Consider the following 72089-nt stretch of genomic DNA (forward strand, 5'->3'; position numbering starts at 1 on the left):
CAAGAGGGACAGATAGTGGGTATGGGTAAGGATAGGGAGGGTAAGGATGTGAAGGATAAAGGTATTGTGGGAGGTATGAAGTTTGTGGGTAGTATGAGGCCTGTGGTTGTGTATGATATGTGGGGTAAGGATGTGTTTGCTGTGGTGTAGGATAGGTGAGGACGTGTAATTGTTCAGGTGCAGGTGTGTCGGTTGGCGGTGATGTTATTGTCATTCCTTCCAGAGCTTGTATACTGACAGCCATTTATTTTTCGCTCTGGGTCTCCCTCTTTTTTGAGATGTTTTTGTCATGTTCTATGGCAGACTCTATGAGGTTATCTATTGTAAGTCCCCGCCAGCCAGGCTGTGAGGTCTGAACCCGAGTTTTTAAATTCTCTTTTAACCCATCCATTAATATCGTGACTATCATTCCCCTGTGGTGAATGCTATCTTTAATCTCTTCTATCCCAGTGTACTGGGTGATAGCCTGCAGAGCCCGGTCTCAATATTCTTCTGCAGTTTCACTCTCTTTTTGTTTGATTGTGAAGACTTTGTTCCAGTTAACTACTACTGGAAAATATACACCCAATTGAGTCACAATGCGGGAAATGTTACCTTGGTTTACTTGGTCTGTTAAGGGAACGTCGCCATCCAATACACAATCCGTGATAAATTTTGTCACGTCGGTATTGCGTGGTAGACAGGACCTTACCACTACACGCCAATCTTTATTAGTGGGCTCATGAGAACTACCCAAATTTCTCAAAAATCTTTGAGATTTGGCTAATTCCTTTTTTGGATCAGGGAAATCATTTATGATGGAATTTAGTTCTGCCCTTGTCCATGGACAATGCATTACTACTTCCCTAGTGGGCACTACACCGTTTGCATCCGCATTTCCATTCGGAACAGTTATTGTCCGAATGGGATGCAGACCGGCAGTGTTGCTACCTCTGACCTGGTTACCTGGCTGGGGGTTTAATCTGCTGCTGCTACGTATGGTATTAACAACTCCCTCAATGGGTGCAGAGTGTATTAACACTTCCCTTGCTGTTACCGATGGAGATGGCGGCACCACCCGTGATTGTGGTGATGCAGCATCTATCATTTGCACAGCATGGGAAATGGCAGACATTACAATAGGCTCATCTTCTACATCATAAACATTTTCTTTATGGTTACTTAAGAGGGGGTACAAATTACTTGTTACATTTTTATTGGTATTTTTGGTAACTGTACTTGCACCTCCATCCACATAAGGTGGGGGAGGTGAGCGTGAACTGCTGGCAATACTCTCCACGATGCTACTTTGCCGCACGTGCGCGCCAATTTGCGGCTCGCCCGTATTGCAACTCAGCGTCGTGGATGTATTTTCTGGCAATGCGTTCCCATCGCTAGTTTGCGTCGTTTGCACATTTTTAAGCCAAGCATCCCCTTCATGCTGCCATAGTTTTAAACATTCAAAATACTTAATCTTTTTCTCTTGGGATCGCACCATACTGGTGTGATCCTGGACATTATCTAACACATTTTTGTCAAAACTACCAATTCTGGGAAACGGTCTAACACTCTTTCTCGTCATATTAAACCATATATCACAATACCTTATTGCATAAGTACCGTACTTAGTATGATACGACGGGACGATCTGATCGGCGCCTCCATTAGCAGCACATCATTGCCTAACATTTCTACTGTTTGCGTGGCTCCCATTCTGAGACAACTCCTACGCTTTTCAATAAAAATTTAAGCTGGTGAAAGACAATCAAGATACTTTCACTTACCTGTGAACGATTTAAGTCGGCGGCGCCCACACACCTGGATAAGATTTCATAAGGCAACTTCCACACCTAGATAAGTTTTGAAACAGGAAACTTCCAGACCCGGATAAGCTTTAGTAAGGTAACTTCCAGACCTATGAGAGTTTATATGTCGGCCACTCTCACGCACCTCTATACAACAAAGACAACATGTACACCTGCTACTGTGTTTAGAACGGTAAAGCTGCTTACCGAGCAACTAGGCTAACCCTTGCACCTAGCCCTTAAGGATCATACGGTACCCTTAACTTTAGGGAATAAATTACCCCTACCAATAATACACTCACTGTTACACACTTTTTCTCTGCGCAGAAAATAAACGTTAACCCAGATATTGGTAGATAGAAAAAAAATGTAAACCTTAATGGCTTTGTTCAAACACGTGGCAGCAGAACCAGAAGTGCGTATACTCTATTGTGCGAATGGCTGCATACACAATTATGCGACTACCACACAACCGTATAATTACTTTTTTAACTGCGTACGCAAAAATGCGTTTTAGCCGCGTACGCAATACTGCGGCACCCCTCTAAACACAAGGTTCTATCAACAGAGGAAAACAAACTTTTTCCTCTCTTGTCCCTGGATTCTAGTCAGCTTCCTTAATTCACACGGAAACGGATAGCGATCTTTCAGCACAAAGCGGTTGCAGGCAAACCATGCATGTGGCCACTCCACCCTTTGCTGAAATATATATGACCGTATGTACCGTGTGAGCAGGTAAGTGACTTCTTCACGAGCCCCCAACTAACAATATTAGAAATGAACCTCTATATACCCCTGCCTATACCTTCTGAAAACCTTCCTATAAACCTCTAAACACAACACTAATTGCATACGCAGTATGACCGCAAATAAAGACAGGAGTGGAATCTGTGGTTCCAACGCACAAGTATTATTCAGGTAAAAGTACAGTCAGTTACACGCAATCTATACATACATAATTTAGGCGTAAAAAGGAAATAATACAGACCCAAGTACAGTATACATACACTTGCGCCTCCAGACCCAGAGATAGACCTCAGACTAGAGACCCCTAGTACATACAACCTTCAGCATGGACTGGCAAACCAGTATTTGGACACATGTATTTATTCCCCCCCAGACTGAAACAGGACAAAGGGAAAACTTCCTGCTGATCTCATTGGTTCCCAGAGGAGAAGCATATGTTACGGCACATTTAACAGGTTGTTTCAAATAGACTTTCCCTGCCTCCGACAACAGGGGTCTTTCTAGTAACGCCTCCTGTAACATTCCATCAGCTAAACATTTTGTTGCTTGTAAGTTCTGCAATCCGTAACTTGAGTTTGCATGATGCTATCTCTCCACCGATAACACCGGGATGCTGCAAAAAGCGTACGCATCAGAACGAAACCAAACACACCTTGCTTATCATGTATAATACCTTAGTTATCAAAAACCTCTATTTCTTAGCATTTAAACTAACTTAACCAACTTGAATCATACAATTTGATGCTAATGGAACCTTGTGTGCGAATATGTAGTGTGTGGGTATTCGGGGTTTGGTATAAGGACGCTAGTTATTAATGGGTGAGATTTAAGTGCATAATCTCTCATACACGAAGTGAACATCCAGCAGTGTGGATGGCTGAGGGTTGTAGTTCTACATGCCCTCTGTCAGCAGGCCCCCACCTGTTGTGTGTTCAAAGGAAAACAAAACCTCTTTTGTTCTCACAGACTCTTGTGTGAAATGCAAATGTATTACCACCTCAAGCTGTGGAGTTTGGGGCCATCCTGTCTAGGATTCAGACAAATCCAATTGTGTAGATCAATGCCTGGATTATATTACAATTGCCACAACTATACTTTATCTGCATCCAGGGATTCCCAATTTGTATGTAAAAATACCCATTGTCTATTCTTATTTACTTTTACTCAGAAAGCTTGTTTTTCCAGTTGCCCTTGGTAGGTTAACAAAAACATTGCCATCTGTTCTTAGCTCCTGAGTTATAACTTGAATTGACGCTGACCACAAAATGGTGTCTTGCGATCTCATTTCCAAAATGGAGTCTTGCGGCCATTCGCAAGATGGCGTCGCCGCGATTAAATTTTAAACTGAACTTGTCTCAGCCAATTATTCAGCTTCGACAATGGACATGATCAGCAGATTTGCAGACCATTACTAATAAAAGGATGGACCTTTTAAGATTGACAGGTCTGTGTTTGCTAATAATGATCTTCAAATCACTGAAAAAGATCTGTAATTTATGGATGCGTATTGCTAGACTGGGAAATCCTAAAATCAGGCAAAATCTTGAAATTGTTTAGTTGTGGTTTTTCTGATTGCTGATGTATGGGGGCATTAAGAGTGCATGTTTTCCATATCTCCTTGCTGGAGCACAGGTGTATTCATTACTCACTAACACATTTTAAAAGGTCCACAGGTGATACTAATTATTTAATTTGTGATTAAGAGGTCTATTTATTGCAAACTGCAATTACTTTGCATTTGTGATGTGAAAATAATGATTGAAATTGCAGAGACATAACTTGCGATAAAGCTCTGTCCCTACGAATCTCTTCCCTGCACTTTTCAGGATATTTTTTGCAAAAATCACCCTGAGAGTGTGACCATACATGTGCCGCCGCTGGCTAACCACCCCCTCCCTCCCCCCGTAGACCCCTTCCTCTCCCCCCACTAAACTGACACTTACCTGCACTAGGGATGTGCAGGCTCGGTTCTACTCGGTTCCGTTCGGTTCTTTTTACCGAATCTTATTGGCTATCCAAAACTCGTGACAGCTGAAACCCAATAAGATCCGGTAAAAAGAACCGAACGGAACCGAGTAGAACCGAGCCTGCACATCCCTAACCTGCACAGTGATCAGTGATCCGATGAGCTCCTCTGTGCCTCCAGTCAGCTGATCACCGGGCTTCTGCACTGTGGCCCCAGCATCTGACTTGTGCCGTAAACTTAGATGCCGGGGTCACAGTGCAGGAGCCTATCAATCAGCTGACCAAAGGCACAGAGGAGTTCACCGGATCACCAATCACCTTCCCTTGGATGCAGGTGTTTTTTTTTTCTACATATTTTATTTACAGTGCTCAGCTTGTGGTCTATTTAGACACACAAAGCTGATCACAGGTACCGGCTCCGGCTCTGCTCTGCCTGTCAGCAGAGCAAATGTCGGTGTAACTGGGTAAAGCCATAAAAACGCCATCCCCAGGTGGCATTATTTTCACAGGGCGTTATATTTTTACAATTTTATATTAGTAAATCTGAGACAGATAGCATATTTCCCATTACAAGTATGGGAAATGCGATCTGCTTACTCTAATAATGCAAATTTAAGGGTTTGGAGTATTTTTTACAAAAACTGCTCCAAAAGCCCTTTAATATATTTAAGTGGTACTAAAATACTGTGAAAAGGGTATGAAAACACCCATTTTCACATTATTTTAGTCAAAAAAGGAATAATAACTAGAGCCCAATGTGAGTAGACCTGGTAAAAAGGCACTGTAGGGTCCCCTGAGGACTGGAGTTGGGAAACAGCCCTAAAAAATAAATGAGACAAATTGCACAGGTACAAAATTCTGGTGACTCAGTAATAGAGTTCCACTATTGCTTCTTCATTCCACTTCATATAAATTAGCATTTTACGGAATTTATAGACTATGAATAAAGCTGATATAACAATGTTGTCAAATTAGGATGCTATGTGGTGTAACTAGAATCATTTAAGGTCAAATTTTCCTTGCGGCATGAGGCAAATATGTCCCAGGAACACTTTTAAAAACTTTCCTTATCACTATTCCTGGGCATACACAATGAGATTGGGGTAGATTTACTAAGGCTGGGTACACACCTAAAGATTTTCTGTCCAACCATCCAACTTGTGGATTGGTTGGAATGAAAATCTTGTGAGGTATGAAAGCAAATGACAATCAGCAATTTGCTCCCAAACGCCGGAAAATGGACAAAAAAAAACTGTTTGAACAAATTGTTTAGATCAAACATTAAACAAACTTGTCTAAATGACCATTTTCATCTGTTTTCTGGCATTTAGGAGCAAATTGCTGATTGTCATTTACTGCCATACGTTACCAGATTTTCATTCCAACCAATCAACTAGTTGGATGGTTGGACAGAAAATCTTTACGTGTGTACCCAACAGACAGGTCGTGTTGTTGTTACCCATAGCAACCAATCAGATTGTAGCTATAATTTCTCTATTTCATTCTAGAATGATAGACAAGATATGTTGGTTGGTATAGGCAACATCTCCACTTGTCTATTTTAGACACTTTAGTAAATTTACCCCAAAATGTCTGTCAGACGATCAGACATTTTATCTGACAAGCTGAAACCATCAAGCTGGCCACAGACATAGCGATCAGCACACGATGAGCCGATGTGTACAATTTCCCTTGAAACTCTCCTCGGCAGCTCTCCACACGATCTCCACACGATCTCCACACGATTTGGTGTCCAATCTTCAAACGATCTCTCCTGCATCCAGACTTTCACAGTGCATCACCTCCTAGATTGTCAGATTTGCCCTACAGCACGGCAGATCTGACGATGCGATGTGCGACCAGCGAGGACGCGCACTGCATCATGATCGTGAGTGGGGACTCACAATTTACTCTCAATTTGGCCATATTTTACACGATTTGTCGTTCCAATGTGTCCGAATCGGCCAGATCGGGTAAAATATCGCTATGTGTGTGGCCAGCATCAGATATCGTGGCCATACACTGGGCCTGATTCTGAGGTGGAGGCATTTGCAGCTGCGACTGTGTCTTTTGCACCTTTATGCTAATGTTATGGCCAATGGTCTTCCAACTGAGGCCATACCTCCCAACATTTTGGGTCCTGAAGTCGGGACCCCTGCGCGCACTGAAGGCGCATGTTCCCAAAAAGGGGTCACATTCTCGCTCCCACTAGGCCATGTCCCCTTTGTGATGCATTTTTGGGGGCGTGTCCACAAGTCATGTTGGGGGCGAGCCAAGCCCTCTACATAGACTAAATGGATGCCGCACGCATGCCTGCAGCATCCACTCAAATTCATGGCACTGCTTCTCTCTTGCTTAGCAGAGAAGAGCTGCAGCGGTGTCTGAGTGTCTCCAACCGCCCACGGGACACTGCGGCCCGCTGGAATCAGGACAGTTGGGAGATGCTGAGGCACCCACAAATCTGTCACTGTGCCTATTAAGACACGCCGTCGGACGCACCATCGAAGATTGCACCAGCCCTATGGATGCGCAAATTCTCCATCTGAACCAGGCCACCTGTGTCAGTGCAACTGTGACTTTACATGCAGTCGCTGACCCCGTCTGGCTAGCCACCGCCCTGTTATCTTATCACCCAGAACCGTCCACCAAAATTGTATCTCTCTGCCTGCAATTTTGATCTGCGTCTTAGGGCGGGATGTACTAAGCATCGCTTCCCCGATGTGGTACATCCCCCCTGTCTTCGGATACATAATGCGGTTCATTACCGCGTTATGTACCAAGAATATCGCAAAGAGCTGTCCTTTGCGATGGCTTCATTTGGACTTCGGGGTTTAACACCCAAGCAATGCATTCCGGTGCTTAGTATATTTATGGAATGCGGTAATACCACCGAAAACAACATTTTGGGGGGTTTTACCACATTTTTGACGTTAGTACATCTCGCCCTTAGAGCGGTAACTATCGGGACACATGCAGAGCGACTTGAACACATGCACAGACTAAGAACATAGGCCGCTTGCGTACAGCATCGACAGTACATGTACCTATTAATCAGGCCCACTGTGAGTGCATGGTCACACGATATCTGCTTTCCACCCCTGTGAAGGAACAGGGAAAATGTTGGGCCATAGGAGCTCATACACTGCCAGATGCTGACAATTATTTATGGGATCCTACGGACATGCTAAAGCGATAATTACTATTTGGTCGCCGCAATACACTGTTCAATTATCGGGCCAATCAGCTGCTGCTGATTACTGGCTGGTCTGGATGATAACTGAACAGTTCATGCCCAGCATTAGATATGTCCCCTGTGTTCAGCCAATTACTTGACCATATAATGAGTTTGTCACATATTTTTGTTAAAATATCAACAACTGGGGAGCTGGGAAATGTTGATTACTGGGGAACTACATTTAACCTCTCTGAATTTCATGGGGTTAAGTCCTCCCCTCCACTTCACCTGGTGACCTTCCCCTGTACCTGACAGTTAAAGTGTAAAGTTCAGCTCTCTACAAACACTGAGCTCAGAGCTAACAAACTGAGAAGTGGTTGCTTGTTTAAGCAGCCCTTTCATGTCCTCATTAATAAGGGCACAGAGACCCTGCCCACTGCACTACAGACTGTCTTTGGAGACCAAAGGAATCGCATAATAAGAAGTGAAGCAATTTTCTGGTGGAACAGAAATAAAAGCTGACGCGTTGTCTTTAAGTTGTAAAAAGCCATCGGGGGAGACGACCTTTGTGCAGCTGCAATTGATTTCATAAAAAACAGCTGTATAACTGGGGAGATAGCACTGACACAGGCCTGGAGCACACAGTAGCACAAACAATGTCGGGTACTACAGTGGCTGCTGGCTGTATATATTGCACATGGATCTTAACTCCAAAGGGCCTTGAATACAGCACTTATCTGTGTGTGATCAAATCCTAATCTCTCATTCTCTGTCTGTCTCTTGTATTTTTACACTGTCATTTAAAGGAAAAATATAAGTAAAGTTTATTTTTCTATAAATGTTCTGTGTAATGAGCATAAATCACTCTGCACAATAACCTCCTCTTACCATTATTCTGCCTGCTCTGCTAGGAGTATTGTGCCAGGGTGGTGACTACTGTACCATACAGAGACTGCTGTTATTGGACTGATCCTTGGAAGGTAGAACCACCCCATGTCAGGTGCATCAAAGTGCAAGATTGTGGGTACATTTACAAAAGCAAGATTTGATTCCACGTGATTGAATATTATAATGAACCAAAAGGCTGGATATTAGGTATATTTGAGGGCTGAAGTTGTGCAAAAAAGGACTTCAGACATTGCTGTAAATGGGATGTTTTTGTTGTCATAGTCTATGTGCATTTTGGACCAAAACAATGCCAAAGAGTAATTTACAAATGTGTAAAAGTGTGGGCCTGCAGTTGCAATGTCATCTTTTATGTCAAATGGCCTTTTTTACACTACTAACCCTCCTTTTTTATGCGGGTAAGTACATGTCGTAGCTTTTTAAGTTGGCATTGACAAAATGTTGCTCCGCTGATTGGAAGAGCTGGGCAGATTGAAGCATGGAGAAACACTGGAGGTGATGATCGGAATCTGCCTACACTTTTCCTGTGTGCACCAAGATATGGATGATATAGATATGGATGATATAGATATGGATGATATAGATATGGATGATATGGATATGGATGATATGGATATGGATGATATAGATATGGATGATATGGATATGGATGATATGGATATGGATGATATGGATATGGATGATATAGATATGGATGATATGGATATGGATGATATGGATATGGATTATATAGATATGGATGATATAGCTATGGATGATATAGATATGGATGATATGGATATGGATGATATAGATATGGATATGGATGATATAGCTATGGATGATATGGATATGGATGATATAGATATGGATATGGATGATATGGATATGGATGATATGGATATGGATGATATAGATATGGATGATATGGATGATATGGATGATATAGCTATGGATGATATGGATATGGATGATATAGATATGGATGATATAGATATGGATGATATGGATATGGATGATATAGATATGGATGATATAGATATGGATGATATGGATATGGATGATATGGATATGGATGATATAGATATGGATGATATGGATATGGATGATATAGATATGGATGATATGGATATGGATGATATAGATATGGATGAGACCCTAACAAGCAGTATTTTAGAACATATAAAAATTGTAAAGAATGAAAGGGGTGTTTCAGTAGGCAGGAACTTAGTGACTTTATTACCTATAAAAGCATTTATTTTAATTAATTTCCATCTAAGGAATTAGTCAAGCCAAGCATTCTGCATATATTGTGCTTTGTATATAATCCAAGTTTAGTGACCACTCCATACTCTGACAACCATAAATTCTATTGGTTATACAATAATTTCTGCAGCCAAAAGATAACATATGTGCCCAGATACACTGCTCCACAGTTTTAGAATATGTAATATAAAACAGAATATCACAAATCTGCTTTATAATATTGTATTTTTCAATGTGAGTCTCGCCTTGAAAACTACGATATTTGTTGAAACGCGTTGAAAAGTTGTGTGTTAGTCGTTACTTTTACTTCCTATGTTGTGGACACATGGCCTGATTCAGACCCACTCACGAGCGTACAGCGCTCGCAAGCGGGTCGATGGTCCCCTAATGCGCATGCGCACACCGGAGCCGGCTCTGGCGTGCGCATGCACGAGACCCGGCCAGCGAAGGGCACTCCGTCGCTTCGGGTCTTGCACCAAAGCGGGGCAGCCGTCGATTGTGATTGACAGCTTGCCCCATTTTGAAGGCGGGCAGGGGGGGTGGCTAGCCAAACAGAGGCATTCCCGAAGGAACGCCTGCCGTTTGGGGGCGGCCCCACTGACATCACGAGTGATGTCAGTGGGATAGCTTCCGGCTCTATTAGAGCCGAAAGCTCACTGGGGCTTGCGGGAACGGTACCCTACCACAAGGGTCTTGTTGCAAGCCCCAATGGTCACGATGGTCGTGACCATCACGACCATCACCTGGCCGCTCGCTAAAGCTGTAGGTGGTCACCCACAGCTTAGCGAGCGGCCAGGAGGCTGCCTTTAAAAAAAAACAGGGACGCCCTGATTCAGAGCGAGCACTCTCAAAGAGCATCCGGCTCTGAATCAGGCCCACAGATCTAGAGCTTGAGGGTTCTATCTGCATCCCCTATAATATACATGATATGCTTTTATACATAATTTTCTGATACTCAAAGTTTCTACTTGTGGATTTAACAAACATACATTTTTAACTTTCCCTTTTGCATAATAAATTCTTACTTGTTATTTAGTAATGTACGATTGTGATATTCTGTTTTATATTACATATTCTGAAAGAAAGAGAGCCATCTAGGGAAGAAACCTGCAAGGGGAGCTTCTGTGCAGAGAGAACCTGTTACATGCAGGTCTTGTTCATCATTTCCATAAGCAAACATACCCTAAGGGGCATCTGGTCCCCATTCTATGTGGAGGAAATATTTGGATCTTGCCCTTTGTTCCTGTAAGCCTAATAGCTCAGGGGTTCCTGATCCCCATTATATGTGGACAGTTATTAGGATAGCACTTTTACACAGCTTTGAAAGGAGATTGTCATCCAGCTCACTACCTGTCACACATGGTGATACATATTTGAAGATTTTACACTATTATGTCACCCCTTTTCTTTGTTTTTATGTTCTACCCTCTGTATGGAGGATAGAATATACTTTGAGAAGGATCCCCAGTTGGTTGTTTAGACATTCATATTTATAGACATCTTGTGGATGGGAATGTTTCTTTTTAGGGGCCTATTCATTATCCCTTATGGTCCTGTTACACATGCAAAAACACTAATTTCCGCATGTATTAAGTAACAGGCCCATTGGTTATTAATGGAAATTTTCAGAATTTACTCGCAGGAACTGACGCCATCTACAGATGCCATTAGTTCCCGAAGTCCCACTCCACCCTATTGGATGGAGTTCCGGAGTGCAAAGAGGCATCCGTATGGATCCCTTTGCCATCAGTGGTCCTCTCTGTGTGCATATGTGAACTCAATTCACGCATATGCACTTAGACTGCCCAGTGGTGTAAACTTTCAACGTTAATAATTGAAAGTGTTAGTGATAAGGATTACGGAACAGCTGCTTTTTAGAGCAGCTGTCCCACAACCAAAGTAATATAGAATTGATCAAGCTCTTAAGTATCCACAACGGCAAGTTGGATAATTAGTAGACCCCTGATAATGAATAGTCCTCTAAATTCTGTATGCAATGTGTTAATCATTATTTGAGCGCATATATATTTTTTCACTTTGTATTGTATGGAGTTTGGTGGCCCCATTTTGTAAAAGAACGAGTAGTGCCTTGGAGTTATTATATAGTTTACATTAGCTATAATACTGGTCATGTGCTGTGCAACATTATCCGACATTTACAGAAGACAGGAATCAAAAGAGGCAGAGTTGTAACTAGACTTTTTGGTGCCCTGTGCCAGAGAGAGCATTGGCGCCCCCCCTAATTTTAAAATAGGGACATAAGATAGACTGAGTACCTGAAAAAGGGCCATGGCCTCATGGGGAAGGGCCAGGGAAGATATAGGGGAGGCCAGGAGATGCTAGGGATAAAAGAAGAGGAAGCTATAAGTGAGAATGATAATAAACAGGAAAATTGACAGGTTCAAACAGCGCCCCCTGCCCTGCGGTGCCTTGTGCCATGGCACTGGTCGTACTACCCTAGTTACAGCCCTGAAAAGAGGAACTGTATTCATTTATCCAGGCAGAGTTTGCTGAATTTGGAAGGGCTTATGGCCCCTTGAAAATGTTAGCTCTGGTGACAACTAATTTTTGTTTAGTCCCCTGACCATAGTTGCTGCTATTGAGCTTCTACTACGTTTAGCATCTCAAATCTTCTGCCAATATCTGATATAAAAAGAGCAAAGTGAGTATAAAAAAATCATAATTGATGTAATAAACTTATTTTAACATAATCATATCGTAAAGCAAACAAACTCCTTACAGTGAGAATTTCCCATTATTTAGACATTGGGTTCAAGTCACCATATAAACCCAATGCAGTCTGAAGAACGAGAAATGCGATTGTGTCATTATAAATATAAAGCAACACTTTATTTTATAGTGACCTTAAGAAAGAATTTTCAGAGCAAGGCTGCTATGGAGCCAAAGGAAAAAAAAACACCATTATTTCTGTTGACTTGTAGCCTTAATTCAGTTTGATTTATCATGCGGAGTGAGAGCTCACGTATAAATTCTACCCGAAATCCACCTTTCCAAGTGTATTACATCTTCTGTCTTGAGAACAGAACCAGCTATTTCTCTAGTGCAGAGGTCAAACAAAGGCTGAGAAAGGAAGGGCCTTGTTTTATTTCTTGCACAGTTAATAAAACGGATAAGAAACTGTAGTCACCCTTTTGAAGATCTCTTTTAGTGAGTCGTTTAGTGAAAGTGTGGAGCCGACTTTTATCTGTACAGCACCATTGTGGGAATGCCAGATATTGCAAGGAATAGTATGTATGTGTAGATATGTAGATAGCAAATATATATATTATATATATATATATATATATATATATATATATATGTATATTGCATACAGCTCTGCAGTTGTCAAAGAGCAGGCCAATATCACAGCCTTTTCTATTAGTATAACATTCTCTCACGTATAATTCTCAGCTGCATGTAGAATATAAATCATCAACTTATTCAAACACATTTGCCTTAGTCAGATTGTATAGCTCTTTGCTTAAACTCAATGCAAACTTCAGAGCTGATATTGTGCTAACACATTCATTCTCTCTCTCTCTCTCTCTCTCTCTCTCTCTCTCTCTCTCTCTCAACAGTATGTTTTTGACATCTAGAACCTCTGGATGAAGCAGACATAAACATGGTTAGAACATACAAACTCCACACAGATAACACCATGTTGCACATGCATTTCCCATTGCTCCTGCAATGAAGCATAAATCAGCTCTCTCTATATACTGTACATTCCATTCAATCCGTTAGAAGCAATGTAATTAGAAAAGAGGACAAAAACCGTCTGTTAAAAAAGCTATTAAGCATAGGATAAGATCTGATAAATATGAAAATATATCAGGGGTAAGATAAATAGTTGCTTAACTACTTTGATCCTTGGGTCAAATAAGCAAAATTGACAAGCAATATAATAATTAACCTAAACCTAATGATGTTCATCCTAATCATTATTGCATTCGAAAAAACCCGAAATCTGGACCTAAAATGTTTACCCCTAAACATAGCGAGACTTAGCCATAGTTCAGTAAATACAGTAACCAGTAAAAAGCTGCAGTTTAAAAAAAGTATTGCTTGATAAATTCCTTCTTTTGCCTCCAGATACTGTATATATTTTTAATTGGCAACTAGAACAGAGTGCAATGAATATTGATCAGATGGTGCCATTGTGTTTTGTTTGATTATAGCTCTTTGTAATAACTTTCTTTAATATATTTCACTGGTTGTCTTAAAACAACTCCCACATTAGACAAGCCATAGCTAATAGGTTTTGCCAATTCCTATTTATCCATTGCTATGTGCTTCTAGAAGACGATGAGCACTTACTTGTGTTTGTCCATTTAGTCAAATGTTGCCAGCACTCCTGTGATCTGGACTATGCATTGGACTCGTATTACTAGATTCTAAAAATGGCAAATTATTTAATAATGATATGAGCCCACCAATCTGAGATTTACACTGGGCACAATAAAACTTTAGTAGGAGGGTCCTTTAATAAGTGACTTTCAGGCATTTTGTTGATTAAAGGAAATAGACCTCCTTCATCGGACCCTCCATAGCGCTAATGCATATTTTTAAACCAGATGCGGCAATGAGCTCCCCTGAAATAGGAGGTCAATGAGAAAATTTCATTTCAGACATGCCAAAAAGTCATCCCATGCTGGCAGCACATATATGATGTCATGGCGCCATGATTTCATTCACAATATTGAATCAGCAGCACTTACATTATTACCAGTTCAGCATAACAGTTGTACAATAAAGGTTATAAAATACATAGATCCAAAAAATACTAATGCAAAATCCATTGCACCAGTTGCCAATTAGGCCTCACAGGGGTTTAGGTTCCTTCCTGACCCCCAAAAATGGGGCCGATGGGTCGGTCCAGTCTTAAATCCTTGCAGAGCAGCACCGCCTCCCGTTGGCCGGGATACTGACAGACGGGGACGTGCCGCTAGGCCAGGCCTACGTGACTCATGGCACACCACCATGAAACTTAACTACGCCTTTTCACGCAGAGGGGGGACTGCCAGGGCTGATCTACAGCCCCAGTCCGTCCCTGTATGAATGTAAGAAATGGGAGTGCCCATCAAATTAGCCTTTAAATATGGTGCCAGAGTCCTCATCATCTAATGGGACAGTAGACATGGATAATTTTGAGGTTGCCACTGATAACTGATGTCCTTTCTATGATTGAGGGGCATGGATTTCCGGAACACAAGTCTCTGATTGCACGTGTGTTGCTACAGTACATTTTAATGTTCTTTTCTAATTCTGAGTTTCTACCCCAGGTGAAAGAAAGCCTAGATTCAGCCCTGGTCATCACCACCTGACCACAGTTTAACCACATTTACTGTAAAGAATCCCGCCCTATATAGATGGTGGAACATATATTCTTCCATATTGCTCGGCTGCATTTAAAACTTATTAAAGGCAGCATGATTTTACATTATATTTACCATTAAATTTAAATAAAATCTTCACAGAAAACAAGAGGACTCTATGAACGTAGCCTGAAATGGACAGTTTATAAAATCGGTCATGATAAATTTGAAAGCATAAAAGGTAATTTACAATAAGAAAGGTGCACTGGAAATCGTGCTATTTTTTAGATAAAATTACTTTCTCTGTGTCACATCATCACTCTTTATTGTAAAGTGAAACTAATTGCACTTAAGGTATAAGAAAGGAAGTAATCACTATTTGGCAGATTTCATGGAAAATTGTTGTTTCAGTGACAAACTGTTTTATTTTCTCCACCAGGCTTGTCCGCTTGTCCCGATTATCAGTTAATAGTCTTTAGTTCTTCAAAACTGAAGTTCAGAGTTTCTTCTGATTGTCATAGATATCAAAGATTTTGCAGCAGTCAGCAGGCACGAGTAGCAAATCCCCTTCTAGCCAAGGCTTCCAGAAGAACACAAACTAGAAAATCATTGTAAGTAGTCTGTGATTGTCATCTTGACCCTGTCCCATCCACCACCGTTTGGATCTCATTCAGCCAAGATGCTACATCCTCCTTGGGAAGAGTGGTCTTCTTCTCCTGAGGTTCCTGATCTTCAGACAACCAGTTATTACCATAATGACAGCATCTAACCCTTCTTTCCGAGATTTCCTGACTCCTGTACATAGTCCCTGACTGTCAAAGTGCCAGTCTTGTTCTTTTTTCTTGAGCATTGTTTTGTGTCCTCTCCGCATATGTCCACTCAATATAGTAAGTAGAGGCATTAGCCTCTAAGCATTCCCAGGTTTAGGCAAGAGCCAGTGCACACCATGAGTCCTGACGGAGAGGAACGCTGAGTCCCGGCTGTTGGCTCAGAGAAGTTGAGCTAAAAGCATATTCATCTGAAATATATTTTAGCTCATGAGACCCAGATACGAGTTCGTCTCCTTGACTTTGACCCTACAAGCAAAACAAAATAATTCATGAGATCTATACAATGTATTTATAGATGGAGTAGTACAACACATTTAGGAGTCTATTCATGATGTGAATTATCGGGGTCAGTACGGATCCCGATAATTTACATTCTAACTTGCCGCGGAATCCGGAGCAATTCAGCATTGATCCGGCGCGGCGACAGCTGATCCGAATATCAGCTGTCCCCGCGAGTGGCTTCACTGCTTCTTTCTGAGCACTGAATCTTTTCACTGCTCCTTTCACTGCTCCTACAGGTCACGCATGCACACAAGAGCCCCGACGTCCGGCGAAAGGAGCCGGACAGGGGCGAAGAGATCCGAAAGGATCCCTCTTTGCAACCTGGACCTCCTTCCCATAGGGAAGGAGCGGGTTGCGATACACAAGCAGGAGCAAACGCCATCTGAAGATGGCGAATGCTCCCGCACTCAAGCTCCAAAAATATTGTATTTTTGGAGTTTGATGAATTCCTGTCCCCAATCTAGTGTATAGGGACAGCGGACCATTCCGCCAGAGGAAGGTAAGTAGGAGATATCTGTGATATCTCCTGCTTTACCTTCTTGATGAATGGCCTGAAAACTTAATTTTTACAATTGCAGGTGAAAATATTCATTTTCATAAGCTTTTGTAAAAATGAAGGGACGATGAATAGGTCCCTAAGTAACTAGAAAAATCATTTGCATTCTGAAAGGTGGAACTACAAACATGTCCTTGACTGATTACACTGTAATGTGACTGTGCTAAGTTACATTGGTCAGTTGGGCTCTGCTATTACCAGTTATAATTTCCACATTTTCTAACTTAGCCAACTTCATTTTGTACACGTTTAAGAGAATCTCATATTGTACAGCTGATGGTAAGGGTTTCAGAACATGAGAAGACCATCACTGGTGTGTTTGTGAGGAATCATCATCCACGGCTCAAGCAGAATGGTTATTTCATATTAAAAGGAATTCAAAATTTATCATTAAAAAAAAAAAATCATTCATAGCATAATGAAGAAATATGGGGTGTGTGCATTATTGCAGGTGAGCCACAGGAGTGTGTGAATTCTGGACTCTGGGAATGTAATCTTCTGGGATTAGGTGTTACTTGTTGCGGTGTATACAAGGTCTGCTGATAGTCACAAGGAGCGTCCACTTTTGGACCTTTCTCTAACTCAGATTCAGGCCCATTATCTTTAAGTAAAAGCATTTCTATAGTTATGATTCTGAAATGTTTTTTGATAAATAAAACTATATTAATGATAACTAATGACTTTCCACAGTCATGAACTAATATTGTTTTATGGTCACATTGAGGCTGCTCCCAAAGCCCAGCCATAGGAAACATTTATGTGGTTGTCTACAATAAGACAGGATATGAAAAAAGAGTTTAAGCCCGGAACTGGAATAATAGTAATACCAGCTCCTGATGAATTGGATGATCTTACCTGGGAGGCTGAGCCGATGCTCTGCCCAGGGTACTGTGCGGGTAGTACAGGCTCTGTTTTTAATACCGTAGTGGTGTCTGTTGTAACTGATGAGGGAGAGTTAGTGGCTGAAGTGGTTGACCCTGGAAAAGATGCCACAATATTGTTATTAATGTGACCATCCAAAGAATGTTTATTTTAGGACATCTTAACAACAATTAAATCAACAAATTTCTAAGTATGGGAAACATTCAGGCAGCAGAATTAAATTGTCTTATACAAAGACATAATAAAGCCTTCCAATGCCCCCCTAATCTGTTCCAATGAAATATCAGCATGAATCTTCACCTTCGTAAAGGTAAATATTGCACCATTATGGCCTGGCCCACAGTATACAAAGCTGAGATTCGATCCATTGCAAATCAAGCAGCGGAGCAATGAGGAAACGATTGAGAGTGAATCGTCATCAAATCCCCAGTCCGCCCACTTGACTTGGGAAATGGGCAGCAACCTGGAGGCTTAACTACTCTTGGCAGACCGGGAGACTTGCCAGAAATAAGTAGGTAAGTATGACCCAGATACACTTAGGGGCCCATTTATCAACGAGTTTTACCATATGCAGTGAGTTTTAAAACTTGTTGTGTATGATAATGGTGCTCCAGCCAATCAGCTCCCAACTGTCATCTGTTTGAAAAATGACAGTTGGGAGCTGATTGGCTGGAGCACCATTTATCATACACAAACAGGGGTATTCAATATGAAACGTAAACCTCGCTGTCTATGCGGGTCGAAGTTTTCGCTGCACATCGGAGCTTTTGCCGTCGAAAAAGTATCGGGCGCGCCCCCGATTATACCCGTATTCAATATGAAATCAGCGAAAACTTTGCTGATTTTAGGGGAAATGACCCTAACACCCTCAAAAAGATTCTCTGACATGGGGGTTCACTCTGGATACCCCCGATTAGCCCTGTTGAAGATTTTTGGGGTCTTTAAACGGGCTCAATAGCTGCTATTTTGGGGATTTGGGAAGGTGGTGAAGAATAGTGTTTAGAAGTGTTTTTGGCTGAAAATAAGTAGTCCCAGCAAATTTTGGGTACTTGAAAATGGGGGTGAGCATATTTAAAAGTTGCTAAAGTGAAGTTTTAAAAAACCGTGAAAAATCCACCTGACGCAAACACCTGCAATGAAAAAAACACCTGGGGCATACTTGGGGACCCCCTTAGATTGTAGTTAGCTAGTTTTTAACTTTGTACTCCCCAATTTTTTTTATCGCCCCCCAAAATGAAAGTGCTTTTTTTGTGGTCCTCTGAGGTATTTTTTTTTTTATTTTTGACACAGTTTACCTTTGGGGGACTGTCTGAAGGTCACAGGGTGGTTTCCCAAATGTTGCACCCCAAAACCCCAATTCTGAACTTTTTTTCGCCACCCATTCCTTGGTGAAACTTTTCCGCAGGGTCGAATGCAATATAGTTTTCGCACCAGCGAAAAGTTTTCAATTTGAATACGGTGTAAAAGTCAAACCGGTGAAAATTACGTCATCTGAGCGAAAACCTCGTAGAAACAGTGTTTTCACTCCATATTGAATACCCCTAAAAGAGTTTTAAAACTCACTGCGTATGATACAGACCGTTGATAAATGGGCCCTTTAGTCCCAACCAGGTCATACACACAAGAAAGGTTTGTTAATATTTGCTTTTATAGCAAAAATGCATTTGCCATTAGATTTCTTTTAAATAAAAACCCTTTATTATAAAGCAGATATTCTTTCTCGTGTAGCCAAAAATAATTTTTTATAATATGCTCACAAGAAATACTTGTCTATTTCTTTCCTATCCAGGAGAGTTCCCAGAGGGAAGATGCTGGTTGCCATTTAGGAATGTGGGGCGATCGCGTCATTTTGGTCATCCTGTGATATAATGCTATGAATTGCAGCATCACACACAGTGTCTGAGCCAGAATGACCAATTTGGTGAGAATCGTGTCATCACCACCCAGTCCCATCCATTTCACTAAGAAATGGGCAGGATGTAGAATAGAGACCTTGGGGTATATTTACTACAGTGAGAGTTTTTAGAAGTGAAGATGTCGCCCATAGCATCCAATCAGATTCTACTTCACATTTATCTAGCACCTTCTAGAAGATAATAGCTAGAATCTGACTGGTTGCTATGGGCAACATCTCCACTTCTAAAAACACTAATTTTAGTAAATATACGCTGTTATCTCCTGGGGATCCGTGGGACTCCTTACAAATTCGGAGGTCTCCTGGACATTCAAGAAGTGTAGGCAGGTATGCCACAAAATCATATAATATATGCAATCAGATACCAAAAGTCTGCAGTACCTCAGTGTCCTATTACAGGACATCTGGTATATTAGTTGTAGTGGACCTTTGAAACAACAGAAGCCATGGTTGAAATAAATTCTTTTGTGAACACAGTATATTGAATTTATTTATTTTTTTAATATAATCATATGCAGTACACACCCAATATTAAAAAGAAAGACTACAATTTATTTATGTACTTTATGATAATTCTGTTTATATGTATCAGATTACTGTCAGGTTTATAGTCATTAATTACCTGTGGTAGTTTTCCCTTTAACACTTTTTGGCTTCCTTTTTCGGGTTTGAATACTTTCTTTCTTCATTGCTAATGGACGAGGAACCTAGAGAAATATAGGCAGAATTTATTTTATTATTGACTGCTTTATGTTACAGTTCTATTTATTCAACAACACATAAAGCAATATTCTCAGAAGTGAGGATGAAATAAATTAACTCTAAACCATAATGCTAGGAAATGTTCTAATTAATGAAAGTTCCATGTTTAGTTCAGGGACTGGTTGTTGCTAGTCAGATGGTCCTTAGATGGTATATATATTTCACACTGGTCAGCACTGAGGACTGATTAAACATTCTCTGTAAAGCACAATGTAGTGTGATAATTTGGGGTAATTAGCTCAGTAGAGAGGTCAGTGGTGCAGTGCCTAGGTGCATAATAAGAGTCCACAACCAGCTTTTCAGGTTTAAATTAAAATAAATGGAGCTTTACTGTTAGCATTCAGGAACAAAATAACAAACAACCTAGCCCCACATTCAGGGCACTACCTCACTTCTTGAATCCTGACTGTAATGGGCAGCTAGTCTGCAAACGCAATACAGTCTCTCAAAAGCCTCAGTCCTGTCTCTCACAGGTATAGACACGGCCTCCTGGCCTGGCTTGGCTGCTAGAGCTTCACACAAATACAATCAGTTTTGTGGTCCTCCCTGCCTGACTGCAGGTCTGGACACTGGTTAAGCCTGGCCCCCACTGTCCTCCATGCACACTGGGCTCTATAGCTGCCACAGTCCCACTTGAACTGTCTACTCTGGCAGCCTGACTGCTCCGCCTCCTCATTAGCCCTCACCTGGGCTCTGTCCACAAGGCAACCCTTAGGTGTGGTCACTACTTATTTCTACCCTGTGTTGGCAGATTCCTCTAGCCCCACACAGAATACATGGCTCACTATCGCCACCTAGCTTGGTATTGCCACAGTAGATAATTATACATATGTGTATCTATTAGGCAAATCCAATTGTGCGCTAGGTAAAAAACCTTGTGGCCAATTTTGTATTACCGCAGGTATGTGCGCTCCAAATACCCGCGGTATCCAATGAAAAAAAAAGTTGTTGCGGGTTTTCAGAGCTGAAAACCCCATGATGTGAAAAAAAAATTATGCCCACCTGTCTCAGGTAATCTCTGCGGCTCCCAGTGGCCTCCTATCTTGTTACTAGAGATGGAGCTGTTGGGTGGTGCAAGGGCTGCTTGGAGATCTAGGTCTCCCAGTGCCGGATAGGGGTAAATACACTAACATGGGGGGGTCACACACACCGGGGGTCACTCATACTAGGAAAAATCAGACTTGCTCTGGAGGTGCAAGAAAAAAGATGCAACGATTTCTATAGAAATCACTGTATCCCATTTTCAGTCCCCTAACTGAGTAACAAAGCCCTGCGCCGCAGGTTTTTTTTAAATATCCTGCCCGCAATTGTATTCCCCTCTATGGACCGTATTCAATTAGAAGCGAAAAGTCCGTTGTGGTAATACTTTTTAGCTGATTACGTAATTTTCACCGGTTTCAACTTATCCCCGTATTCAATTCCAAAAACTTTTCACCTAGGCAAAAAGTCAATGCAATGGACCCGGCGAAAAAGTTTCGGCATTGACGAGCAGGCGCAAAAAAGTGCAGAATTGGGGTTTTGGGGAGCAAACATGGGAAAACCACCCATCACCCTTTGGACAGCCCCCTAAAGGTAAACTGTGTTTAAAGTATTTCAAAAATACTTAAGAACACCCAAAAAAGTTTCATTTTGGGGGCGAAAAAAACAAAAGTTGGGGTACAAAGTTAAAAACTAGCGAAATAAGACTCCAGAGGGGTCCCCAAGTATGCGGCAGGTGTTTGTATGATTGCAGGTGGTTGCGGAAGGTAGATTTTTCAAAAATTTTTAAACGACACATTAGCAACTTCAAAATATGCTAGTACCTACTTTTTTTCATGTACCCCAAATTTGATGGGACTAGTTATTTTCTCCAAAAAACCCTCTAAAATGCTATTCTTCACCATTTTTTAAACCATGCAAAATAGCACATATTGAGATCATTTAAAGTGGCCAAATACCTTCAGCAGGCCTATTCGGGGGTACCCATAGTCATCCCCCATGTCAGTGCACCTTTTGGGGGGTGTCAGGCTGATTTCCCCAAAACTGACACAACTTTTTGCCGATTTAAGTTTCGCCGAGTTCTGTTTTCGCTGATTTGTAATGGAATATAGGGATAAGCGGGGACGAGCTCGATACTTTTTCGCACCCAAAACCAGTGATGATGGCGAAAAGTCCGGCAACTGACTTTTCGCTTCTAATTGAATAGGTCCTATTGCTGCTATAGTATATAATTAATTAAGGAATCTTAATAATTGACCTTGGTCAGTTAAGATCTGATTTCTATGTATTTGGTGCCAATTTAGGTGTTATCCTTTTCTTTCACTGTTTTTACACTATGTACATATGGTCTCATGTAGAGTTGGGTGCAAATGCAATTTGCATCTGTTTTCCCTGCAAATTGCTCTCTGTGCAGTCTGTGTTTACAATCACTTGCACTAAGAGGGATGGGGGTTAGAGGGGGCATGTAAGTGCACCTAAGTACAGTATGGACAAATTGCATCCCATGATGACCACAAAAAAGATGCGTCTGTTTAGAGGTGGATCACTTGTGAGTGCTTGCAAAATACAAACTGATGATGATGGTCAGAGGCTGCTACTGATTGGCTGAATGCATTTGAATCCCTCTAATGCTGCCTATCCACTAGCAGACCATAGAAACGACAGCACGATTACGACATTGTAATCATGCTGTCGTTTCTATGTCTGTGTTAAGCCTGCACTGAACGAGCAGTCGTTCAGTGCAGACTCATCAGTCATCTGGCACCATGCTGAACCTGACGTTATCGTCAGGTTGAGCAGCATGTTTGCCCGATGATTGATATCAGAAATGACCAGCGCATCGCTGGTCGTTTCCAACTTTAAAGTGCCCAATTTGCTGACAATTTGCAAGAGATTGTACGATAACGACGTCGTTATCGTGCAATCACCTGTCAAAATCGTCTAGTGGATGGGCAGCTTTAGTTATCCGAACATTATAGTAAAGATGGATTTGCAATCTAATTGCATTATTACAGTGATATTAGCACTTGGTTGGTATCAACAAGGCATATTTGAATTACATGTTTTAAAGGGAAAGGCAACACCTGTTTCAGAGATTAGCGTACATCTCTGATGTTTAGGGGTCTGCGCAGGTGCAGAATGGGGTACACAGTCCCCACTTAGCTGCAGCATGATTGATATGCTGCGGCATTTGGGAAGGGGGATGGAGAGGGGCGTGACTGGCCAATGTTCCCGGAAACGTAGGCATGACGCCCCTGTTTTCCGGCAAGGACGAGGCCAAGGTCTGTGACGGTGGACGCAGATTTCCTTGGCTTGCTTTGGCTTAAACAGCCTGCCCAGAGGAGCAACCGGTTGCAATGGTTGTAATGGTGATCCGAGGCAGCGTCTATGGACGCTGCACTCAGGACACAAATGCAATGCAGGAGGTGTCTATTTCCTATAGAAACCTTCTGCTGCATATGCATTTTGTAGGACGGTATTGCAGCTGCTTCTGTGTGACTGTGCAATACTGTCCATCTCTGAATCAGGCCCAATGAGCGGACACGTACTATATTGTGTGTGAACTGTCGTAAACCAGGCGCATTTATTACTGTTGTCCCTAAGGAGTAAAGGAGGCACGGGACACATCGTGTTTATACAGCCAGATCTGAAAAATCAGTCTTTTCCAGTGCGCCTTATTCGCTAGCAATTTGGATGCAAATTCCGTCCAACTCAGCCCCACAGTCTCTACGCTTTGCACTGTTTGTAGTTAACTTTATTTATTTGCAGATTGTGTTCAGGTCTCATAGATTACTGACCCTGATGGGATGTCTTCACATAACCCACTGATGCCTCTCGCTGGCATCATAGGATCTAGCTCTGTGGGTGTTTGAGTGCTCCTAGTATCTATGCTACCACTTACCATGTTTAGGTATGGCATTTTGCAATCATATGGGGGAATGATAACTATTCTGACTCTAACCATTGGAAGGATTATGTTTCTGGATTCTGTGGTGGTCAGGACTTACCCCATGCAATTTCATATAGAGGCCACATGCATTGCACACAGGTTCTCCCTCTGAGTTTCGTCTCCATAAGGTTGTAGTGGTTGTGTGGCAATTTGTACAACACAGTCCTGCACGTCGAGAGGAAGACTGCAGAGAGAGAGAAAGCAACGGTCAGGAAGCACAAAACATAAAGAACATATCCACTGTTTAATAACTGTCCTCCTACGTAGCACTTTCGTGTGTCGCCCAACCCTAGGACAGCCACTGTTACCTGAAATAACTTCTGGGTCAGGCTATTTCTGAGCTGGAGTAGCAGGGCTGGACATGTCATTCAGTGTACATGGGGTATGGATGGTGGGTAGGACAGAGAACACACCACCCTATTAGGTCAGCCGGTAGTTTCAGACTGTAAAATACAGGGCCTACTATGGTAAATGCACATGGCAAATAAGCAGATGTCTTAGCTTTGTCTTAGCTTTCATGGAGACTCCTCTGAAATATTATTATTATCTATGGCTTACTGGATTTGTCCAGAGATTTTGTCACTTCACAGAAAGAAACTGGAACGGAAGATAAACCAAAATGAGAAAAGAAATCTCACTGTAGCAGTTTACAGCACAGCACCTAATTTCTCCTGGAGATATTGCTATTATTTGTAACACACAGCAAGTTCTGAGGGGAAAATAGCTCTTTTGCTAGTTAAGTTAATAGATTTTGTTGTGAAATAAGCTTGATGTTTATTTCTAGTCTTTATCCTGAAAGGCCTACTATACTTAGCTGCTGTAAGAAGGGGTTAAGTCATAATTTTCTGGCAGCTCCAGGGCTGGAGACAGGCAGAGAAAGGCAGAGTCTCCATTAGCTGCTTCCAAAAATATTGTCTCTGAAAATGTTCCTCCCTAAACCCTAAATCTTGAGCGTTAGTGATGGACGATTGCAAGGCCCAGGGGCTTGTCAAGGACAGAAGAAGAACGATATTTTACTCCTAATTTCCTCTCAGTTTACTTTAAATGAAAGGGGCCGGTCACATTTCCCTGGCAACGTACTGACCTTGTCTGCAAGAACCTCTGTCTCAAACTTTGAACTGTGTGGTTTATTTATATAAAAATGAATAGAGCAACGCTTGAACAAATATGAGAGGCTATTTCACTTTTCTGTTTTATCTCTGCTAGTTTGTGGCCAAACGGATATATATATATATTTATTTCAAAATAAAAAGTTACATTACTAAAGAAATATAATTGCGTATTTAGGGGAAACTATCACTGGCAGATGTAAGGATCACATCCGAATATGTTTACCCATCATAATTCATCTGCATTCGATGAGTAGAAAGCCCATTTTGTTCATACATATTGATACAGGCACAGTGGCGTAAACCAGGGGGTCGGCCGGGCCATGTGCCTGGGCACCGTAGGACCGGCGCCCATAGTCCAGGTCCGTTAAAGTCAGTGTAGTGCGGACCGCAGTGAGTGCGGTCTGCACTACACAGTAACACACACACCGGCGCCGGGTAGTACACTCGTACTACCCGGCGGCAGTGTGTGTGTTTCAGCAGCCAATGAGAGTCAGACAGACTCTCATTGGCTGCTGCGTCCACTGCCGGAGCCGAGCTGGAGCTCACTCATGAGCTCCGCCTTTTGGCTTCCACAGTGGATGATGGGAGAGACGTTATGACGTCTCTCCCTTAGTGCCGAGCGGGAGGCCGGAGGAGAGGACGGCGGCGGGCACAGGAGCGGGGATTCAGGTAAGTGTTTAGTGTATGTCTGTGTATATGTATTATGTAGTGGGCACTACTGGCCGGGGGCTTGTATCACTACTGGGGGCACTGCATAAGGGGGACCACTACTGGGGGCACTGTATAAGGGGCACTACTGGAGGAACTGCATAGGGGGACCACTACTGAACGCACTGTATAATGGTGCACTACTGGGGGCACTGTACAAGGTGCACTATTGGGGGCACTACCAAAGGGGGACCACTACTGGGGGCACTGCATAGGGGGGACCACTACTGAGGGCACTGTATAAGGGTCACTACTGGGGGCACTGCATAAGAGGGACCACTACTAGGGGTACTGCATAAGGGGGGACCACTACTGGGGCCACTGCATAAGGGGAACCTCTACTAGGGGCACTGTATAAGGGGCACTACTGGGGACACTGTATAAGGGGCACTACTGGGGGCACTGTATAAAGGGCACTACTGGGGGCCCTGTATATGGGTACACTACTGGGGGCATTGTATAAGGGGCACTAATGGGACACTACTACATGGGGCACTGCTACTATGGACATTGCATAAGGGGCACTACTACAGTGGGCATTGCAAGAAGGGCACTACTACTGGGGGCATTCAAGTGCATATGATACAGGAGTATTTACTCTTCCTTCCATGCAATTCCATTGACACGCTGACTGTGAACGCCCATTGTGCCTCTGCTGCTTCAGTGCCCTCTGTGTAAAAGGTAGGTAGGGCAGCACAGACATGATGGTTAGCATTACTGCCTCACAGCACTGAGGTTGTGGGTTTGATTCCCACCATGGCCCTACCTGTGTGGAGTTGTATATTCTCCCTGTGCTTGCGTGGGTTTTCTCTGGGTACTCCAGTTACCTCCCACACTACAAAAATATACCGGTAGGTTAATTGGCTCCCAACACAAATTAACCCTAGTGTGTGTGTGTGTGTGCACATCTGATAGGGAACATAGAGTGTAAGCTCCACTGGGGCAGGGACTGATGTGAATAGCCAAATATATTCTGTAAAGCGCTGCGGAATATGTGTGCACTATATAAATAACTGGTAATAAATAAATAAATATGGAATTGGAAAGGAATGTTCCCCGAGTGACAAGAAACGATGGTGTGTCATGTTGACACGCCCCCAGTTTTCAGTGGCCATGCCCACTTTTCCAATGCGGCTCCATTTTTAATTTTGCCCTGGGCTCCAAATAACCTAGTTACGCCACTATTATAAGCACATTGGGAGCTTCAGCAGAACAGGACTAAAATCTTGTAACAGCCCATAATCTGCTATTGAATTGTTCATTTTGGCAATGAATGGACGTAGAAGATATGAACCTGTTGTAAATTAATAATTATTTTATTAATACAAATATTACGTATATCACGTATGCGTCTAGGGGAGAAAGGTTGGGGGAGAGAAGGGATGTTCTAAAGTTGCCCAAAAAGAGTACAGGTACATGGAAGATGCAGCTAGCCCACTGATGGGGCAGTAAATCCCGCCCCCTCCTGGCATAGTGCCGCAAATCATGGTTCAAGACGGAGGGGTAGGTCAGAATGCTGCAATTCTCATATATTCGCGCCATATTGTAACCCATCCTCTCTGTCAGGACCCATGAATCACTACATTAAGCTTCCAGTCAGGGATGTGTCTATAATGGGTGCAGGGTGTGCGGGGCACACGAGCCCCGCACCGCACACCCTGCACCCATAGCATTACTTACCTCTCCGGAGTCCCACGTCGGAGCGGGGGTTCGGCGCTCTAATAATGACGGGAAAATGGCTCCCGCGGCCATTTTCCCGGTGACCTGTGCATACTCTATAGACTCTGGGCGCACTCTAGTGACCAGAGTCTATAACTCCGGCGCTGGCCGCGCACAGCTCAGACTGCACACGGGCCCCCTCCTCTCTCGAAACGCCCCTGCTCCCAGTCCTGTTAATTTCACTAGAAAGTGGACAGGATGCAGGAAGACCACCTACTCTTCCCTCTCCCTCACTTCCCCCTCTTCTGGGGTATAAGTGTATGTGATGTATCCTCCAACATAAACCAAGAGCATTTGCAGGTACAGGCTGGCAACTTTTAGCCTGGGGGAAAATGCATGCAAGTGGCCCTGGCTTTTCTACTTGCGCACTGCAATGGAAAATGGGTGTGAACCAAGTGTACACAAGACCAAGAGATGCAGAGTCGTACGCATTTCAAGAGCATCTCCACTTATGACTGAAGGTTGTTAATAGGCAATATCACAAAGACAAAGTTCAGTGAGGGTGTGTTGATGAAACTGCAGGCTACAGAGTATGTCGTAAGTATGAATACACCTATTTTCAGATGTATCTTTTGCAACAAATGTAAGCGGCTGTGCACTGATGATGATGATGATGATGATGTTTAGGGTCCTATTCATCATCGGGGGCCGGATGTCTGGAATAGGTATCCAACTCTTCGCAGGGGATACTTATCACCGGAGCAATTCAGCATTGTTCCGGTGAGGGTACAGCCGAAAAGTAGCTGTCCCCATGATTAGTAGCACTGCTACTTCCGTAGCAGCATTACATTTCACTCCCGTTGCCGGCTTCTGCGCATGTGTGACCAGAGGTCACCCAGAGTCATTCAGAAAGCGACTGGAGAGGTAATGAGGAGGCGGCGGAGGGATCTGGGCTCCAAGACCAGCGCCATCTGAAGATGGTGTTTGTTCTCGCAAACAAACTCCGAAAGCTTAAAGTTTTCGGAGTTTGCTAAATATAAGGCGGTCCTATTGGACCCCTAATAATGAAGGGTCCATTACATAATATATGTGAAAACTCGTGTTTTTGCACAGGCTATTTAAGTGATGATGAAGAGACCCCCAAGCTACAAACCAAACATAGGAAAAGGGGATGGGCGCAACACAGGTATAAAACTCTGCATACAGGCAAATATACACAATTTTGTTCGTACACGCAAAGTGGAGCAAATGTGCCCAATTCCGTCTAACCATCATTACTCCAAGCTTGAGGAAATCTCACTCTCTAATGCTGGGTACACACTGGCCGATATATTGGCCGATCAATTGATCGGCCAATATATCGTGCCTCTGTCGGCCAGTGTGTACAGATGATATGTCTGTGAACAATGTCGTTTACAGACATATCACGTTGGTTGTGCTGCACAGCCAATGAACCGATATGTCTGGAGGCATATCTGTCCATCGGCAAGTGTGTACGGGCAATTAGCCGATCGCCCGTACACTGGGGTGCAGAGGGGGGGGAAGCCGCGAGCGGGTACTACTTACCTGGGTCCGGCACAGCTCCCCATCCACAGTAGCCAGCTGCACTGGGAGACTGTCCGAGGCTGCTAAAGCAGCAGCGCGGGCAGTCTCCTATGCCAAAGGGGGGAGCGATCATGCTGATCGCGCCCCCCATTGGCTGTGCACCGGGCTGAGGGGCACACAGCTCCCCCTTCCCCAGCGCGCAGCACCACGTCGAGGATGTTTTTCCCCCGAAGGGGGCGTGGCCACCACTTCCTCGATTAGGCCACACCCTCTGCCCTCCCCCAGTCCGGCCCGAGCTGTTGCAGCATGCAGATGATGGTCGTTTAGTGTGTATGAACGACCATCATCTGCAGATATATCTGTCAGGTGTGTACCCACCTTAACAAACAAAACTCTAAAATCAACATACAAATGTAACCGCTGCCTCTGGTCCCAAACCAAGACAAATCATAACAAGTATGATTAACACACGTTAGTAAAGTCCCAAAACAAATAAGAATATTGCTGACTAGACATTTAAACCATACATCTATTTAAACTGTAAAACAATCTGCTACATATACTGTACACTACCAGTTTCAGCAAAACAGTTACCACCTTATATTGGTAAAATAAATAATAAATTATCATTACCGATGGTTTTCTTACATTAACAGTCAGACCCCAGATCTGACATCCTACCTCTTCCCTCAATTATAATTATACCAAAACCAGCCAACCAGATCTGACAACCCCCCCCCTCCTTCCTTAATTGTTATCAATCTCAGACCTGACATGCCTTCCTTAATGAAAATCAAGTCCCAGAACTACCCGCAGATCTGACAATCCCCCGAGCCCTGCATCAAAAAATTATATTTGAGAACTGACCCTCCCTAGCCTGATACCCCCACCCCAATCCCTCAATGAAAATCATGTTCCAGATTTGATACCACAATTTCTCCATGAAACTAATGCCCCAGAACTTTCCCTTCAAGACTGATAAACCCTCCCAAATCTCCCACTCCCTCAATAAAAATCATGTGCCAGAACTGCCCCTAAATAACCCTCCTCCCCATGCAACAAAAGAGCTTCTCCGCCTCCTCCCTAACAACCCCCTGAGTATAGCTGATGAGGACCAAAGCCATACATTCCAGGTTTCCATAATCCTGAGGTTATGTGATCTTCAGTATAGTGCAGTGGTTCCCAAATTGTGCGCTGTGGCACCCTGGGGTGCCTCGGGACACATGCAGGGGTGCCTCAGTTGGTTGTCCAGCACCAAATCAAATTATTTATGGTCAATGTAATGTAAATATGTGGACAAACAGAAGTGTAAACCTGTCCACCACCACATAACTGAGCCTAAGGATGACAGGTCAGCACAATTTACTTCACTTTACTACATTATTTTCTGAATCTCTCAATAACAAACTTAAACTTAGGGGTGCCGTGAAAACAATGCTGATGCTCTAGGGCGTGATTCAAAAAAGTTTGGGAACCACTGGTATAGTGACTTATGTTATATAATAAACAAACAAGGAATCACAATTTAATATACATGTAATTTTAATAACCAATGTCATATGTTTAGCGAGCCACCGTGCCCGAAGCGTGGCGAGCAAACACTTTTGGCCTTCTGTTCTGTACCTTGCTCCTCCCCCTGTTGTCACGAGATAAATGGTTGTGACGTCAGACGTCCCGTAAACCTCTTCACTTTAGACCTAACTGTAACCGGACATAGTAGCAGTGGCGGGGAGTCAGGTAGGGAGAATTCTGGCTGGCCACTCCGAGTGTGACTAGTGAGCATCCTCTGACTGCTGGTGTGGCCCTAAATGCCTAAAAGTATACCAGCCCGGCCTGGGGGGCAGATGGCATCCTGCCCACTGGCCCATGACTGAGCGTATGCTACTGATGCAGACCAGCAATCATCTTGTGATAGTTGCAACACACACAAGAGTATTTTTAGTGAGTGTTTTTTACACCCGAGATTTGGGGCACTATTATGGCATACTGCACTAGCCCCGTCATGAGGTTGTGGATATTACATGTTTATGGGTTGCCTAAATTCCTAAAAGAAGTCTAACTCCTGGCATCTCCTCCTGCTTGTGTCTGTGAGTTATTTTGATGTAGGGTGAGTAAATGGTGTTTGATGGTCAATATGGTATGGATTGTACAGACTATTTGCTGTAACGACCAAGCATATGTTCGACTTTTGTGTGAGAATAGATATTCACAGATCTTGTTATCTTGCAATTGTTTCCATTACATAAACCACAAAAATTACATGTGTAGCAACCAAATTGAGTGGGATTAAAACTAGATTTTTGGTCTGCTATAAAACACTACAACCTGGCCGATGAGACCAGACTAAAGTGTCATTACAAGATTCCATGTAATGATGAGAATAATAGCCTCATTACGCATTTGCACAATATTGCATAAGTCGCCAATGGAATCTGGCCTTGTCTTCCTAGTCTTAACCCAGCCCCACCACACTGCAGAAAGAATTGACAGTCCCAGTTCTATGTATTGGCTATTAATTCTGTGAAATGCAAATTTACTAATACAGTACATGGTGAGATTCTGCAAAATAGTGAAGCAATAGCATTACTTGGAAGATAGCGTTGCCAGGATCTGAAGTTTCCGCAATATAAAGCCTATTTTGTTGAATTCTGGACCCAATCCTTGACCTCCTACCAGCTCAAAAGAAGGAGCTAATCCAGCATTGAAGGGTACGGAAAAATGTGGAGGGAACATTAACCGGCAAATTCTGAAACAAGTAGAGAACCCACAAGAAATATCTTGTTCTAGGATGTTAAATCCGATTTAAGAGCACTAAGGTGTGGAGTATAGTTAGCTGTTAAAAGAGAGGCTATATCCCCAGTGACATAAAAATCCCTAGATAATTAACCCTAGCTGGTCGCCCACGAAAGTGAAAGCTGAGGAGCTTTTTAGTCAGCGGGCAAAGGAAGAAGTCCGGTATTTCTGTTTTGTCCGGATTGATTTCAAAGTTGGAAAATGAACCCAATTGGAGGATTACTCTGAATATGTTCAGGAGGGAGGTCAGGGGTTTGGTGAGCAAAACATTGTCAGCATAAAGAGCAAGTTTCTGCTCCTGGGGACCAACTCTAACATCGAAAATATCATGGTTATTCCATAGATGAGCTGCCAGAGTTCCATGATAAGGGCAACTATCCACAGGGAGAGAGGGCAACCTTGGCGTGTGCCATTTGTTAACGAGAAAGAGTGTGACAGAGAGCCATTTATCAGAATGTATGCTGAGGGATTACAGTAGAGGGCAGAGATGCCAGTAAGAAATTCCCCCTCAAGGCCATAAGTTTCAAGGACCCGTATCATAAAAGACCAGTCAACACGACTGAATACTCTCTCAGCATACAAAGCTATGGCAAGAGCTGGATTCTTAAGATGGGTACACACCTATACAATCGTCGGACCATTCTGACGATTTCGACCCGTCTTTTGTTATCGAAAGACTGTGTATGCACTTTTGATAATTTATTGTCACATGAAAACTGGTCGAATCGAAGGATCGCATCTTATGTGCAGTTTAATATTCATCCATTTTGGCCGGGCCAGATCGGACCAAAAGTGCAGGGTGTACACACCTTCGACCGTTCTAGGTTCGAAACTAGGTATTTGAAGGTTCCATATCAAAAGTTTCTAAGGACCCCTATATACCACCCAATGGTGAAAACTGTATATAACACATGTAGCTTTGACAAGGAAGATAGTCCCCCTCAGCTCTGGGCCCCATAGCAGCTGCAACCCTTACACCTATGGTAGTTATGCCCATGACTGTATGACAGTATTAACAGGTAGATGATTTTAATTTGTTATTCTTTCCACACAGACTACAGCATTTGGCCAATTATAAATTAAATAGATTTTCTTCAAAATAGTTCCACACCTGATGCAAATGACGTCAGAAATTTAGGCCAATTCATCTCGTCATACCTTCTCATAGACGGCAACTATGAAAAGTAGGCAGGGCTGGCTTAACAATGTTTTACACACATAAAATGGGCTGGTACATTTCTACACACACTTCAGGAAAGTAGCATCAGACTATCACTGCAGGAATCCAGAAAGATGAAACTATATATACCTCCCTAAATAAAATGTGTACTTAAGAAATATCTGTTCGTACATTATCCCTCTCTGTGAATGACCCTTAGATCTAATCCCCTTCCCACTCAAAGTAATTGTAAGGTCAGTAGTCTGCAAGCACAATACAGAACCACCGGCCATGGACCAGCCAGAGGTTACTATAATGCTTCCATATTCATAAAAAAAAATTCCAATAACAGAACTCACAGATGTTGCTGTAGAATACAAGAAAAGCAGGCCAAATCCCCAACAAATTAATTGCTAATGGAACTGAATATACAGATACAGCTATATAAAACATTTTCTTTAGACACCCATGGTGTAATTGTTTGCTTCAGTTTATCTGTAAGGGGTCTATGCATCATCACTTAATTTCTTCAAAAGTAGGTGAAACTTAAGATATTCACCTATTTTTGTAGAAATTAAGTGTCAGGGTTATTCATCATTCATGTTAGACAGTATTATAATGCTATACTATAGTACTATAGTATGTGGATGTGAAAATTATGAAATTTACCAAGGTCCGAAAATGCATTTTTTTCGTAACTTGACAGTGATACTGTACGCCATCCTGAGATGGCGTACAACACCCGATAAAGCAGATTGATCTGAAAAGATCCATCCCTGCTGTGTCCTCTTACCTGCAGCAACTCCCTCCTGGCTCAAAGAGAAGTCTTCCTGTGAGCCGGGACGAGAGGGCACAGCAGCAGTGGTGGGGGACCTACACGGGGCTACAAGTCTGACCGAGGTCCAAGTCTCCGGCGGCAGCTGCAGCAGTTTTGAGGAGGATGGGGGGGCTTGGACACGGCATTTCAGCGGCTACAGGGGACCTACTCAGTGTTGCAGGTCTGAGAGGGGGTGGGGGGGCACAGTCTCTAAATGTTTCTGCAGAAATGTGAACACAGCGCTCACCATATCAGTAGCTGGATGTAAAGCCTTTAATGGACAATTATGGCATTTTGGTTTCTGACATCTTAACCATATAGGGTGGGATGTATCATGCATCACATTTTCAATGCGATACATCATACCACTTACAGAATGAATAGCGGTGAACACGTATGAATGTAGTTTTGCCATTTAAACTGCAAAGGATTGCTCTTCCGATAAGAGATGTCCTTCGCGGTGTGTGAGGACTTCTGATTTTATGAGCTGTTGGGCACACTGGGAGTGATCATATTGGATCCCTCTCGGGGAATTATCTGAAAAATAGCTCATAGGCTTCTTATAGGCGATGCCATCTATAGATCTATAGATGTGTTGCCTTTCGAGTGCAGGTTTGACCACATTTTATTGTTAGTACATCCCGCCCATACCCTTTCAGAACTTATTCTTAACATAGTAATGAGAATGACAACAGAATGTGGTGGCAAAAGCGTGCATCAGCCATCTTGAATTAAAAAAGCGTCTGCCTCTTCCCAGGGGATATCTGAAAAGCTGGGGGGAGATGATATAGGTACAGCTTGAGGTTGCCCAAGAGCTATGCAGACACAACTATGAGGAGCAGAGAAAGGGCAGCTGTAATCAGAGCTGAGTAATGGTAATCAATTGCCAATACAACTATCACTTGGTAAAAGAAGTTAGAGAAAGAGCTAAATGGAGAGGTAACAGCCATTACCCATTAACCAATGAAACTACTGCATGCAAGGTAGATAAACGGTTTTAATCGGGAAGCAACAGACTACACAAGGGTGCCTATCTGCAGGGTTCCCACCACGGGTGATGTGGCTGACCTTGGGGAGGTGGGCATCAGCAAAGCCCTTACTGGAAGGTGAGTGGACTCAATTATTGCACCATTATGCCATTGGCATGACTACTCTTACCTATCTGCACAACACCAAAGAACTAAGCAAGGATAGAATGGTGGGACGATCAGTTGTAAAGAGGCTGATCACAGCTGAAAACTGATAATATAAAGCATCCTAACGGGTCCTACTACCCACTCATTGGCCCACACATAACCCCAACAACCACTAAAATATACAGCAAACGGTGCCTTCCACCCTAGAAGTAACTATTTGTTTTATTGTGCTTATATAGGTGTACAACCATCTGTGTTGTTATGTCATGCCTCTATGCCTGCTACATTTAGATGTTTTGTGTCTGTCACCGATTTGTTTCCTTTGTCATATGTTCAGGACTCTAGGATATGGTGGTTACGCTCCTAGAAACATCATAATAGTCCCAAAGTCTGCACACTCTCATGATTGAGCTCTTAATGAACCAGAGCTATCGTCTTAATTGTGATAATATGGCTTTTGGCAACATATTAGTAGATATTATAGGCATAAGGAAACATAGGCCAAAATAAGAAGAAAATCTACTTTTCCACCAAATGGTATAATATATTTAGAATAATAAGTATTATTATTATATTCATTTTGTTTTCTATTTAACTATGAGGGACATACAGGAGTCACAAGAGTTGATTCCCTAATATTATTCAAGGTAAATTTGATCTAACAGTAACTGGCAGCAACTTACATGGCCGTAGAGAGCCAGCCAAGGCACCATTACTATTGGGGGTGAGTTCTAATTGTGCGAGGCATGGCCATACCCCCTTAAGAAAAAAAAACTATTTGCCACACTATAGCACCCTGGGAAGGAGGGTGCTGTGAGCCCCTCAGCCCAGCACAAATCCAGGGGGGGCGCGATCAGTGTGACCACTCCCCCCCACAGGCAGAGGAGAGGAGATGAGAATGGTCTCCTTGGTCTCACACTACAGCCCAGCACACATCAGTGTGTGCTGGGCTGCTGACAGGCAAGAGGAAGGGAGGGTGGCGTCGGATCGGGGCCCCCTCCGGGCCCCTCCAACAAGCCCGTGCCTGGATAATAAGTACTCGCCCTCCCTCTCGGCAACTCTGACAATGTACTAATAGATCCAGTTTGACCAGATCTATTGGTTCAGGCTGTCAGAGGAAGCCAGAGCCAAGCATTCTTACCTAGCAAATCTGTCACTGACCGGATGTTCTCTGTGTCGCAGAGAGCTGGAGCCTACTTACTGGATCCGGCGAAGATGGCCTCCTCGGGCACCCATATTTCCACCACGGCTGGGACTTCAGCAAAGCCATCTGCAGCCTGTCCTCCTTCCTGTTGCTGTGTGCAGGTGGCCGCGGCTCCCTAGGAGCGCGCTTGCTGACCTGCTAGAAATATTTAATGCAGCATCTGACCAGGGTCACAGTGCAGAAGCTGGGAGATCAGCTGACCAGAGGGAGGACATCGCCCTGCACTCAGGTAAGTTTTTTTTTTTACTATTTTTTTTTTAGCAGTGATCAACTTGTGGTATGTTTAGAACACACAGTTGATGACTGGAGCCCGGCTCCCGGCTCTGTTCTGCCTGTTAGAGCGGAGCTGGAGTCAGGGAACCGGGAGAGACCCTGGATAATGCCATCTCCAGGTGGTGTTATTATCACAGGGCTTCCCCCGGTATTTTTTCACATTTTATTTTTTAGTAAATCTCAGGCAGATCACATTTCCCATTACAGTTATGGGAAATGTGATGTGTTTATAAAAAATATGTGATAATTAGGGCTTGGAGTACAATTTTATGAATTTTACTCCAATTGCCCCTTAGTAAATTTAGATGATACTAAAATAATGTGAAAAGAGTGTGAAAACACCCTTTTTCACTTTATATAGTAAAAATAATGTTAATAAATAGAGCCCATTGTGAGAAGTGGAGGAGGTGTGGCCAGTGCTGTGTGGGTGTGACCAGTGCCATGTGGGTGTGTACATCCCCTACACTATCAGCTCCAATGTCTCCCTAAATATGTAAAAATATAAAAATTGCATAATTTTGTCAGCAAAATACAATTACAATTTTAATTCCTATGATTTATGGTCAACCGTTTGGCCAGCTGGGTTGCTGGTCATCAACATGCAGGGTGATGGGTCTATTTTTATGTGGAGGCCTGAGCTGTAGTTCCATCCACCCCATTGGTAACGTGGCCCTGCATATATGCATAGGTAGGAACTTCAGCCGCATACCCGGATATTTCACCAGTCCCTTACAATAGGCTATCACAGACAGGGACTAAAATCAAAGTAATTAACAGTAGTTCCTGATTGCAACAAGTTCTGGATTATTAAATATTCATCACCTGTTCCATATACTTGGTCCTCCACTGAGTGCTCATGTTTCCTTTGTAGCAAGTCAATGTTTATAATTGGCAGTGTAATACATTGCCAACATCTCCAAATGGAAAGTTTCCACCTATAGGGGATTACTTATAAGCAATGGTTAACTAATCCATCAGAAATGATTGATTAAGTTAGTGACAGCATTTGTATGACTCATTGCTAATTATTGCTATAAACAAATGCATTTGCACTTTGTAGATAATTAAATATTGTAATGTGTACATCCGCAATGCTTAACATGAACAATTCCCACTATACCAAACTGGTATATATAGAATGTACATTTATATTTTCTCTAAGTCACTGGTAGCAGAAACTACACTTATTACTTAATAGTATACTGAAATTAGTTTTTGTAATTTTTAGGACAAATTGTACTTTTTTTTAATATATTAGTTATTACAATACGAGGGAAGGGGTAGCATTATTAGGAAAACATTGCTATTTTTTAATATGGTTCCTGTACCTGACAAATATATAAATATTTTGCTGCATTTATTCTACTGGAAAAATGTTCTACTCTGTGTTTTTGTATGCAGTTTGTCATTCGCTTAACATTGGATGTTGTTTTCAATGCCAAACAGAGAGATTTAATACTAGCTGGGATACCCAGAATTGCCCAGCTTGAAGACTGGACCCTGAAGTACACCTGCAGCCTTTATTTGTTTACATTGTCCTCACCTATATCCCCATTACATTGAACCTGAAAAGGACCCCACTGTTTGCTAACATGCATGCAAAACAGTGGCATAACCACTGTGGGAGCAAGGGGTGTGGCTGCTTTGGTGCCTGCGCTGCCTCTGTGGCCCTCTGCTCCCCCTGCACCCAGTCACGCACACAAGGTGGGCCAATCCAGTCAGGGCTGCCAAGGGGGTCCTGGGTGTCAGCGGTGTTGATTTGGTGCCGGGCCGCCAGCTGATTACAGCTGGGGCACTGGCAGGCAGACATGGAGAGACAGCACCGGTCTTGAGGCAATCAGAGCTCACAGACCAGCAGCCAATCAGCAGTGGTGGCTTCTGATTGGTTGCCGATCCCCAAGTTTTGATTGGCTTGCCACCGGTGCCAGATTCAAATTGCACCAGCACTGGCTGTTCATGTCTGTCGCTGCTTACAGGTGTGTCAGCTGTAATTAGCTAGTGGCCCTGCCCCAAATGTATACCTGCTGGCTGCTGATGGCACACTTGGTGAGACGAGAGGCTGCTAGAGGGAGATGGGGCGGTGAGTTGCTGGGGGGGGCATAATGTGTAAGGGGCATTACTGTGTGGCATAATGTTATGAGGGGCATTACTGTGTAGTATAATGTCTATGGGGCATTACTGTGTAGTGTAAGGGTCATTACTGTGTGGCATAATGTATAAGGGGTACTACTACTGTGTGGCATAATGTGTATAAGGGGTACTATTGTGTGGTATAACATGAATGGGCTCTGTGTGGGTGTAAATATATGTGTTTTTCACCTCTGGGGGGCCTTCTAAAGATCTTGCTTTGTGGCCCAAAAGTTCTAATTATGCCCTTGCATGCAAACACAGAGGGCTGACTAATATATATGGTCAGTTTAAAAAGGACTAACTCTGGATTTAATATGAACTTGCATGAGTCATATAGTTTGACATTTGTTCAGACTGTAAAGGGGAGTATCCACTTAGCGATTTAGCCAAACGATTGCACGATAATGACATCGTTATCATGCAATCGCTTGCAAATCGCGCATGCATCTTGCATGCATTGGGCATGTTTTGGTTGGAAGTGACCAGTTATGCGCGTGCCCGAAGGTCACTTCTGACGTCCGACATCGCCCGTACATGCTGGTCAACGATGTCGTCAGGTTCAGCATGTGCGGGGATGAGGGATGTGCCGGGACTGAACGAGTGGACGTTCAGTCTAGGCACATCACTAGCTATACAAACAAGAGCACAATTGCAATGTCGTAATCGTGCTCTCGTTTGTATATCTGCAAGTGGATACCCGCCTTAAGGTTAAAAGGATACTTTTGTAGCTTTCTCACAGGTTTTTTGCAGACTGCCAAATTCCACTTGAACCTGTGTAATTTAACAGTGTTGCTATTTTTAGGGATTGTGTGACAGTGTGTGGCCCTGACGAAGTTCAAACCTAGGGCTTGATTCATTACTGATCACAACTGCGATTACGCACGCAGGCAGCCGATTGTAGCTTTCTGCACATGTGTATGCATCACAGTGCGCGTGCGCAAAGGCCTCACTGAGATCAGATCGTGATCGCTGTGACTCCGCAGACCCAACGCAGAGTGATTGACAGGAAGTGAGCTTTTGTGGGTGGTGACGGGGGGTGGGGGTGGTAAATGAAACTCAGGCTTGCCAGTGCATTAGCATGCTGTTACAGAGGCATGCATAAAATAGCCACTGGGATGCCATACATTGGTGAGGTTAGCAATGTCTGAGTAAGCCTTGGTGCAAGTGTGCGAGAGGCTCCGATGGAACTCGATGTTACCGATGATTTCACAGACTTGCATTACGGACAGTAGCGGCTCCAGGCACGGGCAAGCCGGTCCGTCGCCCGGAGCGCTACTGTTTCCGGAGGGCACAGGAAATGCCCACCTCCCTCCCAGCGCTATGGGATATATTTAAGCTCAGCTGGGAGGGAGTGGAGGAGGGAAGGGGCGGCAACACAGGACGGCGCTGGGCGCAGCACAGCCTAGCGCCGGCCCTGATTACGGATGTGTGTAAGGTGAAGTGGGAGTCCTTATGTTAGGCTGCAACGGCCTTGCGATAGCAATCATTAGCATATTATTGCAGTGAGACTGCATGCGTAATTGCAGCTGCGATCACAATAGCAATCCGTAATGAATCAGGCCTCTAGTCCAAAACCTAATCCTGGTCAAACTACACCACCCTGCCAAATTTGGTGGAGCTAGGTCCAAAACTCTGGCCGTGCATAAAGGACAAACAGACAGACAGACAAGCTTTCTTGCTTATTATATAGATATGGTTTACAAACCACACATAAAAACACCAAACAGCATGCCATTTGGCGACATCGCACTTCAGTAATTGTAGTGTTTATAGGAATACATAATATGTGTATATTATATTACAGGTTACACTGAATCATATAATGTTATATATTAATGGTGCGTGTATACAGTATAAGTTCATTATATTTTTGCACATTATAGTTTTTATTATTTTATTTTTCATTCAGTAAATATCTAAGCCAGTGTTATAGGGATTCTCTCATCTGTGGAAACCCTCTTAATGGTGCCACCAGCGTTTCCCATTTACATTGTTCTATATTGAACACCATATTTACTGTATATATATATATTAGGGATGTGCAGGCTCGGATAGGTTCGAGTTTGCACGTGGAGTTCGGATTTTTCCCTCCAAAAAAACGGAACTCAGAACGAGGCAAAACGTCATCTTACATGGACGAACATCATCATTCCTGGACAAAAGACCAGGAATGATGATGTTCGTCCATGTAAGATGACGTTTTGCCTCGTTCTGAGTTCCGTTTTTTTGGAGGGAAAAATCCGAACTCCACGTGCAAACTCGAACCTATCCGAGCCTGCACATCCCTAATATATATATATATATATATATATATATTGTACCTCCCAACATGAACCCATTCCAGGAGGGACAAAATACTCTGCTCCTAGACCTCCCTCTTAATTAATGATTGCCATCACCTGTGTTGAAACACCTTTCTTATCAATTAACTAGTTCAACACAGGTGACAGCAATCATAAATTAAGAGGGAGGTCTAGGAGCAGAGCATTTTGTCCCTCCTGGAATGGGTCATGTTGGGAGGTATGTATATACAGTATAATACTGCACATCTTCTAATTTAATATAGAGAAGGCAGGTTAAGATTGTCTAATGATAATTGTTTGCAAATGTTACTAGTAGATATATATGGCCGTCACATTCTTGGCTTTCTGATGTCATGATAAACATGATATATTGTACACTGGTGTCATGTGCTGTGTCATGTCATGCACTAATCTGGTCAGCATTTGGGGTGTTATGAATAAAATTGTGGGCAATCACTCCAATAGCAAAATTTTGTGGGAGAACCCAACAATCCTTCTCCATTCCCTCCATGCTTCTCATGCATTCACAGGCCCCCACACATGCTCAGAGAAATATAGTTGGGGCTTGGCTACCGTCACTGTCTGCCCTCATAGTCACAACACCCCCTGTGGCAGCTATATTTTCACCTCTGTTTGAGGGTATATTTACTGAAAGGGCATAGGTTTGTTTGTGTGTATGCTTTGTTTATTTGGCTGATGATAACCTTTAATCTCACCACACAAGTGGACAGACGATGTGGACAAACTTAGCTAGAATTAGTCCCTAGTGGGGACCTTTATGGTCACTAAAAGTGAAAAAAATCCAATGTGCTTATTAATGTTCCTGAAGGGTAAAAATAAAAGAAAATACTTCTGGTTCCAATCCCTGCTTGCAATCATTTGCAGTATGTTGTAATGGGCCCCACAGGATATGACATTCATCCCAACCACTTAATGCCTGGGTCTTTCTGATTTTATTATCCACATGTAGTAGGCCTATCTGCAAGTTGGAGAAACAAAATCAGGGGGGACAATTAAATCTAAATGTCTGTGCACGGCTTTAGTTATTAATGAGAGCTTGTAAGAAAACAAATAGAAGGTGATAATAAAAGAAACGTTTCCTAATTTATACTGTTATACTGGGCGTTGAGGCTGGTCACTGACTCATGTGAAGAAAAGAGCATGTCAGAAGTGATAGAGGGGGCACGTGCATTACGTGTGTGTGTTTGGGGATGGGGAGCAATGAAGGACACAGAACACAAGAAAATGGAGCATTCTGCATCCAAAATACACTGCTGTACCACTGCCACTCCTAACCACAGGGCAATTGACCAACACAGGAACAGAAAGTACAATGCAGATGATAAATGTGGGGCCATATTTTTATTTAAGTATTTATTTATTTATAAACAGCTATATACAATATTTGTATGTTCTCATAAATCACTGTCAGTGGCATATCGTGTATGTGCACCACACACTCTGCACACGTAACAGATACATACTATGCTATTGTATCTTCAAAATAATGCTCCAGCTCAGAAGATAGCAAATAACCATACCGATAATCTTTGCTATCTTCTGCACATATACCATATTTGAGAAGACATCACAGGAATGATGGCACCGCCAGCAGCCAGGTAACCTGGGTGCGGAAGGGGGGCAGCAACAATTGCACACAAGTCTCCTTATTTGTTAAAACCCTAAAACACCCTGATAACTAAGTCTATAAAACTGCAGATACAATGGAGTCAATAACAATCCTGTTTAACTCATTAATGTGATACTGCCATGCACATTTTTATCTTATGATGGATTCTCCAGAAGCTGATATTAATGTCAGCAATGCTCTGGAGGGGATATGACTAACTGCTTTCAGATAGTGCAGTATGCTCTAGAGTGGGGCCTCTGACAACCTCTTTAGCCTCAGAAATCAGTATATATGGAGATCTCAGATCTAGCACCTCACAGAAAAACTGACTGCTCGGTGTTAATCTAAAGCAACTGTAGTTTAAAAGGAATATTGCAGAACTATTCCCCATCTGGTGTTTAAAGGTAAAAAAAAGCTGCTCTCGTAACACTAAAACCAGCATGAGAAGAAAGCAAACACTCTAGGCGTTATGTCACCATTGTTCCTGTATTGTAAGGGACCAAAGTACTGTATGTATGCTTGTATTAACTTACCATAGTACAGTGATGTGTAACATGTTGACTATATTATATATATAATTATATATATATATATATATATATATATATACACGATACTATGCAAAAGTTTTAGGTAGGTGTGGAGAAAATGCTGCAAAGTAAGAATGCTTTTATAAATATAAGTGTTAGTTTATTTTTAGCAATTAACAAAATGCAAAGTGAATGAACAGAAGAGAAATCTAAATCAAATCAATATTTGGTGTGACCACTCTGCCTTAAAAACAGCATCAGTTGTTCTAGGCACACTTGCACAAAGTCAGGAATTTTGTAGGATTATAATCAGGTGTATGACTAACCAATCATACCAAACAGGTGATAATGATCATCATTTTCATAGGTAGTTTGAAACACAGTCATTAACTGAAACAGAAACAGCTGTGTAAGAGGCTTAAAACTGGGTGAGGAACAGCCAAACTCTGCTACAAAGGTGAGGTTGTGGAAGACCATTTCATGTCACAGGTCATATACCATGGTAAGATTGAGCACAACAACAAGACACAAGGTAGTTATACTGCATCAGCAAGGTCTCTCCCAGGCAAGGGTTTCAAGATGTTCTGTTCAAGCTCTTTTGTAGAAGCACAAAGAAACGGGCAACGTTGAGGATGCAGTGGTCGGACAAGGAAATAGTGCATGAGATGAAAGACATGTCATGCTTACTTCCCTTCTAAATCAGCAGGGAAGTAAGCATTAAGCATGTGCCATCAGCTCAGAACTTGCTGAAAACCAGTGGGATCCAGGTACACCCATCTACTGTTTGGAGATGTCTGGCCAGAAGTGGACTTCATGGAAGAATTTCGGCCAAAAAGCCATACTGTACTTTTGACGTGGAAATAAGGCCAAGCAACTCAACTATGCATGAAAACATAGGAACTGGGGTGCAGAAAAATTGCAGCAGGTGCTCTGGACTGATGGGTCAAAATGTTAAATATTTGGCTGTAAGAAGGCAGTTGTTTGCCGATGGGCTGGAGAACGGTACAATAATGAGTGTCTGCAGGCAACAGTGAAGCATGGTGGAGGTTCCTTGCAAGTTTGGGGCTGCATTTCAGCAAATGGAGTTGGGGATTTGGTCAGGATTAATGGTGTCCTCAATGCTGAGAAATACAGGTAGGTACTTATCCATCATGCAATACCATCAAGGAGGCGTCTGATTGGCTCCAAATTTATTCTGCAGCAGGACAACCACCCCAAACATACAGCCAATGCAGGGCCGCAACTAGGGGGGGCTAGAGGTGCACGTGCACCGGGTGCCGGATTGCAGGGGGTGAAAAAAGCTGACTCGAGGTGGCTTGGGAGCTGCAGACTCAGAAAATGGCCATCCAAAAATGGCCGCTGCCAAAGAGGAGACAAATGCTAGAGTTCCTTACTGGCCCTCTAGTGTCTGTCTCCTCTTTGGCGGTGGCCATTTTTGGATGGCCATTTTCAGCAAATTCCATGCTGAAAGCGGCCATCCAAAAATGGCCGCCACCTAGCAGGAGACAGATACTAGAGGTACTACTTGACCTCTAGTGTCTGTTAGGCCAGCGCAATGCACACAGCGTTCCCGGCTGAAAGCTACATCCTCTCCCATGAAATCCCCTAGCAACGAGCATAAACCCCCCTGGCAACAAGCATGAAACCCCATGGCAAGAAGCATAAACCTCATGGCAATGAGCATGTAACCCCTGGCAAAGACCATGTAACCCCATGGCAACAAGCATAAACCCCATGGCAACGAGCATTAACCCCATGGCAACGAGCATGTAACCCCTGACAACGAGCAGGTAATTTTAAAGTAATTAGAAGCCTTACTGTGGGGGGTATGAAAATGGTGTTGAGCAAATATGTGGCACTTTGGTAATAGGCATTACAGTGTGTGGCATAATGTGTAATGGGCATTATGGTGTGTGGAATAATGTAAGTCATTATACCAGGGACATCTGAGTAGTGCACTGCCTTATGGAGGAGCAAGGACAAACTTCAGGTACAGGAAGGGAGGGGGCGCAAAATTGCTGCCTTGCACCGGGTGACAGATATCCTAGTTTCAGCCCTGGCCAATGTCATTAAGAACTATCTTCAGCTTAAAAAAGAACAAAGAGTCCTGGAAGTGATGATATGGCCACCACAGAGCCCTGATCTCAACATCATTGAGTCTGTCTGGGATTACTTGAAGAGACAGAAGGATTTGAGCAAGCTTACATCCACAGAAGATCTGTGCTTAGTTCTCCAAGATGTTTGGACCAACCTCCCTGCCAAGTTCCTTCAAAAACTGTGTGCATGTGTACCTAGAAGGATTAATGCTGTTTTGAAGGCAAAGAGGAGTATTCAATATGAAACGTTAACTTCACTGTCGAAGTTAACGTTTCATATCGGAGTTTTTTCCTGCGTTAAAGTCTGGTGCGCGCTCCCGCTTATCCCCGTATTCAATATAAAATTATCGAAAACGGGAAACTCCGAAGTTGGATTTGCGTAAAGTTACGAATTTTTCCTTAAAATAATTGTAAGACCCCCCTAAAGTTGTAAAAACATGGGGGAACACTATGGGTACCCCCGTTTTAGCCTTTAATTGAAAGTCGGGGATTTAAATAGCCGCAGCAGGTGTTTTTTTTCCCGACATTGAAGAAGTGATGCAGAAGAGCACTTAGGTTATTTTTTTCGTTTTTTTAGTGGTCCCATCAAATTTGGGGTACATGAAAATGGGTACTAGCATATTTTGATGTCCCTAAAGTAAGTTTTTAAAAATTCTGCATTTGTGCACCTGCCGCTATAATTCTATTCTTCAAAACACCTGCCGCATACATGCAGAATAGCCCTGAACCTATTTCCCTATTGTTTAACAATTTTTTCCCATTTTTTTTTTTTTTGCACCCCAATTTTTTAATTAATTTTTTGTGGTGTCCCTATTTTTTTTTTTTACTTTTTTTGACACAGTTCTTTTTTAAATGTCAATCTCAGGGGTGCAGGCTATTTTTTTAAGCCTGCACCCCTAAACCCCAATTCTGCACTTTTTTTCGACACCTATTCAATGGTGAAAAGTTATCACCGTTTTTTATCAAAAACTTCTCAAAACTACGATAAGTCTTTGAAATTGAATAGGGTGTAAAACTAAAACCTGCGATAATGACGTCATAATTGCGATATTAACGCAAAAACGATGTTATCGCTCCCATATTGAATACCCCTAAAAGAGTGGTCACACAAAATATTGATTTGACTTAGATTTCTCTTTTGTTCATTCACTTTGCATTTTGTTCATTGATAAAAATAACCTATTAACACTTCTATTATTTAAAGCATTCTTACTTTGCAGCAGTTTTTCCACACCTGCCTAAAATGTTTGCACAGTACTGTATATAAATAAAATATTATAGTAATAATGATGATGATGACAGTTTCTACAAAATAATCCTGTCCTGGGTCTAATACCAGCCACATAAAGTGTGACCACTGTGGGCATTTTGATTGTCTTGGAATAAAATAGCCAGATGCCGCTTGATGTGTAAAGCCAAAATGTTTGTTTTATCTGATAAAAATCCAATTAGGGTTGATCAGATTATTAGAATGTTGGTAAATCCAATTTAGCAATACCTACATGTATGTGTAATCATTGGCTGACCACACAGCATGGGGCAGTGTGATTTGCAGCTTTGTATACAAGTGCTTAGACCCTCTACAGAACACAATCACACACTCTGCTGTCATAAAATCAATTACCATTACATCAGAAAACAATTATTAGCAATAGTCAATATTTTTGCAGCCAAGCCAAGGCTATTCTCACCCACACAAGGGGTTCTGTTTACTTCTGTAAGGAAGCCATTTCCGTATACCATGTGTCACATGAACAGTACAACACCAAAGATGAAGGCTTAGCTGAAACCCCAAAACAACTATATACTTCTCTATAAATACAAAAATATCTATTTCTCTTCATTTAATTCAAAGTATATTTATTTTTTGCTTGTTTGTTTGTTTGTTTGTTTTATAAACTATCTGCATACCAGCAGTAGATTTATTGCAATCTAATGTTAACTGTCTTTGGATGGTAGAACCTCTTGAGCCCTTGAGGAATGTATGTGCAAATGGAAGTGGGCGACTTACCAGTCTTTTCTGTGGTTTGATGAGTGGCCTGTTCATTCCATTCATTTTATGGTACAGTCCACAGGCATTACACAGGTAGTGTCCAGTGCCATCTCGTCTCCACAGTGGGGTGGACATCGCCCCACAGTTGACACATTCTCTCCCCTCACCATGGAAGTCTTCAAGATATTCTGCAGAAAAGCAGTTGAAATGATTATTAGCAGCTGGTATGTCCATTGTAGGAACACGTCAAGCCTGTAATAGTTTCAGGGCTATACAGGTTTGGCATTGCAATGTGAATCTACTAATAGAATACAATGCAAAACTGTAATGAAAAGTATTAAAATAATAATAATAATTTGTACTACAGTACTAAAAATTGACAATGACCAGAGTAGTTTAAAAAAAAAATTGTATCCCTATAAACATTTATTAACTATGTCAGAACTTCAATGTTTAATGGAACTAATAGGATCTACAGTATACTATAGATTATAAGAATATTAAAATTTGCTGCATTGTTATGTAGTTATACAGTTAATGAACTGCCTGTGACTTTTAGTGCTATTATAATTTACAGTAAGAAGTGCAAATCCACTCATTTATTCAGAATGCCTGGCTTTGGAGAATCTGTACAAAGGTTTTTGAGCACCATCCCTAACATCTATTAATATAACCTATCTAGTAGCACGCCTAACAATTACAGTTATAGCAAACCAGGACTTTGGCTGGAGATAAACTATGCCATACCTGTATGAAATTCCTTTTTTTACAGGCTTGAAAGTATTGTTACATTTTGTTTCAGAGACAGGATACAAAGTTAAATACACAATGACAACTAGTAATATGCCTTTATACCTGTAGGAGGACAAAGAAAAACGTAACAAAAAAATCTAGGATAAAATTCTGAGCCACAATCCTGCCAGGATATGTATGCAACTATATATCATAGAGACACATGATATGTATGTATATATATATATATATATATATATATATATATATATATATATATGTTTAAATTCCGCTCCAAGTGTTTGCATCAACATTTGCAATTCTAGCATTTTTACCCCATGAGGGGAACATTTGCACTAACTATTCATCAAATACTTAAAAGGTAAATGCAGAGTTAATACCAAAACTTTTGTAAGTCACTATATACAATGTATAGTCAATCGTCTTGCTTTATGTCAAAATCTGAAAACATGATTAATACAGTATGGAGTTCTACAAGCTGTTCTTTCATATAGGACAGATCTGTACGCCAACCAGTGATTATGAACAGCATTTTTGCTGTGGTTTTACAGAGTAATAAATAACTGTACTGTGTTGCAAAAAGTCATTTTAAAGTTTGTCTCAGAATATTATGGGGCCATTGGGACAGGAAATATACAGGGACCAGAGTCATGTCCAGTCCCTTAATAATTCCCCAGGGAACATACACAATTTGCTGCTGGAAAATGAATGTTATTTGTTGCAGCCTGCCTGCAGAATACTGCTCAGAATTAAACGCTGGTGAGGGATCATTATATGACCAGTAGATGCAACTGGAAGCCTAGAACCTGCTTGAAATCAGTAGCCAAAAAGTGACATAATTGGAATGTGTCACCAGGTACTAGTTTAATGATGTTTTCTTTCTGATCTGATTTTCTCCCCTACATCAGCATTTAGATTCTCTGTCACATTTCAGTAGCACTCCAGTTAATGTTAAACGCTGTAATCAGTATTTGGGTGAGCCCTCTGTGACCTGACTTTAATGTATAGATCTACAATATTTTCTCTGTGTAACATATAAACGATCTCTGCTGCCAAGCTCTCTGCACGTATTAATTGGTGCGAGTGATGCATAGCTCCCAACCAGGGCAATGGTGATTTTGGAGAAGGGTTGGGGTGCAGATTTATTACATGCAGCCATTTAACCCATTACAGTTTTCCCTGGAAACCTCAGCCAGATTAACCCGTTCACAGTGAGGCTTGTCTGTTCCCAGAGGTCCTCACAGTGCCGGACATTAAATGATTAGCTCAGTGTTATTGTAAGATGATAAAAGGAGGAGGGGGCTTGGAAACTTTCCTAAACTCAATCACATAGTTTTCCATGCTGACTGCTGGCGACAGGCAGGCTGGGGCTGATGGAGTGCTCATGGCTCACAGCTCAGGGTCCGGACAGATTCTGGGGAGCTCCTACAATGCAGATCTATCACACGGAGCTGACAAATGACAGACCCTGGGAGGGGGAGCAGGGGGCAGATTCCCCAGTCTCTCTGACAAATACTTGGAGCATCCTCCAGTTTGAGGAAGACCCTGAACCAATATGTGAAAAAGACGCTACACACATACACACAAGACTTTTCAACTTAACACACAGATTGTACACAAAAGTATGATGTACATACAGTTTGTATAACAGGTCAATGTCATGTACACACAGAGATATTGTGTAAAACTAAGCAATGAGAAGTACATACAAGAGATAGTGTACAAATGGCATTGTGAAGAACAGGCAGCACACAACCGGACAGTTCGGCGTACACACAGAGATTGTTTAACTAGACATCGTGATGTAGATGTGACATGTACTAATTGGTCAGACTTTGTTCATTTAGAGTAATTATCTTGAGGGTCATGCCAATGGTAACTAAACTGGTCAGCACAATGTGCTGTATAGCCAGCTCTACAGGTAGAGGAGACTTTCTAATACATTTTTTAAGAACTGCTTCACATAAGACCCTGGAAAGGGATAAGACTCAGGAGAACTGTGAGGGAATCTCTTTAGGGACACTGAAGACCAGGATTTATCCCGTGTAAAATCCATATTTTTTTTTTAACTATATTTGTATTTTTCATTAAGTTTATCATTTTATTGTCAACAAGCAGAATATTAGGAGTTTTAGATATTTCTGCCCTGTGCCCTTCTGTTTTTATCCCTAATCTCCGGCAAGGGCTAATGGCTATCTCATGTCAGGGGCATCTTACCTATGGCTTGGGACATTATAATGTTTCTGGTACGTCCTCCTGACCTGCTCTGCAAATTACATGTACTGCCAGATGTCATTAGTAATAATGCTATACTTGTGTTATGTTATACAAGGCACCAGTATCCCAATTTATATATTTATTAACAATAATTCTTACTTTGTATATAAAAGAAAATACATTATCAATAAATACTATAAATATAAATGAAAAAGCGCTATCACAGACAAAAATTGGCGATGTAGATGATATGTATCATTAATTAATATTACTTAAGGGAGAGAGAGATTTAGGAAAGGGGGGAGGGACAGAAAAGAGAATGTGAAGGAGGGGAACCGTGACAATAACAATATATTAGACGGCTCCGTCCAGTCTCTGTACACACTGCCTCTGCTCATTAATGATAAAGCAACCAGCTCAGCTGCTGTATTATTACCAGTTATTTATATAGCGCACACATATTCCGCAGCGCTTTACAGAGAATATTTGGCCATTCACATCAGTCCCTGCCCCAGTGGAGCTTACAATCTATGTTCCCTATCACATGCTCACACACACATACACACTACAGTTAATTTCTGTTTGGAGTCATGTAACCTACTAGTATATTTTTGGAATGTGGGAGGAAACTGGAGTACCCGTAGGAAACCCACGAAAGCACAGGGAGAATATACAAACTCCACACAGTTACAGGCCATAGTGGGAATCGAACCCATGACCTCAGTGCTGTGAGGCAGTAATGCTAACCATTACACCTTCTGTGCTTCCCTATATATATATAGATAGATAGATATCTATCTATCTATCTATCAGCTGATAATGCAGCTTGTACAAATCCTGGCCTGTCCGTTGACTTGTGTAAACTTAACTCCACACAGTGATCGCTTTGACATTACTAATATTTAGGGTCAATTACTCCCTTGGAGTGATCATTCGCTGATAACTAAACTTGTAGTCATTCCCTTATCTTCACCTGTCAAATCGAGAAAAGTTTTCAACTACAAAACAAAATCCAGGCAGCCAAGTGACTTATTCTCCATAGGTCTCTGCTAGCCCTCATTTCCTCCATAGTCTTCTCAAATCCTCATTACCTATGGTGGTATGATCTGGCATAATAGAGAGGAAATAAAGAATATCTGACCAGTGATCTATAATAGGTTTAGGCAATCTACGGCTTGCGTGTTGTTGTGGAACTGCAAGACCCAGCATTTTCACTGTCAGATCTACCATGGCCTGCCTAAACGTTATCAGTGGCTGGTAGGACATGCATAGACTTATAGTTCTTCAATAAGCGTTTGACAGGGCATGCTGGGACGAAGCTACTAGCTTACCGAGGTTGGCCCAACATACTAGAGCCTGTAATGCTAGCACTGTAGCAGAAATACAAGTTACCTAGTTTATATTATTACAGTAGACACACCTGAGCCACAGATCTAGCAAGGAGCTTCTGGGGCACAATATGGCTCTCCTACCCCATATTACGTTGTTGCACATGATGTGTTGCACAGTAAAACAACGTATTTCTGTCCCTGTCGATCATACATAACTGATCTCACTTGTGATTGTTCTAAAGCAACAAATCAGTGTGTTTCTCCCATGTTTTTAGGAATGACATTTATCTATTGAATGTAATGGAAGAAATGCTTTCTGTGACATTAATTATAATACGTATTTACTAAAAGGTTTCCCATGTCAGTACATCTCCAGGGGTCTGACTCCTCAATACTATTTTAAAAAAATAAAGGTGAATAATAGAGGCTAGTACCCTCTATTCAAGGTCCACTTATTATTATTAGTAGTGTATGTGCGTGTATGTATGTTTGAATAGGATATATATATATATATATATATATATATATATATATATATATATATATATATATCATTGTAATTTTTTAATTAGCGTTATTACTGTAATTTTCAGTACAGAAAGCTATGTAACCGAATAAACAAAAGAATAATCTATACAATCAGTACTGACATATATTCATGTTTTATGTAAAGCAGTATTTTACTACCAATACAAAGATATTGATCTGTATTGCTTGCTTTCAGAAACGATATTATCCTTTGTTGTAATCACAATCACTTAATATAGTCTAAATACAAATATTTATTATACAACTATTTAGATTATAATAAATGTGATAATCAAATACAGATATGAATAAAGGAGTAAAGCGATTTACCTAATAAAAATCTGCGAAATTAAATAACGGAAACCTGCATATAAAATATGGATATTATTGCAGGTCGGTAGTAGGATCCAGTGCAAATGAAATGCGAATAATGTCGTATAAATGGTATTTTTGTAACATAATAGAACCTACAATGAGTATTATTCCTAAATTGCTACTAGTAACTGTCAAATGTTTACATTGCAACATCAGCAAAAGCCAACCACAAATAGATTGTCACTGGTAATAATTGTACCTGCACAGACTATGTGGTATTTTAATTAAGGTTTGCATAGTACTCTAATACCGCCAGCTACATTATATAATATATATATATATATATATATATATATATATATATATACAATATCAAAATGAATCACAGCAAATCTTTGCTAGTTGTCAACGTTTCAGTGACATACACTTTTATCAAGACACGTCTTGATAAATGTGTATGTCACTGAAACGTTGACAACTAGCAAAGGTTTGCTGTGATTCATTTTGATATTGTGAAGTCTCTACGAGTGCCACCCGATTCACCGTGGACATACATGCTACTACATGGGAAAGGCACCGGAGCCATATTCATTTAGTCTGAGTGCCGGATATACTGGACATATATATATATATATATACACACACACACACACCTGTTCCTGTTGGATTTGTGATCATGACAAAAAAAAGATACCTATTGGGATCGAATCGTTGATCTGTCCTGTAAAAATTTAGTATGGTGTGAATATTTAGCTATTTGTCTGGCGAGTGTCTCTCTATGCATATGTGTATGTGTGTATACAGCTATCTCCTCTCCTGTATGTATTATATATATATATATATATATAAATAATTGACATACATACATACCACCCACATAATATGCAGATACACATTATAAACACGCAACTGATTTATTGCACATTAATTTATTATTTCTATAAGCCTATCTGTATTTGAAGACATCTATTGAGTATTCTTTATTATTATATTTACAACGATTCAGAAAGGCCGGGATAGATTTTGTAGAGTGGAAAACACTAATAAGTCGTGGATTTGTGATTTTATTGTAGCTATGTGTTTGTTATGCCTGTGTTATTTATTAAATAAACGCTATGATAAAGTTGTAAAACGTCTACTACATTAAATTAAATATAGGGAACATAATACAATACATCTCATTATTATTTTCAAATAAAAATACATTCATTTAAAAGCAGGTATGACTCAAATATGCTTTTGGATATCTGAATAATAACTACAAGTATTTAAAATTGCAGGTTAAGTCCTATTATAAAACAATTGATCAATAATATTGCCCATGCAACCTGACACCTGGCAGGACTAAACTGTCGCTGCTGGTTAATTGTAACAAGTTATTTGTCCCAGCAAAGTTGCTGTAGGAGTCACTACGGCATTTGTTTCATGCAACTGTGGATGGTGATAACTAGATAACACAACTGACGATCTCTCCGTCTCTCTCTCTACAAATATTATGCCTATTTATCTAGATGCATCTATAGATTGCAAGCTCATATGAGCAGGGCCCTCTACCCTTTATCTTCTCTAGATAATTATGCAAACTGCACACCTGTAAAAGGTAACTAGTTGCATTTAAATACTATTTGTATTAGGCTGTACTTATGATTCCTGTTTTCAGTTTTATACCCTTGTACACGATAAAGACCCATTGAGGCACAATAATAATAATAATAATAATAATAATAATAATAATAATAATACTACTAATAATAATATCTATCTCTCTCATATATTTTAATGTATGATAATGAATTATTATTGTCATTATCATTATGCCTTAAGGCACCTTATAATAATAAAATGTATGTATATAGCAGCAGTATACTTCATTGTGCTTTACAGTTGGGGACAGACAATAACAAATCAAGACTAGTATTAATATAGATGTACAAGATAAAAGGGCTCTGCTTGCAAGCTTACATTCTATAATAAAATAGAATTTTAATACATGAAGTTTAATGCACTTATGTCTCATAGGAGAAATTGGAATACAGTGGTTAGCTTGGCTATTTGTTTTACCTATTTATCTATCTCTCTATCTCATATCTCTCTATCTCATATCTCTCTATCTCATATCTCTCTATCTCTCTATCTCATATCTATATCTCATATCTATATCTCTATCTCATATCTATCTATCTATCTATCTATCTATCTATCTATCTAGCTATCTAGCTATCTATCTATCTATCTATCTATCTATCTATCTATCTATCTATCTATCTAATAAAGCTGAATCGATTTCCATGATACTTTCGTTTTTGTCACTGTCTGTATTTACGTATTGGAAACATATGAAATAAATACTATATATATATATATATATATATATATATATATATATATATATTTATATATATATATTCAATTAATAGTTAGCTAAAACAAACTTTGAACTGTACCTATTGTATTGCGGATCTTACGTATCTCACTAATATTCCATATTATTGAGCTAATGCATGTACTATGCTATGCTTTCTCAGTCAATATTAGAAACGTGAGTGCTATTTAAAGACAGATATGTACGCATGATGGTGAGCAGATTGAATGGCTGATAGAATAAACATGAGTGTAAATACACGGATACAGATAAATACAGCAAAACACTCTGTAACCATCACCTTGGGCAACCTGTGTCCGTCACTCCTAGGGCTGATGCACCACTGCCCACTTCTGTGACATTGTGATACCTTCTGGCCACTAAAGAGCTCGGCTGCAAGCCCCGCAACACCGAGTATGAGATTACCCATAACAGCAGCAGGTCACAGGAGTGTCTGGTGCCTGTACTCACCCAGGCTGGATCTCCTCCCGTGTAGCGCTGACCTGCCCTGCAGGCTGTGGAGCATCGAGCTGTCAAAGTGGCCCGCTGCCCAGGATGGGGGCATCTCGCTGCTGACATAGGGATAGGGGCTGGAGTAGGAGCCATTCACCGAGCGCACCAGGGCATTGCCGTACTGTTCCCGGGTCCCCCCACTCAGCATCAGGGGGCTCTGATAGGCTCCTTCCCTCACACTGTTGTTGCCCACGGGTGGGCTGTGCGAGTAGGAGAACCCGGAGGGTGTATGGGGACTGCTGGCATTGAAGGCGTGACTGTCGCTGGCTGTCTGTGGCCAGCCCGGGTGGCTGCCCAGGTGGTGCCCCTGATGGGCGCCCTCGCAGCTCTGCAGGTAGGGTAAGGTCTGCAGCATGGCCGGCACCCGGCTGGTGGGCACATAGACCGGGGGGCTGGCTGCCGGGTGTAGAAAGTTGGCAGAGTCATGGGCATAGGCGGACTGGCCGTGGCTGGAGGTGAGGGCCAGGCTCTGGTACATCTTCCTCCTCCGGCCGCAATCCCCAGGCTCCTGCTATAGCAATGACGCTGCGCTCCGGGCCCTGCACAGCCGGACAGCGAGTCCCCACCGGAGACTGTTCCTGCAACTGAGGGAGAAGACACAGGTTAGGGAGAGATCTCAGCTCTAACTGGCTGCCTGGGGGAGGAAGGGGGGGCGCTTCCTGTGGAAGGAGGTGTGTGGGGGGGTCCACACTATATTCCTGTAAGGGGCATAGACATTATATACTATCATGAGGGAGAGTAATATGAGGGACATTGGGCACATACAGGGCAGTAGAATAGCGCAGAGATGTTACGCAGAACGTACCTATGTACTAACAAAGAGAGATAGAGGCAGCAGCGCGTAGTGTAAGCGGTACTGTGCATGCCTGTGCCCGGGGCCCCGCTGCCGCTATGTGTCCAGCACGGATCACAGGCTCCTGATAACACAGGGAATAAATCCTGCGTGGAGTGTCTGCATCTAACGCAAACATTTGTACTGTGATAACGCGGACACATCGCTCATTACATGATATCAGGCAGCAGCGGCGTAAATCAGTGTCCTTGCAGATCTCCCGGCATTGCGTACAACCTCCCCTGGTTTATCTGTCAGATAAGGACAGCCGGCGAGATAGGGCTGGAGGGGAGAGATACTCACTGTGGCGGGTGTGAGCTGCAGGAGAGGAGAGCCGGCTGCCGGGCGCAGTGGATGGCAGGAGACAGAGTCATACAGCGCTGTACAAAACTTCACAGAGTGACGCCCGGTTAGGGTGAGATCCGCCTCTCCCGTGCGCTGCTGCCCTGTAAGTGAGAGGACGCGGCTGCCAGCGGCGGGGGGGAGTATTGGGGGAAGGGGGGAGGGGTCACGTGACTGCTACTTACTATCATTGCTGTCATTGCTACATGCGCTCACCGGTGCAATAGTGATAGCAGTATACTCATCACCTACCGGCACCGACTCTGGAATCCGTTCACTAGCCCAATAATCTGGTACCTGACTGGCATCAACTTGTGTATATGTCGAAGGGTGGGAGATAAACAACCATTTGCTGTGCATAATACGCAGGGGTACACACATATATAACTAGATAGATCGCTCGATCTATAGATAGTTCTAGCTATACATTATTGATTACTTAATATACCCATTTTTGGATAATTTACTCGTTACCATATAGCAGAGTATGAATATTTGTTTGATAAAAATACAGTTGTGGGTATGAACATCATTTGATTACAAAATAATTTTGGGTAAACACTTCATTTGGTTACAGCATAGTTCTGGGTATGTAAATGATTTGGTTCCAGTAATAGTTATAGGTAACAATATTATTCTGAATTGTATTTGTTAGCTCTGTAGTCCTGGTTATGATTTACTATCAATATTAGATGTAGGCATGACTGTGGTAACAGTATAGGTTTGGGTCTGCGTTTTACAGCAATATAGCTCTGAGTAGCAACATAGTTCTGGGTATATATGTTATATAGCAACAACATAGTTCTGGGTATATATGTTATATAGCAACAACATAGTTCTGGGTATATATGTTATATAGCAACAACATAGTTCTGGGTATGCCATCATTTAGGTGATGTTTATTATTATTTATACTAATATGAGTTAAATAATTGTATCAGCTATTTGGTCTATTTTACACTTCTTGGGCACTCAAAATGTCAGTTTATACAAATTAAAAGTATTTTATAGTTACGGGTCTATAATTCTGGTAACTGCTATATGTCTGTAATCAACACTAATCTCCAATATTTAGTTGAGCGACAAAGAAATGAAAAATCGTCTGTAAAACACTCTCCCCTAACTACCCGAATCCCCAGGTGTGACATTATTCTGCTGTATATTGTGTATGCTGCTGTTGCATGACATAGTAATACATGTATTTTTCCAGTTGATATGATATTGATTGACCTCAGTGAAGTCAGACTGCTGCTGCTGATCCCTTTATTACTACAAGAATTGTTTAGTGTACAACAATCTTATTGCTTATTTGGACATGAAAGATCGAAACAAAAGGAATCAGTTTGCTAATCTCTGTAGAATATATGCACATCTACATTATCACACTGTAAATAACAAACACACTGGCTAGTTACAGTGTAACAGCAATGCAGGCGGCTAGATATAATGTAACAACTATTCAGGGGGCTAGATACAGTAGTGAGACAATACAGTACACAGGTTGCATACAATGTAACTACAGCCCAGCTACAGATCCGAGCCACTTACCTGCTGTGCTCCCAATGTTTTCAGTCTAATTCTATAACATCACTTAGTTGCTGAAAAATAAACTACGGGTAGTGGCTTTTGGGTTGCCATACGCATCTGTATACGGTTCTCCACAGTTCTAGCATCTCAATGGATAAATAAGATATTTTAGGCAAATGGAGGAAATCTCCGTCTGTTGTGAAACTACAAGTAACAACATACAAGGCATGCTATGATTTTTAGTTCCACAAAAAAACGGATTAATCATGGAAATCCTAATGCTTGGGTTAGGGGTTAAACAATATTGTATATTCCCAGGGCAGCATTTATGCGAATGTCCTATATACATTACAATCATATTCAGTTAATAAACGATAAACAATAAATCAAGCATACGTCTGGCTCCTGAATGGCTTAGAGATTACACAATGTATCCGCAGTATATTAACAAACATATATAGTTAGTTTACTATACTACACATCATCTATAATAAATATATGGCAGTAAAATCAGAATTCACATGTTAAATTAATTTCATATAAAAATTATCATACAGCATATATAACATTTTATTCCATTTTCCTGCCAACATATTACAACATCTATATTATACATTATTGCATATTCTATATTATGATATATTCCGAACTATATCTTACTGCCAACATCAACTATTGCATATTCTGTAGCAATATTTTCAATACTATTTTTCATATATTGTTCAGAACAAAGTTAGGTATTAGTATATTCTCACAATTATGTTAGAATACTACATACTAATCCATATATTGTCTATTATAATATAAAATATTTATAGGCATGTATTATACAGATCACGGCAGCAGCAAAATACATATTACATATCACACTACACAGCTAAATATGCATCTCAGCACTACACTTTCACACAGTAGAGAGCACCTATTATTATACGAGATCATTAGATATATACTGTACGATGAGAGAGAGAGAGAGAGAGAGAGAGAGAGAGAGAGAGAGAGAGAGAGAGAGAGAGAGAGAGAGAGAGAGAGATGTGGCTAGAGCTATTTTATATACTATTTATACATTTGGACACATATCTGCTGCATCTATCAGTTCTAGTTAAACCTTATAATAAACTCTGAAATAGCGAAAATGAACTGATGCTGCTGCCCTAGAATCCACAGCTGAATGGAAGTTGAATAAAGGGAGAACCTAATGTAGACCAACTAATATGCCGGGTTGTAATGTAGGTGTTTGTGTGAGTCTTTATGCCATACATTAGGAACTACACACCTAATACTCGCAGGTTAGGGCTGTAGCCTAGCAGTGGATTGGAGTGGGTCATAGAGCATTTGCCCAACTGTCCCCTCTCAGACATCACATCAGAGCCGGCTTTCCCTTGTATTTTTAGTCCTGGGGTGAGAGCCCTGGGTCACACAGCCTGATCTCTCATTCTGCACAGTGGGGATAAAGACAACAGCATTATACATGCAAATGACCTGGAGACAGCCTAATCTAATAAATGATTGTATCTTATCTCCAGTCAGTGAGTTTAATACTGTGAGGAGACATGATATATTAATCAGGGTCTGTACCCCACGTATCAGCTGGGAGGGGAGTGTATACTGCTCTTCCACAAACACATTCATCCAGGTACAGACAGTGACAACTATCTGAGGTCAAATACTTCCTGCCCTTCATCACTGTCTGACAACTGGACGTTGTCATCCATTTTTCTCTGGGGGAATCCCCAGGCTAAGAGGTGCCAGCTCATTTCTGCCAGAAATCCCTATTCAACCGAAATATGCTTTTGACCTTGTGTTATGAGAGCAGGAAAATAGTGCCGGCGTCTCCTAATAACCTGACTGTCTATTCGCTCCATTGTCACAGAACAATTTGTAAGGAACACTGTGCAATTATTATCATTATCTATCAACATTATCATCATCATTATTATCAAAGTATGGAGCCATTGGTTCTATAATATCATTACATTCAATAGTCTCACTCTAGTTAAAAATATTTAATAATGTTAATAGTAGTGATTTGCAGGAAAAAACTGTCATTAGAAATAGTAAGGACAAAAGTGTCTGATTAGAACTACTCCTGGTCTCTAAATACGTAATGATTTCTCTTTAGTAAACCAATAATCCGTATGCTGAATTGCACATTGCATAATCATCTCTGGTCCTATCTACAAAAAGTAAAACAATCTGATAAATATAACAAACAGCGCATAGATACGCATGGTAATTACTGTCATTTTATACTGACATTAAATTATTAAACACGCTTTGGCGGTGTATATATATATATATATATATATATACATACATATATATATACATATATATATATATATATTTGTTTTAAATCTGTTATTCTGAATTATTGCCATATAGATCGGTAAATAATTTGGAAGACCTCTGTCGTATCACTGACACTGCCGTGCCACTTACAGTAATATAATAATTTGTCCTACATTTGCGCTAAGTCTGGCACTTATATGTTGAGGAACTAAATGGCCCAACCTAGCCGTGTATCTATGTAGCTCATAACTACATCCCGTTATTAGATTGTACTTCTAAATAGAAAATAAATTAATTTAATCGGCATCAGGCGACAGCACCATAAAGTATAATGCTTTAATACACATGACGTTACACATTACACTACTACGCGATGTCTGCAATTCCATCTTGAAAATATAGACAAAATATAAAATAGAAGAGCAAATCGTACGGAAAATTACAGACAATTGGAAAGAAACACCTATCACTTCCTCACAGTACAATAATCCATTATTCGGGTGTATTTCCAGGCACCGTTTATCCAGCACATGCCCCAATGTGTATACTATGCCCCGATGTGGCTTTGGGATAAAGTACCCTACGAATAAGCAGTAGGGTGTCATCGCTCTTGGGCTGGTCACACATTCTGAACTAGCGGGTAATCCGTGGAAATGGGTTCTGGTGGGCATCTCGCTGTCACCGCCGTCCGCCACCCCCGGGTAACCTGAACCAATGTTTATCATACTATAATGGTTTAGTTTATAATTGTATTGTAAATAATTCTCATTTTTAAAAGATTCCAAAGAGCAAGGGCTGTTGTGGAACAATAAGTCGCAGCATGCTAGGCCAGGCACAGACAGAGTATCTCACCAGCCGGAGAGCACTACAAGGATAAGCAGCAGAGCTGCAGCTTCGGGACTTTGCCGTCATTATACCATAAAAGAGCATCACACACAAATTATAATACAAAGCAGACAATTTTTTTCCCCAAGGGAATACTCACTGTAATATTTTTGTTATAAATAACCCGTTAGAATTACGTTGTAACGTATAGGAACAGTAGCTTACGGTTGAAGAAGTACAGTAAGAGGAATTAGCAGCAGGAATATGGTTATTACCACACTGCTATCTCAGCAATGTTTCTGCCTTGAACTGAACTATGGTCTGTTTTATGCGACAAATTCCTTACAAATTAGCGAAACTTGTTATCTGGGATATCATTTAGTATTTGTATTTATTTAATTTGTAATTCTCAGGTTACAAGCATTCACAGCTGATCATATATGTTTTCACACACTGACATACACATGTGTACATCTGTATCTATATATTATCTATCTCCCTCAACCTTAAATAATAGGTTGTTAAAAAAAGGCAAATATAAATATTTACAAAACAACGAGTGCCACCTAACATACTACACCTATACCACATCCACAAGGAGGGCACCATGGCGATGTATTCGAACAACAGCAAGAGTGTCGAACATCTAGAAATTATACATTTTATATATATATATATATATATATAAGCAGCAGCACATGAGCGGCACTAAGGAGTCTCCAACAAAGGTGAAAACGGGTGTCTTTATTCTACTACGGGGTTCAGTGACCCCTTCCTCAGGAACATGCATTATGTGTTTTCCTGAGGAAGGGGTCACTGAACCCCGTAACATAGAGTTAAGACACCTGTTCTCACCTTTGTTGGAGACTCCGGAGTGCCGCTTATGTGCTGCTGCTTACATTGAGGGGAGTGATCTCCATTTTTGAGGGCACCAGGAGCAAGGTATAGACCCTTTTTGTGTAATATATATATATATATATATATAAGAAATATATGAGTGTACTATATATATATATATATATATATATATATATATATATAAGAAATATATGTGTGTACTATATATATATATATATATATATATATATGAAATATATGTGTATATATATATATATATATATATATAATATAAATATATACACATATATTTCATAAACTGTTCCTTTGAGAAACAGTTAACAGCTTTCTTCTCCTTCAAACCTACAGGAAATTGTCAGCTTTCCATTTAAATGATTCCTTCTGGGTTCAGTACATATTTGAAATAATTAAAGTGAGCATTCCATGGTTTAATAGATACAATGTACTTGACAGTAGCTCACTCCCTACAACCATGTGCACACTCATTTACAATTTAGGGGTTCAGAAGGAAGAAACACACACAGTATTATATATATATATATATATATATATTGTTTTTTAAAGGCCTTCGTGAAGATAAGCCTCAACCCAGAATAAATCATACCCCTAGCACCTAAGATATGATAATTACACTGTAGTGGATCAATGTCTTTATCACAAAGTATACATTTGTCTATTTATATTGTGATACTTCTTAAGTCACCGACAGGTCCACATTAGCAATGGGGTGGATGGAGCTACAGCTCCAGGTCTCCACATATAAATAGGCCCATCATTATGGCAGCATGATGATGACCAGCTGACTAGCTGGTCTCACAGTCACCCATAGATAATAAAAGTATTAAAATTGTACTTCTAGTTTTTTTCACAAAAGTCTGCAAATTTTCCATTTTTAGGGAGGCAGTGGGACTGATAGTATAGGGGTGTACACACCCACACAGCCTTGTAAAATCTGCTCCATGTCTCAGTATAGGTCCTTTTTCAGCCTCAGCCTCAGCCTCAATCCGGCCCTGGTCACTGACTTTGATAAATAAATACATTACCATCAATAGTATTTATACTATATTTAACTACTTTATGAACTATACAACAAGATTTTTTAAATAATAATAATAGTAATAATAATAATTATAAAGTACAGCACAGAACCAAAAGCTTTGACACAAATTGTCAAGGTAGCCAAAGACTGAGAAAGTAGATTGGTGTAACCCACTATAAAATACTAGCATACAATTGTAATGAATTTGAAATAATGTTTTGGGGGGCTTAATTCACATAAAATAATGAATTAATTAATTAATGATGAAGTCATACACTTTGAGTGTGACAAAAAAATACTGTATTCTATTTGTTTCCAAAACTTTTTCATTACAGTGAAACAAAAATCTATTTTAAAGTAAAAGTATAACAATAAGTTATGTGTGATTTACAAAATAAAAATTCAGTTATATACAGTATATTTCCACAATAGAAACATATCCACAAAACATGTATAGAACAATACAGCACCCAGGTTGTACACAATGTAATGTCCACAAATCAATACATACTGTAGAAATTTGATATTATATCCACGTCTCAGTATAAATTAGAAACAGCCATCTTATTTTGACTATTTTATCCTGAATCACTTTTGTCAATCATGATAGAAGGATAATTCAGAAGTTCTGTAACTAAGGGTTTTTCAGGGGAATCATAAATAGACCTATCTCCATCAAAAATGTCTGTTTTCATTGGAGATCCTGTCAGCCTATACCGTGGGAAAGGTAAAAAAAATGCCTATTTAAGAAGGACAGAGGCAGTGTCAGGTGCTGTTACTTGAATGATTGCCATTTCAGAATGAGGATAGTGAAGACTAGAAAATGTCTAAATAAAAATAGTATTTTTTTGTTTTTCAATTTGATACAGGTTGAGTCTCTGATATCCAAAATGCTTGGGACCAGGGGTACTTTGGATATTGGAATATTCCGTATTTTGGAATATTTGCATACCATAATGAAATATCTTGGTAATGGGACCCCAATATACACACAGAATGCATGTATGTGTTGTGTATGTGTTATATACACCTTATACACACAGTCTGCAGGTAATTTTATACAATATTTTCAATAATTTTGTGACTCAAACAAAGTTTGTGTACATACATGAAATTCAGTTATATTCCATATACACCTTATAGCCTGAAGGTAATTTTATACAATATTTTTTATATTTTGTGCCTTAGACAAAGTTTGTCTACATTGAACCATTAAAAATCAAAGGTTTCATTATCTCAGTCAAGCCAAAAAAATTCTGTATTTCGGAATATTCAGTATTTCAGAATATTTGGATATGGGAGACTCAACCTGTATTTTCTTTTACTTTTTAATTATTATTTTTTTTTAAATTTGCTTTTGGAAACCTGAGACTGGGATTCCAGTGCAGTGCGCCATGTGTGATCTGGTAATAGCAGGTCAAACATACGCAGAAGGGAACCTAACTGGCTATGTTTACTACTGCTGCTGCCAACCAGTATTCTCTCATCTAACCTGGTGATTTTATTTTGTTAAATAGGAATCTCTTTCTGTAACAAAGTTTCCATCCTATCCATAAAGTATAAATTATTCCTAAACTGCACTATTGTAAATAGCTGTTCCTGAGGGTGCCTACTCTGTATGACTGATCGTTCAGTGCAGGCACTACAGAGGATCAGGAACGACGGTACGATTACGATGTCGTAATCGTACTGTCTTTCCTTAAGTCACCACACATCTTTATTTATTTATTTATTACCAGTTATTTATATAGCGCACACATATTCCACAGCGCTTTACAGAGACTATTATTTGGCCATTCACATCAGTCCCTGCCCCATTGGAGCTTAAACTCTGTATTCCCTACCACATACTTACACAAATACACACTAGGCCAATTAACCTACAGTACCTGTAGATTTTTGGAGTGTGGGAGGAAACTGGAGTACCCGGAGGAAACCCACACAAGCACAGGGAGAATATACAAACTCCACACAGTTAGGAAATCAAACCCACAGCCTCAGTGCTGTGAGGCAGTAATGCTAACCATTACACCGTCTGTGTTCAGTCTGTTACTTTGCGTTCACAAAACTACATTGGTGGGTCTGACGCCAGCTTCTTCTTGGCATAAGCGATTGCCTTTATGCTTATAGGAGTTAGGGCTCAATTTACAGTAAATACAGTTATCAGTTCACTGACTCCACTTCAATAGCTGACAAAAACCTGCACTGAATGATATTATTTAGAACAGATTTCATGAAATGCTAAACAACTGTATAGATTGTAAGCTTACGAGCAGGGCCTTCCTACCAACGGAATATGCTGCGCTATATAAGAAACTGTTAATAAATAAATAAACAAACAACTGTAATGTATAAGAAGCTGAGGGAATGCAATATTTCAAAATCAGGAATCAGGAAGTAGTTCTAGTTTAAAATCTTGGAATGAGGTTTATGGCAAAAAAATAAATAAAAAAAAAATGTAACTTACCCACAAAAACATTTTCAGATGTAAAGTGGAGTCACAGCATTTATCATATGATTGTCAACTTTGTCGACCACCAATCGATCTCTTGGGGTTTATTAACACTATATAATTAGTAATGTTGGATTTGTGCACTTGTAATTCTTCTTTTTGTGTTTGCAACAATAGTCTCCACAGGTAGCAGCTGCCATTATATATATATTCAGGGTGTGCAGTCTAGGGCCCTTTTCTACATGTTTATTAACAGTATGGGGCCTATTCATCAACACTAAAATAACGTTTTTAAGGACATTTTCCTTAAATAACGTTATTTTGGTATTCATGTAGCCACTTAGCACAGGAGATATCACAGATATCTCCTTGCTAAGTTCCCCTGCGTTAATTTCCACACTCCCCAAACATTAGTATGGGGATGTGGAAATTGTGGTATTCATCAAATTCCGAAAATTATACATTTTCGGAATTTGATGCAGTTACTATTCGCCACTGTGAGGTGGTGAATAGCAGGTGAAACTTACCTGTATCCGCGTGTGCAGGTCCCCCGACGAGTCCCTCCGGCGCTCTGCTCCGTCCTCAGTATCCGGAGGCTGGTCGGACATGTGTGCTCCCCAGCAGAGCACAAGAAAGTTTAGACAAAAAAAAAAATTTTTTTTTTTTTCTAATCTGTCATGTGGTCTGCTGGGAAACCACATGACAGACCAGCAGGACGGAGCCGGAGGCTGCTGCGTGGACAGGTAAGTCGGGGGGGGAGGTGAGCGGAGGGGGGAGGGGGGTGGGGGGGGGGTCAGGGGGGTACACAAACTTAACGCATCTGTTGGCAGTGCTGCGCATGCGCTGGTTTTACAGATGTAACAGCGCATGCGCAGCACTGTTTCCAGATGCGATAAGGTAGTGTAGGCAGGGAAAAGTATCTATTTCCCGAAAAGCTGTCATCGCAAAAATGACAGCTTTTCGGAATAGATACTTATGGAGAGGTGGAATGATGAATTCCACCTATAATTAGCTAGAACTCCATGCGAGTTCTAAAGCTAATTATCTCCAGAGAATTTTTAGGTTTAATGAATAGGCCCATATGTATGGTCTTTTCCACCCCTATATGAATCCCTGATCTAAAGCATGACATTTGAGTGAAGTACATGAATGTAATTATTCAATACGGGATATTGACCGGATCCCACGGTAATGTATTTGTGATCATAAATAAGCCCTATAAAATATATTAGAAAGCATTTCCCTTTAAGTGTCAATAGGTATTATAGCCAAAGACTAAAATAACATTTTAAAATCTTATTATCCGAAGAGAATTCTGAATCACATGTTATACAGTAATTTAAATGGTTTTAACCAAATGTATTGTAATATGAATTGTATGTCTCTATATAAAATGGTTTTATGTACGTATTGCAATTAATTAACAACATAAATGATCTCCATGGTTAAAATGCCATTTATTTAGCAAATAATTGTTTGTAAATTTGCACATGTATGGAGGAAATTTAATAAATGACAGTTTTGTGTCTATTGGTGCATACACACGGTCAGATTTTGTGTCAGATCTGAACGATAATGATTTTAAAAGTCATTCAATCATTCATATCTGAAAGAAAATCTGACATGTGAGCCTGCAACGTTGAACAATGAGCGTTCTCGCATGTCAGATAACGATATCTGACATCTGATGTGTTTGCAGTCAGATTTGGATGATTTCATTCATTTTAATACTGTCTGACTTCGTTCAAATCGTTTAAACGATTCAACGATTTTTAGCAACGATTTGAACGATTTTACAATCGTTCATCTGACAGTTCTGACCGCGTGTATGCACCATATCCCTGATTTATGAAAACTAGATTTATTTTAAAGCATATTAGTGTCAAAAGGTATTTTAAAAAAGATCAGTGTTCTGCGGGTCTGTAGAGATATTAGAAATGATTATTAATATTATCCAGTACATATAAAGCGCTAGTAATTTACACAGATCTGTACAATTCCCATCAGGTACATAGACTTTATAAATGGATATAAAAAGTGAACCCAGCATCACGCAATATATTATAATAATCTGAACTGTAAGGTTCAAAGGGGCATATTTTTTAAAAACAATTCTGGGATATTCCCCCAAATCACCCGTTTTTGTGGAGTACCTGCAAATATTAAGTATCACCTGTATGTACAGGGAACTGCAGCAGATATTGGAGATATCTGCCGCAGTCTCCTATTTTTGATCACAAAAGCAGCCCCCTCTTCAGTTTCTATGGCGGTTGCTAAAATGCTGAATTTAGCAAGCTGCCACTGAAGTCTAAAGGTGCCTATCCACTAGACCAGTGGTTCCCAAACTGTGCACGGCGGGAACCCTGGGGTGCCTTGGGACACTTGCAGGGGTGCCTCAGGTTGTTGGTCCAGCACCAAATCAAACTATTTATGGTCAATGTAATGTAAATATGTGGACAAACAGAAGCGCAAACCTGTCCATCACATAACTGAACCTAAGGATGACAGGTCAGCACAATTTACTTTACTACATTTTTTTCTGAATTTCTCAATAACAAACTTTTGGCTTTGGGGTGCCGTGAAAACAATGCTGATACTCTAGGGCGCCGTAATTTTAAAAAGTTTGGGAATTTCTACACTAGATGATTAAAATGAGCGATTGAACGATAACGATATTGTTATCGTTTGATGATCGTTTGAAAATCGTTTGCAGATTGTTTAAAAAATGTCCAAAACGACCAGCGATGCGCGCTCCTGCTGGTCATTTAGACATCTATCATCGTACAAACATGCATCAGCATGCATCAGCATGTTTGCAGATGATTGATTGTGCACATCACAGACTGACAAACGACTGCACGATTACAATGTCATAATCGTGCCTGTCTTCTAGTGGATAGGCACCTTAAGCACAATGCTAGACGACAACTCCAATTTGGATGACCCCTAGTAAATGAAACTGAAATTAAACACTGAAGGACAATTGCAGCACATACTGGGTTTATCAATCTAAGAGGACACAAAACGTGCTCAAACAAAATCTGTCTATGAATGATAGTAAAATAAGTAAAAGCAGTGAAATCAGGTCATAATTTTTAACTATTCCCCCCCCCAAAAAAAACCTTAAAATAAAACAATTATATATATAGTTCCAAATTGGTCCACACTTAGGAGGTCATTCAGACCCACTCGAGAGCGGCAGTACGCTCGCAAGTGGGTCGATGTTCCCCACTGCGCATGACGGAGGGAGCTCCGTCGTGCGCATGCGCGAGACCCGGCGAGCGACGGGCTTTCCATCGCACGGGGTCTCGCACCAAAGGGGGCGTGCTGTCGATGTTGATTGACAGCACGCCCCCTTTGGTGGGCGTGCCGGGGGCGTGCCTGCCAGACGGAGGCGTTTCCATGGGAACGCCTACCGTCTGAAGCCGGTCCCACTGACATCACTAGTGATGTCAGTGGGAGTGATTTTGGCTCTGATAGAGCCAAAATCACTCCTGGCCTTGCGGCTGGGAAACCCGACCGCAGGGTTTCCCTCGCAAGTCCGATGGTCGCGATGGTCAAGACCATCGCGACCATCTTTTTGCACGCTCGTATATGCTGTGGGTGGTGACCCACAGCTATACGAGCGTCCAGGAGGACGCTCCATTTTAATGGAGGAGGGCCCTGATTCAGAGCGGGCGCTCTGGTCAGAGCGTCCGGCTCTGAATCAGGGCCTTACATCCTAAGTGAATGTGTGTGTGTGTTTTCAACAATAATAAAAAAATAATATAAGAAAGGAAAACTTGAGAAAAATAAAACAATAATTTTAATAGAAATGTAAATGAAAAAAATATTTTTGGGGACTGTTCTGTTAAAATCAGGACTTTAGGGATGAATACTTTTGCTCCATCTGGAAACACTTCTACGGGAAGCATATTATAAACCAATGTAAATAGAAACTAGAATTAAACTATATTAGGCCTAGGTAGAAAACAGAAAATGTTGACTTCTGCAGAAAAAAAGAATATATTTTTTTGGTGATTTCCTTACAATTTGCTGCTGGAGTTTTTCTCATCATAGGCATACCCCTGAGATCAAGCTATGATAGAGCACACATTACCCCATATTTTTTAAAGCCCGCAGTCAGCAAAAACCTTGCTGGGCACAGGCCAGTGGCTTACATCAAAATAGTGCTGTGCCTGCTCCTAGTTATACCTGTTTCAGACAGAGAAAAGAACCCGGTAATTTTCCGGCTCTAGCCGGGTCGACCCGGGTTTTTTTTCTGTCTGAAAGAGTCAACACAGGACCTAATTCCCGGTACTTCGACCCAGGTATTTACCAGGGTTTTTCTTGGGTCTTACACAGGTTGGCGGCTGTCTGAAAGGTGCTGACCCAGGTTTTTCTACTCTGGGCATAGTAAGCAGCGCTTATTGGCTGAGATGGCGGTGCACTGGCTGCACTTTTCATGACCTCATCTCTGTGTGCCATAAAAGCAGTCCATTTATTATGACACACTGTATATTGCAGGGATAATCTGTGTTCTATGTGAAAGGGGTCGACCCGGGAATTTCCCGGGTCTTATGTGCTGTGTAAAAGGGGGTTAGGAGCAAATTCCCGGGTCCTTCTCGGGTTGAAAGATATGGGAAAAACCCAGGTTTTAGGGATTTTTCTGTCTGAAAGTGGTATAAGAGACATAGCTAAACACTATAATTTCCTTTATTAATCATTAGTAAATAATTTCAATAGAAACATATGCATTTAGGTAAGTGTTCCAGGTGAGTCAATATCCAGTATTATTTTTAATTGCATTATGTTGCAGTAGTTTTTTTCAGAATTCATTTTTGTGCATTTGGTGCATTGCAATGCATTTAAAACTGCATTGACCTCTAAAATGTTAGTAGAAATGCATCTGAAATGCGTTTCAAATGTATAATTTGATATGTGTTTTTATGAGCATTTTTACTAGTGATAAAAAAACACATTTCAAATGCTTGGGGCTACGTGGCCTTAATTAGCAACATGTGACACATTCCATTACCATGCATGTCAGAATTACAGTTTATTTATTTGCAATATTTGTGGATGAGGTTGGCAAAGTGAGTTATCATTGTGATAAACCCAGGGTAGGAAGTATATTTCTATTTTCTCATTATTAAAAACTATGGTGCAACATTATCATATATAGAGATGTTCAAGTAAATATAATACTCTATCTACAAATACAGCATTACTTAGGTAAATAAACAATTTCATTTAAATAAGATGTACGCTAGTGCTACAATAACTTCTAACATACTTAAGTAAATAATTTGTCTGACGCCGTTGCCCAATGCCCATATAAGCTATATGAATGAATAAAGCTAACCAGCCAGTGCATCATAAATATTGCACTCATGTTCACTGTTAGCTCAGAAAGAGATTAAAGACACCTCTGAGCAGAATGGCAGAAAATAGATAAACCCAATTGGCTCTGTAAGAAAGTTGTCTCATAATAAACACAGCACCAAAAATATTAAATTACATTTATTATATATGCTTCTCACTTTACATAGAAAGACTGCTAAGAGATCTGAGAAAATGAATGGCTTGTCTCAAGATATTCTCTACTTTCTAGAGACCTTTACAAATTCCTCCTTAATATTGGTAAAATTAATACTAAGCAGCATCTTTCCATTTGTTGCCTCCTGTTGCCTGAGCAGTCCCGCCTGTAAGGTAGAGTGGGGAGAGTGTATTTTGGTAGATTAACCTGACGGTGGCCGGGGTAAAGGTTATATAACATGATTCATTACAAGCAGGGGGAGCTTGGAGTTGCTAGGATTTTAGGGAATGCAGGGGGGCTCCACAGAGGAGTGTGAGTAATCTTTCATGGAAAGAACCAGGCTCCTGTCTGACTGCAGTGCTGACTCCCTCCAGCTCTGACTTTCATTTAGCTCTGTCACCATCCTATCTCTCTACTCACTCCCTGCAAACATCTCACTGTAATTTATAGCTGGCAGGACTCTCTTGGGCATGTGCCAGGATGGGTAACCCCAGTTCTTGGATACGCTGAGTTTCTATAAGGGGCAATTTCTACCCTTTTATCAGTGACTAGTGCAGAGGCGTTATCCATTTGACTAATTTTAACGCAATTTGACTTAAAAAGCTATTCACAAATGCATTTTGGCACGTTCAACAATGCATAATATTCCAACACATCATTTCCGTATTCTGTATCAGATTTGACCACTTTTGTTATTATTTTAGAAGGTTTGTTCTCCAATTTATCCTCTATCCTGAAATATTTTCTTATACAAGAAAAACTATACTGTAGGGTAACTCAGTTGTAAATGATTTGGATGGGTTTTTTAAAATGGAAACTTTCTATAATGGTTCATTTTTAAATGATTTGTGGCTATTCTCTGTGACCCTGATGGCTAGTTTAATCATATTATACCTGTCAACAAATGATAGCATGTGATTCAAGAGAGGAGGAACAATTGGTCACATTTGACCATGCGTGTGGCTATTGCCCAAATGGAATAACTGGGCCAGGGATATGGCT

General features: G+C 41.1%; 1 protein-coding gene across 2 annotated transcripts; it reads right to left on the minus strand.

The window, feature by feature from the left end:
- Positions 1 to 15356: 15356 nt before the first annotated feature.
- Positions 15357 to 56655, minus strand: GATA5 (GATA binding protein 5). Of its 2 annotated transcripts, none has more exons than XM_088482914.1 (7): positions 56538 to 56655; positions 55361 to 55986; positions 47402 to 47571; positions 24354 to 24479; positions 20228 to 20312; positions 17664 to 17785; positions 15357 to 16216 (listed from the first exon to the last, which is right to left on the minus strand). In XM_088482914.1, the coding sequence occupies exons 2-7, from the start codon at positions 55878 to 55880 to the stop codon at positions 16064 to 16066; spliced, it is 1176 nt and encodes a 391-aa protein (XP_088339040.1). In that variant the 5' UTR covers positions 55881 to 55986; positions 56538 to 56655; the 3' UTR covers positions 15357 to 16063. The 2 variants fall into 2 exon arrangements, with proteins under 2 accessions (XP_088339040.1, XP_088339049.1); XM_088482923.1 differs by lacking the exon at positions 56538 to 56655 and adding an exon at positions 56208 to 56286.
- Positions 56656 to 72089: the final 15434 nt, after the last annotated feature.

The sequence above is a fragment of the Taudactylus pleione genome, unplaced genomic scaffold (genome assembly GCF_031769625.1).
Source record: "Taudactylus pleione unplaced genomic scaffold, aTauple2 ptg000018l, whole genome shotgun sequence".
In the NCBI taxonomy this organism is placed as follows: Eukaryota; Metazoa; Chordata; class Amphibia; order Anura; family Myobatrachidae; genus Taudactylus; species Taudactylus pleione.

Coding starts and splice junctions, on each gene's coding strand:
- GATA5 (XM_088482914.1), bottom strand. CDS start 55,880: ATGTACCAGAGCCTGGCCCTCACCTCCAGCCACGGCCAGTCCGCCTAT. Junction 47,572..55,360: donor CGGGAGGAGATCCAGCCTGG/GTGAGTACAGGC, acceptor GCTTTTCTGCAG/AATATCTTGAAGACTTCCAT. Junction 16,217..17,663: donor GCATCGGCTCAGCCTCCCAG/GTAAGATCATCC, acceptor TTTTGCTTGTAG/GGTCAAAGTCAAGGAGACGA.